The sequence below is a fragment of the Ixodes scapularis genome, unplaced genomic scaffold (assembly GCF_016920785.2).
Source record: "Ixodes scapularis isolate PalLabHiFi unplaced genomic scaffold, ASM1692078v2 PGA_scaffold13__105_contigs__length_92229423, whole genome shotgun sequence".
NCBI classification, from domain to species: domain Eukaryota; kingdom Metazoa; phylum Arthropoda; class Arachnida; order Ixodida; family Ixodidae; genus Ixodes; species Ixodes scapularis.
In genome coordinates, this window is record NW_024609839.1 from 79,601,952 (window position 1) to 79,673,235 (window position 71,284).

At 45.2% G+C, this 71,284-nt stretch overlaps 3 protein-coding genes across 4 annotated transcripts; 2 read left to right on the top strand and 1 right to left on the bottom strand.

The window, feature by feature from the left end:
• The first annotated feature begins 29,691 nt into the window (after window positions 1-29,691).
• LOC115309397 lies at window positions 29,692-30,419 on the top strand. The gene is made up of 2 exons (XM_040221033.1): window positions 29,692-29,861; window positions 30,136-30,419. Exons 1-2 carry the CDS (start codon window positions 29,744-29,746, stop codon window positions 30,336-30,338), a joined length of 321 nt encoding a protein of 106 aa, XP_040076967.1. The 5' UTR covers window positions 29,692-29,743; the 3' UTR covers window positions 30,339-30,419.
• A 147-nt stretch (window positions 30,420-30,566) lies between these two features.
• On the bottom strand, window positions 30,567-49,384 carry LOC115317065 (sterile alpha motif domain-containing protein 3-like). 2 transcript variants are annotated; one of them, XM_040221031.3, is made up of 10 exons: window positions 48,891-49,383; window positions 46,676-46,804; window positions 43,172-43,302; window positions 42,082-42,231; window positions 41,155-41,242; window positions 40,278-40,436; window positions 37,374-37,586; window positions 33,719-33,890; window positions 32,600-32,685; window positions 30,568-30,955 (listed from the first exon to the last, which is right to left on the bottom strand). In XM_040221031.3, the coding sequence occupies exons 1-10, from the start codon at window positions 49,041-49,043 to the stop codon at window positions 30,665-30,667; spliced, it is 1,572 nt and encodes a 523-aa protein (XP_040076965.1). In that variant the 5' UTR covers window positions 49,044-49,383; the 3' UTR covers window positions 30,568-30,664. The 2 variants fall into 2 exon arrangements, with proteins under 2 accessions (XP_040076966.1, XP_040076965.1); XM_040221032.3 differs by lacking the exon at window positions 40,278-40,436 and having other exon boundaries at window positions 30,567-30,955; window positions 48,891-49,384.
• Window positions 49,385-50,831: 1,447 nt separating this feature from the next.
• LOC120848934 lies at window positions 50,832-57,712 on the top strand. The gene is made up of 2 exons (XM_040221035.2): window positions 50,832-52,024; window positions 54,686-57,712. Exon 2 carries the CDS (start codon window positions 54,686-54,688, stop codon window positions 57,104-57,106), a length of 2,421 nt encoding a protein of 806 aa, XP_040076969.1. The 5' UTR covers window positions 50,832-52,024; the 3' UTR covers window positions 57,107-57,712.
• The last annotated feature ends 13,572 nt before the right edge of the window (window positions 57,713-71,284 follow it).

Below are 71,284 nucleotides of genomic sequence, written 5' to 3' on the forward strand. Positions count from 1 at the left end.
TTTTTGGCAGATTTTGAAATTAAGTTTTAAGATAAACTTCCGTACAGAGTATTTATTTATTTATTCATTCATTGCTAAGAAAAATTTAGCGTTCAACTATTGTAAAAAAAAAATGATTTGCAAGCTAAAATTTTCTAAAATAGTAACCCCCGATTTTGTTGAAACTTCCCTCGATGAACGCTCGAAAACCGCGTACTTTTCAGCATCCGCAAAAACAGGCTGCATTTTATTGTTTTAGATAAAAAAAGAAAACGTTTAGACAGCGCTATGTTGAAGTCATTGACCGTTGGATTATTGCAGTTTAAACGACTGGCGGTACTCAAGCACCGCATTCACAGTGGTCGTACTTGGTCGTATTAACGTTCAGACACCATAAAGCAGTATATATATATATGTACGACGGAATGTAGCGGACGTTACAAGCCACATATCTCCGCCAATTAATAATAATATCAATCTTTATTTGGACTCCTTGAATATCAACTTATCAAGTGACAACCTTGTTACTAAGCCTCCCTCGAAGGTCACGTGATATTTGCGCGGTATTGCATTGACGTGTACGGCTCGTCCCGCCCCCTGTGGTCCATCGTAGGGTAACACGTAACATAGCAACAGTCCACGTTACAGAACCTTACACCCCAACTGAAGGCGGACGTGGCGAGGGCGAAACAATAGCAGGTTGTCTCTAAAACATAAGTAAAAGGGAGGAAGATGTTAAGGAGCTTTAGGTAGCGTTATTGGACCAGCGTTGCGCCGACTGGCGAGTGATGCATCCGGCGTTTGTAACGCCACTGTATATCGGGTGATGTTTATACCACGCTGTGGAAGGCTGAAAATCATCCCGGCAGCACCACGGTGTTGGGTGATTTCGGATAAGATTGAACAGCGGGTAAACGGTCGACATTTTTTAATACAATGGTTATTTTAACGTCGTTGCCCAATTTATAGCATAAACAAATATTTTTTTATAAAGTAGCAGGGTATGAAGAGCTAAGGTGGTCACATGCATTTAGGCCTAAGTGCGGCGCCGGTGCGGTCTATGTTTGATAGTAAATAACCGAAGTAATACCATTAGACTATTAAAAAAAATAAAGTACCCAAAATCTTTCCGTATAAGCAAAAAAAAAAAAAAAAATAGCGTCGTTACCAGTGCGCATGGGGCAAGCCCAAACCGTGTTTTGGATCGGCGCATGCCGACGACACTATTTCTTCCCAGGCACACAAATTTGCGTTCGCTATTCTAAAACCTGCGAATAGGAGAAGTTACTTCATTTCGAGAAACAATGTCTTGGCATACAGGTAGGTTTCCCAAATAATAGTAGTTGTTCATTGAGTTCCTTATACATTTTATATAAAAAAAGCTATCAAACAGGCAACTTTGAGTAATTGTGTGTGAAAACATGGCGAACAAAAACGGCGCAAAAGACAAGGTTACACCACAGGTTACACCAAGACAACCACGATTACACCACAGGACAGGCGCTGTTCCTCTTCTGTTCTTGTGTATATGTTCCTGTGTATGTCGAGTATGTTCCTCTCTTGTCTTTTGCGTTGTTTTTGCTCACCATGTGTAACGACTGCGAACTGGCTCAGCTTTCAACTTGATTACAGATTGTCTGTGAACTTTCACACAGGCTTGACGCAAGCATGTGATCAATGCTGAAAAAAAAAAAAAAACGAAATTTCCTCGCAACGATGAAAATCATTTGTTTTAAAATTTACGTCACCCATATGTTACTCTATATGTGGGCCTCTATTCCCATGCTGCGTGTATGACCGGGGAACAAGATACAGACCCTCCCCGGAGCTCCTTTTTTTTCTAGTCTACGCTGCCTTCCGCTGCGTGGTGTAATCGTGGTTCAAACATTACACAATGCGCAATAGCGATCCCCCCAAAAAAACAACAAAAAAACAACAACGTTAGAGACATTAACGTTCTGCTATTGGGACATCGCGCTACAGTGTACGAGAATACGGGTTAATGTTGGTACCTGAGCGGCTCGCATGAGACGCGTGGTGTATGGATCTCGATAGGTGTCGACAATGGCACATCGCTACACACGCAGCCTCGCGAGCTTCCATTGTCGAGCTGCGCCGATCCCAACACTTCCCCGTATTCTAGCACACTGTAGACGTGCTGGTTGTCTGCGCTCGGCCCGCCACCTGTCAAAACAACGTTTTCTTTTTTTCTAATTATTGGCGAGAAACTGCCAATTTAATGGATAATGGCATCATACCCAAATGACGTTATAGCAACTATACTGTTTTCGTTTGACTCGCCCTCGTATTTTGCCAGGATTATACGTTACGTTTGCTTAGATGAAAGTTTACACCACTTGTTGCGTGTCACTCCATATTTATTTTTATTATTTTTTTTTTAATTCAAGCTGTGAAAAAAGATCCTGCTACACAACGCTCAATGCCGTAGTAAGGTATGTAAAAAAAAAGCGCAGTTCTTTAAAGCAAAATGTGAACTCGTTTTTATGAACTCAGCTCGACAACCGCAGGATATATTATGTTTATATTTCCGGTCGAAAAAAAACAACAACAAAAAACTCAAGAGTGGTTTTTTTGGAACTCCATACAACAGTATACACGTTTATTGGATCACCAATTTTCAATGTGCGATACAGTACAAAGCGCCAACGGGACCCAATACAAGCGGGCGATGGTAATCGCATGCAATAAGCTATATTGTACCGGTTTCACTATTCTCCTAATACCATACGCTTATTAGACCGTTTCGTGTGGAGCTGAATGCTCAACAGGGAGTACAACGTGTTATTGACTCAATAGAGCACCTTCTCGCTTCACCTTAGTATTTTAGTTACAGTATATAGATACTGAGAGCTTAAAGGCCGACGACAAGACTCGAGATTCTGCAAGGCAGAAGACCCTCCTGGCCATTTAGGATCTTCTGCCTTGCAGAAGATCCTCCATGGCGAGGAGGAAACAGGCAACGGTGGACAGGGTAGGAGGGGGAGAGGAGGAAGAGGCGGAAAAGTGGAAAGCGCGAATCGGTTGTCGGTCTTTAAGAAACGCAGGTTGTAGCAAGTCTGCACCGTAGCATATCTCCGCATCGATAAGATTGCGGAAATAAGTGATAAGACCTCAGAAGAAGGAATCACGAAGCAAGTAAAACATGCGCAAGAATATCATTCGAGCTAAATAGATTAAATGAAAATAGTGCATGTTCGACAAAAAAAAAAACCGTACCGGTCGATCTGCGGGGGCAGATGCGACCGCTCCTAGACAACAAGGCCATCGTGACGAATTTCTGGGATCAGCTAAAGCCCAACGAACACAAGCTGCAGCGTTCGGCTGGATCGAGCCCCTGTCTGATTGGACACAAATCTAAACCTAACCTAACCTAAACCTAACCTTACCTGACCTAACCTAAATCGAACCTAAGCTAACCTAAATCAAACCTAATCCTAACCTAACCTAACCTAACCTAACCTAACCTAACCTAAACCTAACCTTACCTGACCTAACCTAAATCGAACCTAAGCTAACCTAAATCAAACCTAATCCTAACCTAACCTAACCTAACCTAACCTAACCTAAACCTAACCTAACCAGCCTATACCTATAACGTAACCTATTTGCCTGATGCCGAGAATCGAGCGAAAGGGCTCTGTTCTCAGGGAAGTGTTGGCGGGGGTCTCTGGGGTCGGCCGTCGCGAGCGCACCTCGGCGGGCTCGGTCGGCGACGCTAATTGTGGGCGCGACGGCGGGTGGTGCAGCCGGGGAGGACGTGGATGCGGCGAGACCGGACACCGGCGGGGAGGGGGGCGGACACGGCCCATCATCGCTGCCGGGATGCGGAGGACGTTTTCATCGGCTGCGTCACGCGACGCCGACCAACGCGCCAAGGGATCCGGACACGCTGTCGGTCGATGTCGTCGCTGGCTGCGCCTGCCGCCCACGGCTGCGCCAGCGGGACCGTTATATACACATTTCCCAAAAAAAGGCTGGTATACGCTTCGCTTCAGTTTAAAGTCCATACGCAGTCAACGCTACGAGCTAATGGGATCCATCAAGGAGCCCCAAAAGCGCAAGTCACTGGGCTTTTCTAGTTTCTCCAGGATCGCGTCTTCCGCAAAGAAATGAAGACACCGAACTCTGGACACCTACCGCCATCTATGAGCGACGGCGACAAGCCACTTATCTGGTTGCCGCCGTCGCTCATAGATGGCGGCAGCCTTTCTACTCTGGCTTGCCGACTTGCGGCCGGCCATTACTTTCCCTTGTACAGCTCCGCTGGTCTTCCTTCTTCACCAGAGTGGAAAGGCTGAAAGTTTTTATTTTTATGATTGGGTCAGTGATGATAAAGCACGTACAGGGACATGACGAAACAGCGTGATGGGCCGATTTTGACGCTGTGTGATTGGTACCATCAGCTCGTAGCGTACCGGCTGCGTGTGAGGCCTAAGCCGAACCGAAATATGGGCCGCCGCCGTTTCGTACTGCTGATGATGATGCAGCTGGTGCGACCCTCGCGCGCTCTATCAGCTAGAAATTTTCTGCGCTCTTTTGGACCGTTGAAACCTGCTCAGCGCGTTTCTCAACCGTTGTTTTGCGGTTTTGCACTCTATCTTTTCCGGCCCTTCTTGAAAGTTCCCACTTTATTTGTCTTATGAATTGGAAGAAAACAATAAAAAGCTTAAGGCGCCGCAGTAACAGTAAAAGTACGAATGAAACAACAACAATACGTCGGCCATGAAGAAAGTTCGTAAGGTTGGAGACGTTACTCTCGCGACACCAAGAAGGGAGAATTCCTAAATACAAAAAGTACGTACTCTGTAGCACCAATCTTTATGATCAATTAGCTCTAGTCTATTTATGTACCTTCATGACTGCCAGAGTTGTTTTTTTCAGTCAAAGTAACTTCACGAAGTATACAATTTAAAAGTAAACAAAGACCATAACTTGTAGCATAAATAAAATTTGGAAAAAAAATATGTTGAAAAAATACAGAGGAGGGTTGCTTAGTATTTTAAACTCGACCAAAAAAGGAACAGAACGTAACCAACCAAGGGAAATATCATACCATTTAAGGATGTCTATAAGGACGTATGATGACGCAGAGCTCTCATTCTTCGAAGTGAGGCCTTCAAATTTGGGTGGTAGTGAGTTAAACATCCGAGGAACATAGTAACATCGCTTGTGTTTGCCGCAACGCGTATAACTAAGACCACCTAGACAGAAGGCCTCCGCATGGTTTCCTCTTCTTCTATGAAACGTCATCACAGTCGGATCGCGCTCGGTCGGCTATTGGACCCGAGCCCGACCTTCGACGCGCTGATTGGCCACGAGCCGCAGCCGAACACTGACGCAGCACTCGTGCCCAATCTCTCGCCTCGATCGATCTGACTATGATGACGCGTGTGGAGGCCTTCTGTCTAGGTGGTGTTGGTATAACACGTGGGAACAAGAAACCGATTAACTCCTAGTAGGCGTTATGTTCAACGGAATATTTTAAGTGCGTGAATCATGTAGGTGACTGCGGGACCGTTAAAAAAAAAAAAGACTCAAAATTAAAATTAGGCTTGGTTGAGGGCTCAAAGAAGATCGCGTCAAGATGTCGTGGGTTTGTAATGAACATTACGCCGGATCATTTTTAAGATACTCTTGATTTTCTTGCGCCATGACCCGAAGAGGTTACCAAAAGCTTTTATGCCATAGCGAAGTATGCTATTAGCTAACGAGTTAGCCATGCATTTTTGGATAGCAAATGGCAAAAAAGGTGGATGTTGTATAATAAGCAGTAAACAATTCTTAACCTGGAACATTGTTGTGTGAAATGTGAGTTCCATGAAAGGTCTGAGCAAAAATATTGACCCAGTATTTTACGGTGATTTAGTAATTGGATCGCAGTGACACGCGATGCATTATGACGTGTGGAGCAGAAGAGGAGTGTCTAAAACAATAGACTTAAGTGAATATAAAAAAACAAAAAAAAAACTAGCTTTGTTTGGAGACGGTCATATTGATTAGATTTTCCGTAAACCACCCAGCTCATTGATTCGAGGAAGCATCTTTGTAGCTTTTTCATCACTACAAGAAAAGGAAGGTGACTTGTTGACAGAAAAGTGTCATCAGCATATTTATAGATGGTACATACAGTTTGAGGTTGAGGTATACATGTCATTCACGTAAATATTAAAGAGCAATGGTGAAAGATTCGTAAACTGTAGAACACTTGTTTTAGAAAAATATTCTTCCCGCATATTTCTTCTATTAAAACATTTGTAATCAATCTTAAAAAAAAAAAAAAAAAAAAAAACGCTTGTTTATAGGGTTAGAAATGGCCTTCTAAAACCAACAGCGGAGAAACATACTAGGGCTGGACTTTGGAATAAAATTGTTTAACCCGATTAATCGCCACCATTTAATCGATGTATTAATCGATAAATTGGTCCCGTTCATTTCCATGCATAATCTTGTTAAACGCCAAATTTGCTTTCTTTTGCATTTATTGAATATGCTATATGTGCGGCGCAATAATGCGATTTCGATTTTTCGATTATGATTATTCAACCTCGATGTGAAGTTGGTAATAGATTTAAAAAAAACTCACACTCGCAGATTCTTACTTCAGCTGCATGAGGCAAAGGGGTTTGTTGATATTAACCGGCAAGAGTGAGCTCTAGCTCGCACGGCGCTGAAGCGGCCAAGACACGTGGGTGTCGCGGCGCGTGGAGACCAATCAAGCATCGAGCCTCCTTGCACAACCGCAGATCGACAGAAGTTCGAACAACTGGACGCGCTAATAACTCCGTAAACCGGAAAAAAGAAAAAAAAAAACGCTCTTTAACATTTGCCTCGTGTTAAAAATACAAAGTCGGCTTAATCACATCGATTTCTGGAAATGTTTGCTCCAAGTGAGGCCAGTTTTTGTCATACAATTTCTTCTCAATCTTTCGTCAGGCGCGTGTATTCTTACTTAGAATCAAGCACTCCGCCAGTCCCCAGCAAGTGAAGTAACTGACACTGGAGGACAAGCTAGGGCATGAAAGTAAGGTCAGTGAGTCGGTCATCACTGAATGCTAGAACGTCTTTGTTCTACTCAGCTCAGAACTGGACGGCAGCTTTCGAAACTACACTGGGGATTGTTATCGGTGAAGAAATGCAAAAGAAGTTAAGAGCGACTTGCTTTCCTCGTTTGGGAACTTTTCGCTTGAGAACAATTCAATTTTTACATCGTACAGAGCAGAAGGATATTAAGATACAAATACAACAATATAATTCTTACATCATACGGAGCAGAAGGATAGCAAGATACAAATAAAACGACTACCTTCGGATGATGACGTTGAAATGTAGTCATACCTTGGCCCATGTTCGAACTCATGCTCCGTGTTTCGCAGGTACTTATGATAAGAGGGGAGCGTAATAATGGCGTATAAAACCTTAAACTACATTTTAACTATTCGTTGCTAATGAGAGGTTTTTTTCACCGATAATCACCCTTTTTAACGTCCGTACAATACAAACTACCGGAATGCAGAAATTTCTGAAAAATAAATAAACACCGATAAACATCCCCCAATTTAAAAAGAATAGGAACGGAAATTTAAGATCTATTTATTAACGAAGCACTCTCTTTACGGCGTCTTGGAGATGGCGAACGGCGCCCCGCCGATTGATTCTCTGGGCGCCTTGGTGGCTGCCTTGGCGACGATCAGCGACGGTGCGAGGGCGTCCCGAATCGAGGCAGGGCCTCTTGCCACGAGCAGCGGCCGTCGGCCGCACGTGTCGCTTATGGACGACGCTGCAAGCGGCAGGCTCGTTAGCCCCGGGCTATTCCGAACGCCCGAGGCGAGACCGCACGGCTGGTCCTGGCAGATCCCACTAATCTGCTCTTAAGCGCCCGGTATACGAGACTCCATGGAGCCTCTCAAGCTGCCGAGGATCCGTGCTCGAGGCATCGTGCTGCTTCAACTCACCCTGGCCACTCATCCGGAGTATCAGAGTAACGCCACCTTCCCTAATGAAAAAAAAAAAAAAATTGTAGGAGAAATTTCTTGTGTCCAATCAACACATATGAATCATACAAGGTATATAAGAACATATAAGAACCATATAAGATATGTAAGAGGCATATAAGAAACTTATAAGGAACTTCTCACAAGTTTTTTTTTATATGGTTGTTATATAGTCCTTATGTCGTTCTCATATGGTTCTTATATTTTCTTGTATATCTCGTATGATTCATATGTGTTAATTGGACACAGAAATTTCTCATACAAATGAGATTTTTCAATAGTGTTTGGTGTTCCATATTTGTTTTGGCGGGTTCATTGGGTAGGGGACAGAGATAACAAAATGGTTTGTTGGCCTAGTTGGTTAAACATCACGAAAATTAAAAAGGCGTGGTGCTTGGCGATGGCTTTGCCTCCTAAGGTTCTGCAGCTAATGATAGTCACAAAATCCCACAAAACATTACACGAGAATTCTACGAAACAAATCAAAGCAAAAAGGGGAGGTAGAAAGATTAATATTCCTCTGGTATATGTTACCATAAATAAACGTTAGTAAATATAAGTCGTGTTACAACTAAGACAAAAGAAAAATACAGCTAGAATACAGCCAAGACATTGCAAGTGTAACTTTCTCTAAATATTAGGAGTTCGTTGCTTCAAAACGTTGTCCCGATAAATGCAGATACAGCGCACAATCAGTAATGTGTATAGGATACCAGGTTTTTAAATGAAATATTAGTTCGGGTCCTCAGACAACGAAGTTTCTTGCTTGTAAAACAATTATTCCTTATACACGAGTATATGCTTCCATAGTATCGAATCCGCACCCAAACTATTTAACGTTACAACTTGAAGCTTTTCAAAACAAACCTGCACGTTTTACCCCCCAAGCGTCACAATTCTGAAAAAAAAAAACATCGGGCTTAATTTCTTAAAAAAAAAAAAAAACGACGAAAAGTTGCTTGTTTATGTTTTTTATGATATTTATTTCTGTGAATCACCTCTAAAACAACATACTTCATACCTGCTCGGTTTTCATCTGTCAGAGTTGATCATTTATGCCAAGTTTAACACATTAAATAACGCAGTAACTTATTTCTGTTTTCCCCAGTCGCCCTTATTCATGAAGGCAGACTCGTACGTAATCCGTTACAAGCAATAAAATTACTTGTAACACCTTACATTTATCAGTAATGTTGTAACAGAATAATTGCACATTCGCTAGAGTGATTGTAAAATAATTTTCTTAAAAATTTACGTAATGGCTGCATTGTAAATCGTCACATTTTTATTCACAACTCCCCCCCCCCCCCCCCCCCCCCCCCCCCGAAACAAAAGGTGTTTAGTTGGGTAAAGTACACCGCAGTCGCGCAGTGACTTCGCAGTTACACAAAGCCTTGCTTTACAACGCCAAGACTCTGAATATATTTTTTTTTGTGCAGACCTTAACAACAATGTTAGGATATCTAAATGGGTATATCTAAAAAGAAGTGCGGGCAAACTATTCTTCTGTTTTTTAGTCCCCTTGTTTTTTTTCTTTTCGACGTCGAAGACGGGAGAGGAGGACACAATCTCTTGGTCACACTCCGGCCAAGGCATCTCCCTGGTTCCATAGACATAGGAAAAGAGCCGTTTGCTTGCTTACACTCCGGGACCTAAAGATCTCCAGCCTCCACGTGTCCATCGTCTGTCAGAACCCGAACCGAAGGCCGCGGAAGCCAGTCCACAACTCTCAACTGTAGATCGGAGGGGTTAGCATCCGCTGTGTCGGATGGCACGCTCGGCGCCGCTCAGAAGGCCCTCCCTCCCGGCCGCGTCGGTCGGACCATTCGGGAGCGCCAGGATGACGTGCCCGAGGCTCTGGTCACTCAATGCGGTCGTTCGTATTGTTGGGGAACTTAACCCACAGGTGGCCGATCATATCAGCGTGAAAAAGGCCTCTGACTCCGTGTCGCACCGCTGCGTAGAGGGCGAAAAGCGGCACGGAGTCCGAGGGGCGTCTCTGAACTTCATCTAATCCTTCTTGAAGGGGAGGCAATTGACGTTCAAGATGGGAGACACTCCGGCGACACCGAATAAAATCGGAGTACTGCATGGGGCTGTTCTGCCTCCCACATTTTTCAACCTGGTTCTGGCCGACATTCCCCGTCAAGGCCCAGATCTCAACGGCTTTACTATCTACGCCGACGATATCACGGTCTGGACCGTGATATCCTCGTCCCTTCGCAGGCGTTAAAATCGCTTGCGACGGGATAATCTCAGAGGGCGTGTACTACACAGAGTGTCCAACCGCTTGATCGAGGTCACGTGGTTCATGGGCCGCGTTCGCAATACGAGCTGCGAAGGAGGTGACGAAAGCGTTGATCGTCTGCGAACGCCTCCGGCTTTCCGCTTGCTTTCATCCTCGCCACGCGGAAAAGGCAGCGCATGCGCACTTGCCACCAACCTCTGCAGGATCCGTGCGCCATTAAATCGCAAAGGCTCCCAATGGCCTGAGATGGACGCTGTCTACAATCTATAGGCTCGCTAGAGAACGCACGCTGGCGCCATCTATGAGTTGGCCCTGGAACTGCATGTCACCAAAGCGAAGCCTTCGCGGGACTTGCGAGATCAAACGTGCGTGCTAGCGATGAGGAATAATCGTTCGTATCATTGTCAGAAGCTTTTTTTTACGTTAAGCAAGAACGATGTTGGGGGAAATGAAGGAAATATTCTAAATTGCCAAGTGTTCCACAGCCACCCGTTAGATGGCGCCACAAGTCTGTTTCTCGTCGTAAGAGCTTTTAGGAAGTATTAAGGAACATGGCCGTAAGCAGTCGCAAGTGTGTGAGTCAAGGCCCGTTCACATTCTTGCAACTGAGTACGACCGAGAAAGACGAGACCGGTTTTTAAGCCTCTTGCGACGTCTTAGAACCAGCTCCGCAGCAGCGCATCCGGTCCTCCAGACGTCGCAAGAGACTTAAAAACCGGTCTGGTCTCTCTCGTTGGTACTTGGTTGCAAGAGACTGAACGGGCCTTCAGCATTTACCGAAAAAAAGTAACTATAGTTATCGGTAACGCGTTACTAGTAACCGGTTACTGCCCAAGAGTGAATTACACTTTTCAAAACTTTGCATTTTCTCAAACATCACCTCGAGGTTGTGCAACATAATTATAATAAATATATAAAACGTGCGCGCTTTTTAACAGGTTTTAGTAGTTACGCAGAAAGCGCATGCATTGTATGTTTGTGACTTTTTGAGTGAAATAATATCCAGACAAAGTTTTCTCCCGCACGCGTGGACATGTCACTACCTGTATGGTTTCTGATTCTGCAAACATGGTTATTAGACATATCTAGTCAGATGCTCGTTCAGTGTTAATATTTCCACCTATATTCAATGAGAAACCAGCCTGTTTTAACCGGATGCGTGCTTACATTACATATTTCAGGTTTTGACTTTTAAACACACTGGAAATCGTACTTTGAGCGTATACTTTAAAGGGATTCTCAGGTGATATCTGGAAGTTACCAAGTTTTTGCAGTGGTCAAGTAGAAATATCCTAAATCTTCATATGTGATATTTATTTCATTAAAAGGATTCCCGATATAGACATTTGAAAAAAAATCCCTTTCTGTGCGCTGCCATTTTCGTCTGCTGGACTGTGGAACGCCTTCTGAGCATGCGCCGTTGCTCTGCTGTGCAGTGTATCAGACGCTGTGTATGAGTCCGCAGCTCAATCACTCAGCATTTTTCGCCCGGGTGATAAGCGATGCAAAGGTCTATAGGTTAAATCTTTTATGAATATCAATACGAGACTTCACGGCGAATTTTGCAAGTACGTATGGCTGGTCTTGTCACGACTTCACATTTGGCATGGTAACGTCATAGTCACGGGCGTTGACTTATCCCCGGTTTAAATCAACATGGTTGACGGTGCCCACAAAGATCATCCTCAAAGAATTGAGCTTCCTTCAGTACCGCAAATCTTGCCTTTCTTAGAGCGAAGTTATATTACTGAGACAGCAGGCAAACGCTGAGGTGGCTCGCTTTGCCTGATGGTATGTCAGAGCTTCCGCTGTTGCCAACGAAAACGCCGTGTGTTTTGCAGGTGCAATCTGAGCAGATGTGCTCTGTTTAAATTTAAATTACTTGAGCGGCGGAAGATTAAAAATTCGGATATTGTGCGGATGATATTCCTATAAGCAATGACAATGTAAATTAATCGCTTTCGGAAAGATGAAAGTTTACCGGACAATCCATTTAATATGTTCCTTTTGTTGGATTTCGCTTCTATTATGATTTCCAGATAAATCTCAGACATTTTTTTCTATTCTCTACAAGTTTTGGCTCATTTAGGAATTTGGGAGGAGGGGGAGTGCTTTCAGCCCCGAAATCCCCTTTTGCATACGTCACTGGTACGGGTGGTGTTTAACAAACGACAAGGACGCGAACGAGCTATAGTTTAGACAAACTGGACAAAGTCGAGAATGTCTGCTAGGACACACCAAGCTGGTTTATTCGTGCGGGTTGGGGACCAGCCGCGTCGTCCGTAATACCCTGTCGGACATATCGAGATACAAAAGCATACTCGTGCCCCCCCCCCCCCCCCCCCCCCCTTTTCCCTGTCCCTAATTTGAAGGAAGCACGAGCCCCAAAACCCCAAAAGCGTTCATTCGTGCATATACTGTCCGCCGGCTGCGTCTGCGGCCGGCGGCCCTTCAGAAGCATCTGCAGCGCTCAGCGGAAGACGCCCTAAAGGCGCGAACCGCAGCCTATCTCGACCACTCGAGATTGTCCTCTCGACGACAGCGTCTCGACGGCCCTCCGAGCACGGTAGCAGGAGTGGGCCGCTCTCACCGATAACGGCTTCCGCTCGTGCTCCTCCCGCAGGTGGGTCTTCCCGAGGCAGCCGCCGTGGTGCACGGTCGGCCGCCCGCGAATCGACGGCGCGTTTCGACCCCGGACGTCGTCCATAGCGAATCCACGCAGTGCCGTCAGTAGCGCCGCTGTCCAGCGTCTCACAACAAATGGGAGGCTTACCGCCGAATTCAGAAACCTCACTCAAACTACACTCAAACTGAAGGGCCCCTCCACTTCCTCGAGGAAGGCTCAAGGGCCGGCTCTGGCCAATCACGAGGACAGATCTGCCGTCGCGATTGGCCGGCACCGGCCCTCGCGCCTTCCTCGAGGAAGTGGAGGGGCCCTTCAGTTTGAGTGTAGTTTGAGTGAGGTTTCTGAATTCGGCGGTTATAACCCTGTCAGACAAGATAATTTAGTGCACTTCAACCGGCTGCACTTCGCCTTTAGTGTAATTTCTGTAGTGTGCCACACGGCTTCTTCCTGAGGAACACACTTGGCTTTGAGTGAGTTTGACCAACTCACTTCACTCGATCGAGTGCGTGGCGTCGATAGCAGTGTTTCAACAGTGAAACATAACAACACAGAAACCAAAAACGTGTCGTAAATTTTATTTTATGAAGAATCAGGAATTTGTAAAAGAGAGGACAAAGAAAACTGGCATTGCAAAAAGAAAAAAAAGAAAAAAAAAGTGGGGTGGATTTGAAATTTAGGCTGAGCTGTACTATGATTACCGCCGCGGTGAACTGATAAAAGACGACGACAAAGTCAGTCGTTGCAAGGCTATCTTGGTTAGCAGAGATGGATAAAGCCTACTTTTGTTTCAGCATGTAACTATTCGATACAACACGATAATTGTGATCTAATTATGCAATGTCAGGGCCTCCTCGTAGACATCCGTGGGGCTATGCGGAACGCCAAAGTTGGATATGCTTCTTTCCCGAGGAAGAGAAAGGCGTACCCCCCCCCCCCCCCCCCCCCCCTTCCTCCTCAAGAGTTGTGCTCTAACTTCGCGTTAGAGATTTGTAAACGTCTTCCATATTTTTTTCTTAAAGTGACAACGGGTATAGTGCTGTGTTATAAGAAAGATACACATAAGTGCCTTATAATTTGATCGTGTTAAGTAGCTCATCAGCGAGGGCCAAGCAACTACTCTTTGGCCGCTTGACCAATATTCACCACAATTTCTGAAAATAACTGGTGCACCACCCGTTACCCTTAAAAAAATGCACACCAGTAAAAAAACAAAAAGAAGAAATTAAAAGCACTGTATAGGGAAATGAAAGGGCATCATAAAATATTTGGTTAAAAAAGTGCTTGTACTTTACTTTTAAAGTAAATGGTATCTAGAGTATACTTTACTTCAAGTACCTTTGCGCCGGGTGTAAATCCTACTCCAGTTAAAGTACACGTAACCTTTAATATACTTTGTACTTTACTTAGAGTACTTTTTTTATGTGCTTTACCCAAGACTGGTCTGGTATACGTTTTCTTCGACTTGTAAGGCGACGAACACACGCGGGCTGTGTAGATCGCACGCTGGGCTGTGAATTTGTGGTGGTGGTGGTAGTGGTGGTGTTTGCCTGACGTGAGGTTTTTCTCACTGGCTGTGGAAAAGTTTCACGGGCTTGGGTTATTGCAGTATTGATGAGAATGAATGCAGGGGAAAGAAGGGGGAACAGATGGTGATGAGAAATATAGGATGATGAAATACAAGTTAACAAATCAAAGTAGAATAAAAAGTTGGCAAGAAATCAGTCAAAAGTGAGAAAATGGGCACATCTAGAACGCGAGCATCACAAAATATTCACAAATTCTCGCGGAAAACTTCACGAGAAAAACTATCACTGGCACACAAGCACGAAAAGAGAAGTGGGCGGTCGTATTTTCTCACTCATCACAGCCTTGCCAGAAGCCCACAGGCATCCAAGAAGCTGAACACAGTCTTTCGGAGACGTGTGCACGTGGATGGTTGACCCTTGGGGAATAGCATATCCACGAGGGTGGGTGAAACACCGAGGCTCTTCAGTGAAGCTAGAAGGACGGTTCTTTCTGTATTGTAGTGTCCACATTAAAAAAAATATATGCGTCAGCGTTTCTGGTTGATCGCAGTGCACGCAGAAAGGGCTGGTTGTCTTTTTGATGCGGTGCAGGTTCACCTGGGTGTACGCGCAGTCTGCTCTTAAGCGGGGGAGAAGAGAAGCGAACTTCCGGTGTTAGGCCACGCGTACGAGCAGGAGGAGGAGGTTCATCAGACGCCACACTGGAAACGGGATGCTTGTGTTGTATCCAAGTCTTAAAGGGATACTTCAACGAAATTTGAAATATTCCCGTCGTGTTCAAAAATAGGTTGAATATGATCCATAATATCCGTAAATGACAATCGCACGTTTGTATTTTTCCTTATAAACGGCCCACTCTGGCAAGCGCTCGGAGAAGGCCCAGCTTAGAGCACGTGACATCCAACGCAATCGTGACGTAGGTCGTCTCAAGACGAGCAAAGCTACGGCGAGGCTGACGTCGTGAGGATGGCCTAGTCGTTCCAGCCACCGAAGCGACTGCTTTTGTACGAATTTTGGGTGACGGGTTAATCTTCTATAATCTTCTAGGGGGACAAACGCGACTTCTGCGACACACAAAAGGGATTCTCGGGAAGAGGGGAGTTCCTCCTTCCCCCCTTCTCTCGTTGTGGCCGGAGACGAGACAACCTCCGTCACTAGCTGTCAAGGTTCCTAGACGAGCATTACAAACGAGGCATTAGCGACAGCCACCAGGTGCTCTTTGCTAATCGTTTAATTCGTTTTAAAATTCCTTTTCGAGACTTTTTTAACAAGAGATTGGTATGTTCCATGTGATACTGCTCTTTTGAACACATATAGACCAAAAAATGAGCGCCGAAATTTCGGTGTAGTATCCCTTTAAGGGCATGGTTTAAATTAGAAAATTGCTCAGCATCATCGAAAAACACTAAATCAACAAATTCCAGAACGATAGAAGGCACGCGAAGCATTTTACGGCTTTCTGAAAAACCGCACAAAATCGACGGGTTTTAAGTTTCGGTTTGCTATCGGAGCGCATCTCAGCCCCGGCGGCATGCACCGCGCCCCGTGGAGAGATAGTGCAACCAGCCTCTGCTGCGTCGCGCGATGGCGGCGCAGCAGATAGAATAGCGCTTTCCGCAATCTGTTTTGCAGAACTTCTTTTTATTTGCGCATTCGGTAGGTGTTTCAAAGGAGCATTCCGTTATTAGGATTATGGATGAATTTTCCGCTATCATAGGTGCCAGAAAATTTCTCTATAAAAGAGGGCAAATGCTTTTACAGAGCAGTTGGCGATACCGCTGCGTGTGCTCGAGAAACTGGTATGTCTTGTGGCACCGATGTTCCGGATAGGCCCTATGCACGTTGCACGTTCGCTGCATGGTCTCGCCCGCGTTACGCGGTGTGCCAGCGCTGCCTAATGGGCAGGAGATCGAACTATAGGAGGCGCTTTATCGAGCCTGTCGTTCTCATAGTCCATTGTTTCTAACACAGCATAACAAAGAAATTGAACGTCGCCTAACATAGTCTGGGTATACGAGCGCTTCGCTCTGACCAGTGCTCTGGTCGCATGAGCAGCGGCCTTTGAATCGTCATCTTCGATATCGCTGATCAAAAACAAAGAAGCAAATTCGGTTTGTTGTTCCCACAGCTGAAGCGTACCGCTAGAGGCGTGACTGTTCGACCTCCTCCCCAATACACAGCTCACCCTTAAGGCTGCGGTCCCACGGCAGCCATCTTGAACAAGGCGTTAGTTCAACCAATAGATGGCGACACGCACCCGTGGGGTGGCCGAAACATTGGTTCACAGTGGGATGGCTCGAGCACCATCACGTTCCCCTCGTGGCCTTGCTCGCGCCGCTGCCAGCTGTGCTCAGCTAGCTCAAGTAGCGTGGCCCAGCAAAGGAATGTATGCGAGAATGTCAGGCTGGGTATAAATCGTTCTCTGATATAGGGTGATGCTGTTCGGCGTTTGTAACGGGCTTTCGCAATAAATCTTACCAAAAAGGAATCAAATGTTGATTGACGTGTTAATATTCTACCAATGAAAATTTCTCCTGCAGGAATGCACGCTCAGTAGACTCAATCTTCCAAGACACCAGTGGAAGCGGACGTAGAGTAAACTGCTTCGCGATTTACGGTACTTACCTCACCATTTTAATGACGACTAAAATAACGTCACGAAATATTGCGTTTCACGGGGTCCGGAAGATGTTGTAAAGGTTGTTACATTATAGGGGGGGTTCCCAGAAAACAAACGCCGTTGCAATATTTTCGGAAGTACCGACACAAATAATGTTGTAAGTACAGCTTAGGAGGAATATGATGAAAACCACCAGAAGAAATAGGAAGACGTTTATTTGCAATGATGACGCCATGAATGAACGGCGTTTAGCGACGGCAAGTTATGGATGTTCGGGAATTTATAAGTTCACGTGATTGCTCACTATGGACATGCGTTTTTGTCGGGAGATGGTGTTGCGGTGATGACCTGATATCGGACGACTCGTGGCAGACGAACAAGCAAGTTTCTCCTCAGCGAATGGTAAGTGTCCAGTGTCAAGCACAACACGTGGCTACCGACGTTGTCGACGTTTCGAACACTTACCGCTTTGGACAAAAGTCCTGGCACCTGGGCTAACTTTCTGGAAAGACTCGAAGTCTTCTTTGAGTCCAACGCGATCATGAACAGTAACTGAAAACGATCCACTATTCAATCGGTGGGTGGCGAAACGTATCCGCATCTGCGGAGTAATGGGCGATGCGTACACTAAGTGGCTGGAAGTTTACACGATGCCTGCCACGACGTCCAAACACGTCATTGACGTTCTACGGTCTCTTTTACCTACTTTTGCCCTACCGAAAATACTTTTTTCTGATAACGCGCCAAATCTTGCTTCAAACAAAATGAACAAGTTTTTGAAGAAAAAAAAACCGGCATCAGGCATCACATTAGTGCACCATACCATCCTGCAACTAACGGGCATGCAGAACAGATGATGTGCGAAACAAAAAAAAAGCCCTTTTGAAGCTTACGGAAGAAGCCGTTCAGTGAAGAATCGCCAGTTTGTTGTTCCAGCAGCACGCCGACGGTCTCATCTCACACGGTAAAAACACCCGCCGAACCAATATTCGGCGAACGAAGAGCCACACCCCTCGATCTCATGATACTATGGCTTACGAGCGAAGATCGAGAGATTCCCAGATCGGGAGTAATTGCAGTTTACTTGGTAGGACAACTCGTCTACGTAAGGAATTTCAGCGGAAGTCGGGCCTTCCATGTAAAACTTGAGTAGAAAAGGCTTTATGTTGGTTGACCAGAAGGTGTCATCTCTCTGAATACGTTGGATATCATTGCCCTTGAGTGTAAATATAACTAAATCACAAAACTCTCTTTGTGTATTGTGTAACTGCCCTTGTATTTGATAGTAGAAGCTATGGTGGTGATTTGGACCTTTCACACCAGGCTCCTTTTTCTTATTTTTCGCCTCATACTCCTTTGCGGTTTAAGTATGCTTCAAGAATTTTTTGGAACGGGGAAACTTTACGTCAACGAGGCCATTTGTTCCAAGTAGTCAATTAGGGAATGTTGCTGCAAATCCGCCCCTCCTATTAACGAATAGGCCGCACTTCTGCACAGTACAGTTTTCCTGTTTCACGTACAGTTGTAAAGCAGCGTCCTCATTCATTCTACCATATTCTGTTGCGGGTGAAGAAAGTCTTTGGGCACACGATACTTGAAACAAGTCTGGCACTGTACGTTGTGGTTCGACACCCACTAATGTCGTCGTCCTTATAGAGCCTCATCATTGAATCATTACCTCGTCACCTTATATCGCTCTTCATCAACAGTAAGTACAAAAGCCTACCGCCATATTACAATCCAAAAATTGAAAAATTGAGTCGTTCAGTCCTTCAACAAGTTTATTATTTATGTAATGTTATTACGTTACATTACCTCGAGACGATCGACGTCCATCGTCGATCTTCAAATACTTATACCTGTATATAAATTAGACGCGCAAAGGGGGGGGGGGGGGGGGGGGGGGGTTCGGTGGCCGAGTGCATGGTCTAGCGCACACCAGCTCGGAGCACTTGGAGCGAAAGCTCGCGCTGCAGAAGCCACCCCGCCCCTGCCCGTTTCGATCTGGAAGAGCATCGTACCGGCGTGCGGTCGTGTATCACTACTGCGTGGTGCACGTTAAAGACCCCAGGTTTGTGGTTGTACCGCACTGGCTAAACTGCTCATCTACAGCTGAGACGCCAGACGCCCACTAAGGCAGACTAACTTCCGGCTGTATAAACATACACACAACAATTTGCAATTAGACGCATTATAACAAAGAGCACAGCGTGCCGCCTCTTTTCTTTGGATGCCTTTTTTTAAAGCAGCGCAAGCTCGCGCGTTCTCTTTTTTGAGACGGTTAGAACGGACACACATAAAACCCGTGTTTCTCCTACCCGGCCGCTTCCTCCTCTCATTATGTGTATTTGGTTATAACTAAATAAGCTATAATAATGGTGTAATATTTATATTTACTTTCAGTTTCAGTCAGGGAAAAGGAGTTTTGCGGGAACTAGAGCAAATAAATTAGCTGCGCTTAGAGTATCGGCACTCTCTTCCCCGACAGTGTTGTGAACGCCGCCATTCTGGTGCTTGTGCAGAGCAGGCGCAACTGCCGATCGTCATGATTCAAAAGTGCAACATCCTCAGCATTAGATTCGGTGTTAGGAAGCTCATGTAATGTTGCTTTGATTTGTCGCACACTGTGTAAAGTGGAGGACGGAAAAGCGTTTCTTGTGATTTCAGATAAAGCTTCAAATAACTGGCAACCATGATTTTAAGCCACAATATGGCCAAGTGTCGCTACTCTGACGCGTAGCTTATGTAATGACACTATTCATGCTCTTGTTCAAGAGGCTTGTATTGCCTGGAGGGTAATACAAGCCACTACCTTTTGACGCCTGCCTCTTCCTCATTGTTCCCGCTTGTGCTAGTAAATTAGCTACGGTTCAGAGTAACGACACTTGGCCGTATTGTGGCTTAAAATCATGGTTGCCAGTTACCTGATGCTTTATCTAAAATCACAGGAAACGCTTTTCCGCCCCCCACAAATGTTTAAACAGCCCGCGACAGAGCACTGCAATATTGCATCAGCTTCCTAGCACCGCATCTAACGCTGAGGAAGTCGTACTTTTGGATCATGACGATCGGCAGTTGCGTTTGCTCTGAACAAGACCCAAAAGGGCTGCGCCCAAAACAATTTTGGGGAACGGAATAGCCGATACTTAAAAGCTCATTTAGTGACTCTAGGCACGAAGTGAAGTCGGGTGTATTATTTTTGCTCTTCGTCTTTATTGTTTATTGATTTCAATCATATCGAATAATGAACACATTATATCACGCTACGCGTGTGTAATTATTTGCATTAGAGTTCTTAACCTGACCCAGTACTTAAACCATTCATTTATCAATAGTAAATCTTCCAATATATTTTTTAAATGTGAAGGTAAAAAGACACGGAGATTGATGATGATACAGACGCCAACGCCGCCCTCGGAAATTTTTTGAACACTAGAAATCAGCAGTTTGTCTGCCATCCGCCAGGTAGCGCAACAAAACACCCAAACAGCTTTTAATTGTTTTTAAAATTAGCCAAGCTCTACACCTATTAAGAAACCAATGCAAGATCATTGTGAAAATTTAATACATCGCAATGTATATCTATTCTAAACAATAAATGTTATCAGATGCCAATAAATCTGTTTGATGTCCAAAAAAGATATGCGTCAAAAACAGGTAAGTTTGAAGGGCTCTGGAGCATTATTACTTTGAAAATGAAAAATGAAAAAAAAAAAAAGCCATCGTCCACCTTTTGGGGAACCATTGCAGCTCTAAATGTTATAAAAGGTTTTATCATAGTTTAATTATTTCCACAGCGGCATTTGAAGTACCATGACTCGAAGCACAAAAAAGTGCTACGTTTGATATAAAATATCTAAACAAAAAAAAAAAAAAATTTACACAACATTAAATTTTTTTTTGCGTATTACCAATTATAAGAACTACATCTGTAGCTATTTTCATTGCCCTAGCGCTTGTCATTAAAAACATATTTGTGCTGAAAATTGTCAATTTTAGGGCAATATTTGGAGGGATGAAAAAAACAAAGTAATGCATATACCAAAAAAGTGTATCGTTACATTCTGCTCCGACATCATCTTAACAAAACTGCTATATTGGAACCGTGCTATCTTTAATGGATCATTAATAAAACATGAACTAGCGGAGCAAGTGAGGGTCCGTGCCATCATATTCGCAACGCTACAAAAGCGCATGAACAGTAAAAACCAACACGTACATAATATCAAATGAAAGAGGATTGCATTGCCTTTCGAATGACATCAATCCCACAAAACAGTATTTAAAAGGAGATGAGTAATGACCTGCCAAAAAGTACCTAAACTGCCACATTCAGTGGGACCTTAAGCCGAGACTAGAAGCTCCGCTTTCGGCATGAGCTTTCTGCCCTGCTAACACAAGTGTGAAGGCGCAGGCACGTGCAACCAAAGCACCGTGGAAGCCAGCGAGCTCGTGCTGAAGGTGGACCTTCTAGTCTGTACACAGAATATAGCTTTCTCGACTGCTAAACAGAGCAAGGTAGCCCAGCCAGCTCATCTGTCGGAGAATGCCAAGCTGGGTGGCTTTTGTTCTCTGATATGGGCTTCTGATTTGCTGCGCACTAATTCCTACATGCTTCTGTGCGAGACATCATGAAGTGAGAAAGCGGCTTGCTAATTTCTGTTAATATAAAAAGAAAAAATTGTAGAGCCCTTCCACTTCACGTGAAGATGGAGGAGCAGCGAAGCTGTTATCTTTACGACGTCTCGGACGATGCCTAGAGGACGACGTCTAAAACAAGCTCAAAGACGACGTATAGGACAACCTCGAGGAGGACATCTAGGACACTCTCAAAGACGACCACTCGAACGACCTCGAGGACAACTTATAGGACAACCTCGAGGATGATGCCTAGAGATGATAACCAGGAATCAGGACCTCACTATCTAATAATGCCAAGGAAGGCTGACTCACGCTGGTTGCCCTTTCTTTTTATTTTTATTTATTCACACTTGCCACGACCAATGGGGAGTTTCCTGTCAACATCCGCGGACGTATTTTTTCCCCGATCCTATCACATAACAGCTTCGCTGTAAAAGGGAAAATGTGCTTCGCATAAACGTTTAGCAGGACTTTCTTTTAAAGACAAAGGTTGATAAGGACGTCTCCTGAAAAAGTGGCGACGCTTGGTGATTGACCTATCTGATCGGTACGATAACAGTCGAAAAGCGATAGGATGTTACAGAACACTGCTTCAATGAACAAAAAGTTAGGGCTCGAACTAGCTGGGGATGGTTAAACATATTTTAAGACAAAATCCCGAGACTGGAGAAAAAACGAAGTACCTTGTTGGTGTCGCCCTTCGTTTTAGAGCGCAATCCTTTGGCGCCCGTTTCCGGGTTTCGCGGCGTTGGCGTAACCGCGCTGAATTTAGCGGGAAAATTGACGTCACATGACCACAACACCAATTCAATTCCCCGCTTCGTGACCTCAACGCCGATTAAATTTCCCGCTAAATTCGGCCGAGAAATTCAGTTTCTTAGCTAGATTTAGCGGACAGATTCAGTTTCTCCGCTAGATTTACTGGGAAAATTGACGTCACGTGGCCTCAGCACCAATTCGATTCCCCGTAGATTTAGCGGGCGTTGAGGTGGTGTTGAGCTCACATGACGTCAATTTTCCAGCTAAATATAGCGGAGAAACTGAATTTGTTCAGTGACGTGACCTCAATTCAGTCATGTGACTGAATTGGAGGATCAAGGGATAGAGGAGGAGGGGCATACCCTCTCTTCCGTGCACTCCCCTTCTCCTTCTCAAGAGCTGCGCTCTAATTTCGCATTAAAGAGATTTGTAAACGTCGATTTTTTTTTTTTCATTCTCGAGGTTTTCTTTAAAAATACTGTTTCGCAGGAAAGCGCTGCATATTGGGTAAATTAAAGTGCCTAGATAAAAGCTGTGCGTATACAGATATCTGTACTTCATGAGATGCCGGCTAAGGTAGTTTGAGTAGACCATATTGCTAACAAAGTGGAAAACGTATCTGGATGTTGGCATCTCTATTCAAGCAGAATTTTAGGATCAATGCTTTAATTTTTGCAAAAAAAAAAAAATTGTAATTGTTGCGTTCATTCTTGAAGTGAAAGAGAACACAAACGGCAATCTTGGCGGATTTCTTTTTTTTCCAGGTTATTTACTAGTGAAGCGGCCGAGGCCTTAACTAACGCGAGTTTCTCCCACCTGTCGTGATCAGACGTGTGACCGCTCGCTATTTTGTCCCTTGTCATGCAATGTGCTAGCACTCTTCTCTGACACTTTGAAATATATTCCATTATGGCAGATGAACTAAAAAACAAAATCTTGTATTTTAAAATTATATAATGAAACACCTGACAATCTCCCGTTGGTGATTTTTGGCAAAGTATTGCAAGTTCTTAAGTGAGGATCGTTGGAGATAGTTTAATTACATTGATATCACCAGAAATCTCAAATAAAACTATTTTATTTAATAGATTTTCGATATTATTTGTACGAATTAAAATGTTTTATATACTTTTGCTTCAGTTACCAAGGTTCTGTCGTGATCTATCATGAAATTTATTGGAAATGAAATATAGTATTTTGTGTATATAGCCGGAAATAGAGCTTGAATCTAACGGCAAGCTTTATTGTGGATTAAAATAACTTTTTTTTAATTGCGCACTATTTCATGTAGTTTTAGGCATATGTGTTAATTATTATTTTAAGGTAATCAACCATATTAATGCCAGAATATTGCTCAGAATATATATATATATATATATATATATATATATATAAATATATCACCTATGTGAGTACGCTTTCAACGCACCACTCATAAGTTTCAAGTTTCCAAACAAAGTACAGTCGAACTCACCTATAACGAACCCGGGAATAGCGAAGTATCGGATATAGCGAAGAAATTTTCATGTCACGCTCCTGCTGGTATACTTTCAGTGTAATTTAAGCCCACTTTTAACGAACGAACTCGAAGCGGTGTTATATCCGGGGCGGATATAGCAAAAGAATTCTGATAAGCCCGCGAAATAATTCGCAAAAATAGACAGAAATTGATGTACAAAAGCTTCAACATAAATAAAAAAAACAAAACAAATCTTTTGTCCAAGATTAAAGTCGGCTTCGGCGCCGGGCGACTTCCAGGCATAATAAAGTTTATTGCACCTCCTGCTCCTCCTCCACGAACTTCACCGCGCTCTAACCTGGCCGGGTTCGGCTTCGCTGCAACGCACATCCCGGCGAGCACCCATCTCGGGAAGTCGGGCGTCGGGTGCAGCGGGGAGAAAAAGAAGGTGGGCGAAAGAACAAGACGCACACGGGAAGGGAAAGGGACAGAATCCGGGTTCAGTTAGGTTCAGTCGCATTGAACCCAGAATCGAAGCACATTTCGTGAAGACGTCTTTGACCCGCCGCGCGCAGCCGAGTATCAACGCCTACTTTCGTACGCAATGAAACCTGAAACTTGCCGTACGCTGTTCTGTTTGTTTTTGCCTGGATACGTTTAGAGTTTGCAGATTTTACGAGTGTAGCATTAGGAATCTGAGAATTCATTTACCGAAAGAGAAATATCAGCACAGCGAAAATCGAAGTCACCTTTCCCTTGTTTGCAAGCCACGGGATTGAGCGGCAAGCTGCGCCACACTGCGCCGTCTGAGCAAAGCTGATCCAAAATACCTTTTCAGTTGCACAACAGATGGCGCTCTCTCTCTACTTTCCACCAGACTCTGCTTTCCATCATAGCTCTTTATAGAATGTCTCCATGTTGCAGGCTGGCGCCGGCTCAGAGTGGAGACAACTCTGTCGTCTGCTAGCGGAACCGCCATATTGCCGCCTTCTTCGCCCGTCGAGTATATGTGGAACAGGGCTTTTGTGAGCTCTCTACGCAGTCAGTAAGCATTCTCACCTGTGAAATGGAGCGTGACCACTTCGAAACACGTAACGTCACGCGTTTCGTCAAGCGTGCGTTTGATTTCTCATTTAAAATTACGATTTAGTCCGTATATAACGCGAATATGCGCTCGCAAAAGTTCAGTCGGCTGCCACTCGCATTCTGGTCCAGTCCTTGCCGACGGTCGATCTATGCAAGTACATTTGATACCGAGAAAAGAGTCAAAGTACAGGCTATCTGGTGGAAGTCAACCATTTCGTCGAGAACGAACTATATAAGAGGAAGTTGTTGAAATAAACGTGTAGCTGAGTTTGAGACCTGTATGTTTTTTCTGTTACTTCTGCTCTTCAAAAAAACCCGTCTCAGGGTAAACGACGAAATGGTTGACATTTGATACCTAGTTCGTTATCATCTACTGCAATACCTACCCGTGTTTGACCTTGCATTGAATGAAGAAAATGAAAGAGCGATCAACGAAAGAGGCGCAGATGTGAGCATATATATGTTCTGCTTTCTATCGCCTCTTCTTCACTGATATTGTTATCGTGATACGTTCTGGGTTAGAATTCAGAACTTCTGAAATAAGAACTCAACAATAAAAGACATCCCTTGAGGACCTGTTGAGGTTTTTTGTTTGTTCTTTAATCGGAAGGAGCCTAATTTAGAAACAGAAACGTAGCCAATATAGCTAGAAGTCTGGGTATACTTAGACGTCCTGTGCTTCCAAAAGCTATGAAAGTAAAAAAAAAAGCAATTTGATGCAAAAAAAGAAAATAACAACAACACTAAACAGGCGATTGTCGTACAGTGTTTGAAGGTAATTTGACAAGCAAACATTTCCATTTTTTCAGTTCTCGTGTAGAATTTAAAAGTTCCTCTCCTCTTGGTGCAGCAGCACTAGAAGCCTTCACAACCTACCTTTTCAAAAAACTATATGCTCACCTATCCTCCTACAGGGCACCTGCGCACACACAGAAGTGCACGCACAAATCCAGAACGATTTAATTTTTCTCCTATAATCCCCTTAACGGCCACCTTCGATATCTATAAATTTTGTTTGCTGCCCTGTTTTCTTAAAGCCTAGGGCCTGCCGAAGACAGAAACCAGAATATTTTATTTGCTTACCATCACAATATTTTTGCTCACCTGCTCCCTTAAAATGCACCGACGCAGACAGAAATCAATCGATGTCCGTTTAGTTTACAAATATTTTTAGGTAAGGAACATGTTATATTAGATAAGTTTATAGTACTCAACAGTAAAAAAAGAAAGAAGAAGAAAAACACACACATTACAGTTAATAGAGAGTTTTAGAATAGGGACCCCCAAAGCTTGGGGGCCCCAAAGAAATAGGGGCTCACCACTGCGCATGCGCAGAACCCAAACTCGGTTTGGGGCTTTGGGTTGGCGCTTGGGCCCTTGGGGCCGGGTTGTGTCGGCAAACATGGCGGCGCCCTTTCCGCTCGCTTCGGAGCAAATTCGTCATGGTCGCTGCAGTATTAGCCCATTTCAATGCCAATAAATAGTGCAACCGGCTTTCGCTTTGCTTTATCTCGCTCAAACCAAAAAGAATGAGCGGTAGGCTCGCCCCATTTTAAAGATCGTCCCCGATTCTGGCTGTTTCTAAGCCTAAACATACGCCGTAACCGTTGACATGGCAACGTATTGCTACTCCGTGGCTCCGAGTAGATTTCGTTCGTGGCACGATACCTGCATCTTGAAAACAAGTACTTCAAGGCTTCAAAGACGCTCCAGCTCAGATCTAAATAGTGCAGCTGCTCGCAGAGTATGCGCGCTCGCGTTCATCTTAGTCTCGGCATAGTTGAAGGCTTAAATCTTCGGCTGCAGACGGTCAAAGCGAACACGAACGCCCAAAAAATTCGAGGACGAGCCATATCTAAATCAGCGCGCAAGCACAGGAGGAAGAAAATAGAACACAGGAAAGAGCGCTGACTCACAACTTGTGTATTGTGAAAGAAAGATAATGAGAAAGTTTCAGACATGAAGCCCACGCGCACCCACAAGGTAAAAAGAAGAAAGAATAAAAACAGATACATTACTAAGTTGCGATAGAAAATGATAAAACTGACATTTAAGGTCACGACGAAAAAAAGATGAGAAAAAGAAGAAAGCAAAAACAACAACGTGGGCTTCCTATCTGAAGCTGCTGCTGGCACAGTTTAATATGAAGCACAGATTTCCCGGTGACTTTTCGTAACGCAACGTAAAAAAAAAAACGGGTCTGTGTGAATGAGCCTTTAGCCACGGAGTAGCAATTTACGTCACCATGTCAACAGTTAATTACGACGTATATTTAGGCTTAGGAACGGCCAGAATCAGGTACGATCTTTAAAATGGGGTGATCCCACCGCTCATTCTTTGTTACTTGAGCAAGATAAAGCAAAGCGAAAGCCGGTTGCACTATTCATTGGCATTGAAATTGGCTAATACTGCAGCAACCATGACGAATTTGCACCGAAGCGAACGGAAAGGGCGCCGCCATGTTTGCCGACACAACCCGGCCCCAAGCGATTGGGGGCCCCGCGCTATTTCTCGAATATCACGTTGGGTTCGCGCGTCAACCCAAAACCCCAAACGGAGCTTGGGTTCTACGCATGCGCAGTGCTGAGCCCCTATTTCATTTGTGTCCCCAAAGCTTTGGGACCCCCTATTATAAAACTCTCTATATAACTGTCGTGCTGCTTCAGCTACACACTAAAAGTTTTTACACCCTTAAGGGTGTACACCAGTTTGTCCCAGGGCTGACACCCTTAGGGTGTTCAGGCAAACACCCTTTATAATGGGTGCTTGCCAAACACCCCTGGTAGAGGGTGCTTGCCGTAAAATGGGCGCCCCCTGGGGTGGCCCAGTGGATGCTGGGCCACCCCAGCCAATCCAGTGCCGGGAGAGTATCATGCAACGTTTTGGTTATGTGGAGTTCAAGCTCACATGACACTCTGCCGATGCTGGATTGGCCGGTAGCGTCTGCCGCACTCGGACGAAAGCTGAAATGAAGGCCCTAGGAAAAATTTTATAGGCATGTGTCCAATACACATATCAGAAATTCTAAATTGTACGAAAATCATATAAAGTAGTGGATATTCTTATCATGATTCTCAGCTTATCATGTTTACTAAACACATTTACTTTTTTTCACCTGGGGGGGTATTGCCAAATCACATACAAGGCACATGATAAAGAAAGAACGAGTCACATTGAACGCAACTCACTTCATGAAGTAATACAAAAGAGCTACTTGCAAGCCACATCATAAGCCTGAGGGCAACTGGTAGTGCTTCCGGTGCCGCCCTTTCTCGAACTTCAAGTGAGCAAGCAGTGGCCCCAAGCATCGTACTGCACGGCTAAACCATAGTTATAAACATAATGGGCTTTTACAAATGAAGCATGTGGAGCTTTCCTGTTTGGAGATCAAGTGCCAAGTTTTGTCTCAGAGGATTGCAGGAAACACGCTTCACTCATCTCCTTAAGCATATCTATTTACTAATTGGAAGCATGGCGGTCTAGCCCTTGACTGAACCACAGCAGTATTTCAGTAAGTGAAGCTCATTATGACATCAATTAGAATGTGTAAAATTGAACATTTATTGTGCCCTAAAAGACAAACGAAAAAAAAAATACAATGTATGCCATTCCTTGACATAAACAATGCTATCTGCCAACATGTAATGAAAAATATCACAGAAATCTCAAGTACAAAGAAAATTATAAAGTTTTGGAAAGTGACTAGGAATGAGGAACCCCCGTACAGATAAATTATACCTCACCTACAGGAGGTCGGCATAAGTTATACATTTAAAGACAGAAAAAGAAAACATGCCTCCATAAAACATTCTATCATTTGTTCTGTAAGCAAAATAAAAATTAACCTGATAATACTGTCGCGAAAAGTGCAATATCCACATAGAGGGTGTTTCACGAAAAGTGGACAAATTCGATATTGCGAAAACTATGGGTCGCAACAAAAAAAAGGCTTGTGTCATTCTGGTCCTGGACGAGGAGCCTAGTTAGAAAAATGATTAAAGTCCGGGATAATTAGATTGTTAATTATTTTTGAGTAACTAACTTTTTAATATTGTGTTTTAGGTTATGGTTTTAATTAGAAAATTGCTCAGCATCATTGAAAAACACTAGATCAACATATTGCACAACAACAGAAGGCGTGCACAGCATTTTACGGCTTTCTGAAAAACAGTACAAATTCGACGGGTTTTTAAGTTTCGTTTTGCAATTGGAGCACATCTCGGCCCCGATTGCACCGCGTCCCATGGAGAAATGGCGCAAGCAACCTCTGCTGCGATGTCCTTGCGCAACGCAGCAGAGGCTGGTTGCACCATTTCTCCACGGGGCATGGTGCCGTCGAGGTCGAGATGCGCTCCAATAGCAAACCGAAACTTAAAAACCTATCCCATTTGTGAGGTTTTTCAGAAAGTCGTAAGATGCTGCACGTGCCTTCTATTGTTGTGTAATATGTTGATCTAGTGTTTTTCAATGATGCTGAGCAATTTTCTAATTGAAACCATAACCTAAAACACAATACTAAAAAGTCAGTTACTCAAAAATAATTAACAATCTAATTATCCCGGACTTCAAAAGTTTTCCTAAATAGGCCTCGAGCCCAGGGCCAAAACGACACAAGCCTTCGAGCAGTTTTTGCAATATTGAATTTGTCCACCTTTCGTGAAACACCCTGTATAACCTCCTGAGACCCTGCGTCCACCAGTGTAAACATTGGGTTTTGAATTGTAAGAAGAAGAAAAAAAAAAAAAAAAAACTTCGTTGCACACAGAAAAGGACGCCTGTCCACCGTCATGGACGTAGTCTGTGCTGCCATCTGGAGGAGTGTTGAGCAAACAGCACTGAAAACTTGTTGCTTGCTGTTAAAAATGGCGACCTGCAGCACTCGCATGTTCTACGGGCGACGCCAAGGTATGTAATCAGTTTATGTGATTTACACAAACGGAGGCTGTGTTAATTTATATTTCTAGAGTTCTTGAAAGTTCACAGATGGTCACTAATGCTTAATATTTTCAACAGTATTAGCAAGGGTTATAGTAGTCCCTTGTCAAACTGTCTACGTGGGTGGACGCTGGGACCCAAAACTTATGACACGAATTTCGCGATGATCATGTTTTGCTCGCACCAATCTGAAACACTCGCGAAGTGAAAACAATTGGTTTGATTGATTGTGCTCGATTTTCAGGACTAACAAGTCAGGCTGATGCCATTTTAGAAAGTTTGTGCGGTGCCACAGGTTCCGCGCAAGAGAGTCAAGCCACTGCCGAACTCGCCAGTCCAGACGGCGCAGGCACTTCACGTGCCAAAGAAAGAAGACGTCAAGAATGCTACACAGTGCAGGAACCCTGGCTCCTCAAAGAAAACTCAGCACCATTGCACGTCCTGTGAAATCTACCTCTGCACTGAAACTGACTGGCACTGCTTCTTTGATTTTCGTACCAATAAATGAGCCTCATTTCTCTGCCGGTATCACTCCAGTTTTGCTATTCTTCCCAAAACCTATTTTGTAAAAATTAACTTATAAAATGTTGAATAAAATATGTGTTCATTTTCCTTACTTGAACTGTAGAGCCCCACTGTCCCGTGGGTGGACATCCATTTTTACAGAGCCTGCAAACTAACACCGTAAAAAAAAAAAAAAAAAAAAGAAAAAGCTCAAACTGAACCGTAACGAAGCAGTTAATGCGCGTGTGGTTGAAGCACAAATCATTGCTTCAACCATGCACGTGCCTGCAAACTTTGTTTAAAAATTTAATTACCACTGCCCTTGGAGTTGTGTGGCTCATGCCGAGAAAAAGCCTCTCCAGAGTGACGAGCATGTTGAAGGCCTTCCGTTCATATTGTATACTGAACAACCAATAGGCTGCCAACAACATACACAGCCCCTCCTCGGCATTTGGAACGGAGAACAACCTCTCACGATCAACAACCAGGTGAAAGAAGTCTGCATCCTCTAAGTCTTGCCCGCTGTACAGGACACACGGTGTCGGTGGGATGTTTTCATCCTGCGTTAGGTAAAAGGAAAAGGCACAACATATTTTAATGTAGAAGGCCAAAACATGTTTGCTCTTGTCAACTGCTATTATTCACTCCAGTTCAGGCCATGAGCATTGCTTATGTTTAAATAAGTAACCGGCATCTGCAACAATGTAAAATGAATGAGGAATTACAATTGGGGAAACATCACGACATGAAAATATTGCGATATAAGCTTAGAGATATATTTTAGTATCTCTATTTCAGTATGAAGATGCATTTGTGAAACCTATTTGCATTTCAATAGTGAGATACTTTTCCGATGCATTATGATACGCTGCTAGACTTATTTATCGTTGGAAATGAGTACAGGTCTGGAGATAAAAAAAATAAAAGTCACGCCAAAAATCTGACGCATCACTGGTTCGTTTTCACCATGAGAGTGATTTTTTGCTTTGCTATCACATCTCACTTTTACAGTGGCCTGGTTTCTTTATGTGGACAGCAGCCTTCCTGTGTACATTTGAGGTTATTGTTTGGATAAGAGGACACCAACAAATGCACAGATGAGAAACAATACGTGCAGAAGGAAGAGAAGACAAAAAGCAGGGATGTTTGCGCAGACGCGCTTTGTCAGGCAGTGTCATCGGTCGTCAGCGCTCATTGGGTGCAATAATGGGTTCTTATCGGTATCAGCGAACATAGCCAAGGGCAGACAAGTTTCAAGGAGAAAAAAGGGGGCAAACACCGACAGAAGGCAGGCAGCTCAGGTGCTACAATCTATGTCTGCCACGGACGCACCCTGCTTACCTCGCCACCCCGCATTTATGAACCGTACAGGGCTACCGACTGACCATAACGGTACATGCTATTATTTGTTCGTTGGCCAATGTTAATTTTTTTGCTTCCTCCTCTACACTAAAAAAACCCAAAGATGAAGGTTCCAGAAAACAGCAAACATAACAATGTCTCGTATGTAGTTGTATAAATTAATTTTCACGAGCTACATTTACATTTTATGTGCAGTCGCTGGCCATATCTCTCCCGTCCGAACACCAACCGGAGCAGTGAAAATCCAGCATGAGGCACGTTGAGCATGGCTGTGTTTTGGAAGCCAGACTATTAGGTTTTTGGCGTTTCAGCCATTGTACCCGAAACTTGGTTCGCCTCAAATTTTTACTTTATATCTCTGTAATTTAGGTGGCCATTATCTCTTGAGCGTTACAGAAGTATTTGGGGCCTGGTGGGCCTAATGTTTGGGACACCCCATTAACAAAAGGGGCCAGGTGAACAAGCTGCTATTGAACTGTTGGAAGCCAGTTAACACGCTACACTGTCTCTGTATTGAAAACCCTAGAAAGATCAGCATGCCTGCCGCCTTCCAGCCTTCATTGGTTTTTCAGGACTTGTATTCATGTGCATTTCACATGTTTGTTTCCTTTGACATCAACATGGTCACTAATATGTATTCAGAAGGCTCCAATTCTAGCCCCTGCGGGCACTATGAAAAAACATACCGTGAAAACAAAAAAAAAAAACGAACACTCTACCCACAAAAAACAACAAAAAAACCTCTTTAGTTAGCATTTATTTAACCCTGCTACATTGAAGGTAGGCTGGAACTTTGTTCTTGCTAGCATCAACTTTCGCAAAAATATAGTGAAATAACTTACATCTTCTTGCACGAACATTAGGGGCAGTGATGTTGACTCCTTGACGTTCAGTGCCAAAATGCGCAGAGTTGCAACAGTCAGGATGTCTGAAAAACACCAACAACATTTGTGCAAGATATCAAATACATTTTTGTACTCTTCGTTGCACGTGTCCTGGACGGTTTCAGAAAAAAAATGTATGCATTGTTCTGCTTATCTTCCAGTAGGATCAGTGACAATGAGGGAACTTCAGACAAATACTAAGATGTTCACTTGGCCAAGCCTGTCCCCACTAAAAGAAAAGAAGGCAACACACCAGAACGACCTAAATGGGTGCAACATAATATTATAGATAAGCCATTGGACATGTCACCAAATGGTATGAAACAATTCAAATCACCACGGGGAAATAACCTTGGGAGTATGATACAAACTCCCAAAGTTATTCCCCATACACTGGTGTGCAGCCCAAATGTCTGTCCTCTACGGCCCTCCACCACGCTGCCTGCACCTTGGCAGAGGGTTCTCCTCTGCCAAGGCGCTGCGCACGTACAGCTGCAGCAGAAAAAGATTAGCACGAGCGACCAACGACCAGAGCGGCAAAATTGCAGCACGTAGCACTATTGTTTCCGAGCGCGCTGATAGCGAGAGTGCCAGTCACGTTCCATCTTTCAATACAGGGGAGGCCAGCACAAAGCAGCCCACCCTAAAGGCCGCATTTTGAAAGCTATAGTTTCGCTTACTTCTCAGCCGAGCAATGCGCCAACGTGGTTGCACACATAAACTCGGTTATTTTTTTTACAGTGGAGCTGTTAGCGGCTAGTTTCCCCAGGGTCGTGTCAGTCCTCAAATAACCCGATGACACAGAACTCTGGACAGCTACCGCCATATATAGGAGACGGCAGCAACCATCATAGATGGCCGCAACCTTTCCACTCTGGCTTGCCGACTAGCGATCGGCCATTACTTCATTCCCACCATAGTGCAGCTCCGCTAGCCTTCCTTCCTCAACAAAAGAGAAAGACTGAAAGTTTTTTGTTTGTTTTTTTACTATCTTTTCCCATGCATGCATTGAATGGTGGTATTTTATCGCTTGGTCGAAAAGCCTCCCTTGCGCAGCGGTTTTCTTACTGTACTCACGCCGTGTCCTGAGCCTCCCCAGATCCATGTGCGGTGCTGCTTGCAGTGTAAGTAGGACATGCTCCTGGCAGTCGATCGCCTTCTTTGTGGCCAACAGAACGATCTTGTCAATCCCTTTTGCGACTTTGTCGGCCAGGTTCATCTTCGTGAGCCTCTCGAAATCTTTAGCGAACTTCACAAAAGAAAATATAAAAATTGAAAGTTCAGGAAATATGCCACGGCATTTCTTTAATAAAATTTACAAAGAAATTGGCACTTGTTCATTAATTTAAATAAGGGAAACAAGAAACAACGCCTAAATTCAGATTTTACTGGCACTACCATTTACCGAGTCTAGGCCAACTCACCGAAAGCCAACTCATCGACGGTAAACTCGTCAGCAGCCCATTTGTCGAATAGGCCGAATCGTCATAAGGCAAATCGTCGAAGAAAAATTAGTCGAAGACGCCAACTGGTCGCCGCTGTTTCAAAGCCATAATATATAATTTTGTCCTGAAATGTTAAAGCAAATCCTGCCCTATAGTAATGCGTAATATCGCCGTATCGTAATAAACATCCAGTGCGCTCTTTCTTGTCGAAGATAACAACTTGCAGCTTTCTCCACTTTCACGGTGCAGTGGGGGACAGTTACTACGTCGCGTGTGCATCACTGTGGCACGTGTGAGTTTGCTTGGCCTACCCGTCCACGCTGCTTCGCGGCAACAGTCCGCAGCGGCTCATTACAAAAAGTAATAAAGAAAACTAGCAAAAGGACAATCCCGAAATTTACATTTCTAAACTTGTCTCAAGGTACTGTCCTAAAACCTAAAAAGACCGCTGTCCCTAGTCCAAACACAAATAAAAATTTAGATCAAAAGATAACAAGGAACCATGAACTTTTACCTGGGACCGTCATTTAACCCATTCGAGGAATCGGCCTCGAATGGGTTAAATGACAGTCCCAGGTTGCCTTTCGACAAGTTGCCTTTTGATGAATTGTCCTACAACAAATTGGCCTATACTACGAATTGACTGTCGATGAGTCGGCTTTCAGCGAGTTGGCCGAATCCCCCATTTACCACAACTTGAAGGTGTGGGAAGGGCTTTAGGAACAAACATACGAACACACAATACGCAAGTTTCTTTTTTTAGTAACATTATTTTTTTTAACTTCCCTTTGCTTCTGAAGTTCTTAATATGTCTATTGACTTGCCAAGCAAGTCTTGCAAGAGTGCAGAGAAATAATTGGTACTACAGACATCACGCCGATGAAATATCAAACCTTCTTCTTCACATGCAATCTCTTACTCTTTTCTTTCGGACCCTCGAGTCCTTTTCATGCAGTATGGCATAGAGTTGATAGGATCTCCAAACCTGGCCTGTGAACCATAGCTTCCAACTAAGTCGTTGGTCGCTGCATTAGCTAGGATGTTGCTAACACTCAACAGGCTCCCTCGCTTGGCTGCTCTGCCTTGAAATCGCATTGCCTTGTCGCCTGTCTCCTCTTAATCCGGTTTTTCATTTCCATTACCTATTTTTATCTGTACCACTGTATTTTTTATTGCTTATAAATGTTTCTATTCTCTTCTGCACACGCCGCTTCGCGTGTCGTTCCGCGGGTGAGTACTACCATTGCTACTGATTCCTATCGTGCTGTTAGCTGTTCATTTTTGGTTCATTTGACCCAGGTGTAGTCGAGAGGAGCCGTTTATGAACACCCGCACCCATGTCATAGGGGTAGGCAGAGCTCTGAATCAACAATCACGACGCGAGAGCCGAGTGCGGTGCGAGTCAACAAAGCGAGTGCAGGTGGCTCAATCGCACTCGGCTCTCGCGTCGCTTAGTTGACTGGCACTGTAGCATGTGCCTTCAATACCGCTTACTTGAGTAAGATACAGCCCGCCGCTTTGCTGTCACGAATCATTTGTCTGAATGCCTGCGAAACCGTAACACTGTTCGGCATGTCCAACTTTGCAGCGCCTCACAACTGCACGCAGTTGTCTTCACCCAAACGCTTCGCAGGACGCTGTCTTTTGGGAAGCAGTGCCAGGAAACATGCCGTCCGCCGGCAGTACTGTTTGTACAGCCTGGCACACAGCAAACTGTACTATGAGGGCATGTTACTGCTGAAGGTGACCTAAAGAAATAAAATACCTTGAGCTGACATCTTGACTAGAGAAATAAAATTATCGAAGGAACTACGAGTTTCAAGATGACTGCCTGGGAGACAGCACACCTCTGCACTTGAAAAGGGGTGCTTTTAACTGACAACCGCTTAGCAAGTAGTTTAAGAAGGCATACTATAAGCGCACACAAGCCGCGATGTTGGGCCGCCCGGCGCTTGCGAAGGGCTCGCGCCGCTGAGCGCAGTTTGTCAGGCACCGCAGCGTTGGATATGACAAACGGTGCTACGGCTTTGCAGGCATTCGGACAAATGATTCGCGGCAACTTATCTCTGCACTTGAAAAAGGGCGTTGGCAAATGACAACCGCTTAAAAGAAAGATTATGAAGGCATGCCATAGGCACATTCAAGCCGCGACATTGAGCCGTCGGCATTTGCAAAGGGATCGCACCGCAGCGCGCAGTTGTCAAACGCCACAGCGTTGCATATGCCTCAGCTTTGCAAACATTCGGACAAATGGTTCGCAGCGACAAAGCAGCTTGCTGTATCTTGGTCAAGCAAGCGGCACCCGAAGGCATACGCTGCACTGCGAGTCAACGGAGCAGGCGCGGGCGGCTAAATCACAGCGCACTCTGCTCTCGCGTCGCAATTCTTGATTTAGAGTCTGCCTACCCCTATGACATCTGCGTGGGTGTTCATAAACGGCTCCTCACGACTGCACGCGGGTCAAGTGAACCAAAATGAACAGCTAACAGCACGACAGGAACCAGTAGCAACGATAACACTCACCCGGAGAACGACACGCGAAGCGGCCTGTTGTTCGTCAGCACTCCCGTCGAAAAAGGCATAATAAAGACAAAAACTATATATATGCAAAAAATACTGCGCACAGAAGAAAATAGAAACACTTAGAACCAATAAATATACACTTGAACATATAAAAATAGGTAATGAAATCAAAAAACAAGATTATGAGGAGACGAGCGACGAGGCAATGCGATCTCAAGGCAGAGTGGCCAGGCCAGGGACAGTCTCTCCCACAATTCCTCGCGCGCGGGCCAGGGCGCTTGGGGGATTTCGCAAAAGGGCTATTGAACGAGGAAATGCACAGAATGCGTCCGGTTCTCTGTGCAACTTTTTTTTTCCTCAATAATCTTATTAACAGCTTTTTAGAAGTCACAAAAAAAGGGTTTCATCTTTTTGCTATTTTTAATATTGACTGTGTGCCTTCAATGACCCACGACTTTGATTAAATTTGGTGGTTGTGTCTAAACCTTAGAAAACAGCCCGTGATCACAAAGAGAGAGAGCGCAACTCGAACCGGCCAGTTCTCGTGGCGGTCCTCGGGCGGAAAGAAACTGAATTTTGAGCCTCAAATTCTGTTCTGGGCAGTTGGGTTCTCATAAGCCATGTACAACTAAAAACATCGGCGAGCATAAACACCCTGTCAGTGTCCCTTCAATAAGAGTTTCTGTATTCAAACAAGAGTACAAAAAAAAAGTCAACAACACCTTCGTATTCAATAAAGCGGAAGAGTAGCAGCAATGACTCACTCGCTGAGAGTCCATCAGGTATGGGTACCTTGTCCTAACAGCATCAATGCCCATTTGTGCCATGTCAGAGAGCCTCTTCCTCGCAGTGAGAGTCATCCTTTCATGGATTCCTTTTTCATCAGGAGCTGCCTTTCGTCCTTCTCGTATAAGCCATTCCTCATGGGCGATCAGGCTGGCTTCGTCCTCTCCAGCCAAAGCCGAAGCAGTGATGTTCTTGAGAGGCATGATCGAAAGGGCGCGATTTAGACATGAATATTCATTAACAGAAGGACAACAACTGACTACCTTTTTAGTGCTTGATGCTCTTAGCATGCCAAAATTTCTGATAAGGTAAAATTGAATTCAATCATTTGACCTAACATTGCCCAAGGCATTACCCTACGGGAGCACAAACAGTAGAAAACACACAATATAAAAAAGGAAACAGTCCAGATAAAAATATATAACATATTTCCTTGCACCTTGCTCAATAAATGCACCCCCAACTTTGTATCACGAGGTGGGAACGTTCAAATTTTTTTATGCGCCACTTTGAGCGATAAACAGCTAGACGATCATGGGAAGGAACGACCTCCATCTCCAGGTGGCCAAGCCAAGCCGGGGTCGTGGGAAGAAATGAACCTTCCGCCATTTTGCAATAAGCTTTTTTCCGAATCGGGGCGGCCCCTGGTGAGGAGATGCCAAGAAATGAATTCCGGGTACTAGCGGGCCATTTAGTTCCGGCTTCAGATATTTGCCATGATTATTGTGTCATAATGGAACTCGCTACTTCATTTTCACAACTGAGACATCCCACAAGTGTAAAATACCATAAATGTCGCCAAGCAATTAAAAAAACACTGGCCACTATTTTATTGGTTTCGAGCATGCCAGGTTTTAAGCAAAAAAATTGCAGGTGCCTTGGTTGATGTTTTACGCGAGAGAAACTTCAGCATACTCGCGATTGCACATGTTTCGTCGCGCAAGCAGAGACAACGCCTGTTCGACTGAAACCATGTCACTCAGCTTCGCAGCCAACTGTTCCGAGCGTGCAACGCATGCAACGTTGCATGGCAGGATTTTTGAAAGTTGCCTATAGACCTTTCAAGCGGCAGTCTCGAACGAAGCGATTTACAGCAGGCATCCCTGGTTTTGAGAGGATAAGTCAGTGTTGCCAGACTGCGCTGAGCTGTGGAGTTTCTCGTCAGTGGGCTGTGGCAGCCTGCGTGGGCACACTTTCGGACGCTGGTGGAGGCTAAATTGCCGTGTTCTATTTTTCTTTTGTATTCTATGGCAAATAGAATTTCTCGGGGTTTTTAAGAATGCTCTGTACTATTTTTGAGAACAAAAACAAAGCAACGAAAGCTGTTTTGGTGAGTCCGTGAGCGACAGAACGAATGCAACTGGGATGTTTGTTTTATTTTATGTTGGTCTTTTTACGGCACCATACACTCCGCCTTGTCAATCTACAAAGATCTTAACCGTCAAAAATATTTGACCGCACAGGATATTCAAACTGCATAGATTTACTCGCCCACAAAATGAAATTCAACGAGTCTCATCAATCGAACAACATATATTGTACGTACCCCACAATGCCGCGTTATCCGAACAGGATTTGAGAAAGGTCTCAAATAACACAGCATATCCAATAAACAGTGTCGACGATAGTAACTTCACGACGATCAGACGGAATCCGGCGTGTTTTGGGCACATGTAGAAGAGAGCTGCTTTTTTGCACAGCTTCAAAGCAAACACTCCGGACCCGACCCTATCAGCTATTTTTCGCGAAGACTCGGAACACAAGTCGGGAAGGCTTTCTGGAGATTATCTCAACGGAAATAATCCTTCAAGAATGTCGAACTGCCTCCGTCACGACTCGCGAGTTGCTTGACGTTCACTCTCTTCGTTTGTTTCCTGCGAAGGCCGAGCAGGCTATGAGCCCTGGTATTCCCTGGTTCTCACAGTGCATGATAGCACACAAAGGGTAAGCATCCTAAACAGGCAAATAAAGTAAAAATTTCCAAGAAAAGTTGGCGAACTCTGAATGCACAATGCAGCTGGGGAGTCATGCTGACCGGGTTTCCACAGCTCAGGCAGGTGGCAGAAATTTATGGCTGGTAGGGGCCGCTTGGTTCGCAAAATGGCGGCGGCCAGAGAGCTTTTTCTGCAAATGTCTATAGCTTATGGTTGCCCCAACAGCACGATCGTGGGGTTTCCACGATGGTTTCATACATTAGCTAACATGCGGTTTGAAGATTAAGGTTTTCAAGTATGCTACTGAACATGGCCGTCGCACAACAGGAAGAAATTGTAGTGTTAACGAAGTCTTGAAGATTGCTCATGTGCAAAGCTCTTTGGCGATGTGCAAGGAGCTTTACGTGCCAGTGATCTCGAAAACCATAGTGCGACAAGGGTAGTACTCTTTCTGCTCATTAGAGTGCTGCATGTTCTCAGATCTTATGGACATTGTGAGACAAGGACCCAAGAAGAAGGACGATTGCAGGAGGCTCCACTGGTTCCAAATCACTGATTGACACTTAATGGAAGCTCGCCTGGGATCTTGAGAGCTTCCAGGTGAGCTCCAATCTCAGGTGAGCTTCCAGTGAGTGCCAACCATCGAATCGGAATGAATCGAGCTCCCTGCCATCATCATCTTTCCGAATCCTTTCCACTCGAAAGCATTTCATGCTTCCACCTACTCGCGGAGACGGGATAAACCATTGTAGTTTTCCCGATTCGCGTTATCTGATTGATGGAAGCGTTTCGTTGATTTCTAAGGCAGACACTGATGAGTAGAAAGAAAACAATGCGTAGATAACAATTTGATCATCCACTATGCAGACACGATATCCGCATCCGAACCACATCAGCAATTTTTGATCTTCCAAGTTTATCCCGGAAAGTTTAAACATTGCCCCTCACCAGCTTAATCTTTTTTTGCCGCTTCAGCTGTGTGGCTGCACCTCCATCATTTGGTCTTTTTGATCCAAATTTTGCACGGTTTTCAGCAACCCGGACGTCGTCTGAAAGGCGACGTCTTTCATTTTTGAACTTGTACCGCAGTGCTACTCTCCACGAGTCCTGTAAAATAAAGAAATACCACAGCTTGAACAACTATCTAAATTTAAATTTAGGTCCAGCCATAGCATTTTTGCTGCGATATCAGTTATTGGGAGCCTACCAAGGGAATCGTTCCTGCGCCAAGGAATGAAATTATGGCGTCCAGCTATACTCTTTTCACCTTTGAGCTGGGGAGAGCTTTCTTTTTCACTAAAGCACCAAGGTAAAGGAACAAACGCGACTGACCCGTTTCCCACCCCAACCCAGACAACTATTTTTGGAGATGACCGAGGATTCTATGCGGATTATCTCTGGGAGGGGGGAGAAGAATGTTTGCAAAATCGCGTTGAGGGCAGTTCGACGTCCATCACTTCCTTCGTTTCCCATGAATGTCGAGCAGAAAAGCTTGAATGGCAGGCACTTACCAGTCTTATATATCACAATGGAAGATAACACAGAAAGGGTATGCAGCACTCATAAAAAAAATTAAGTGGGAACTTTCAAGAGGGGCGAGAAAACGTTGAATGCAAAACCGCCAAAACAGGTAGAGAACCGCACTGAGCGGGTGTTCACAGTCCAAGAGGGTGGCAGAAAATTTCTAGCTGATAGAGGGCCAGCTGCATCAGCATCAGCAACATGGCGGCGGCCTAGGAGCGTTTTTTGGAAAGATGTATAGAAGCACCAATGCTAAGAATTGATCGCAGCTATTATTATAAACGTGCAAAAGAAATGTGCTTACTGATCCAGTTCCTATAACATCTTGGAGCTGAGGGTACTTGTCAGTTAGTAGCTGAGTGACCTTGGAGTAAAAGTGCTGAGATGGGAACCTGCAGAAAAGTCGTGCCCATTCTTATGGCTCAACAATCTCTAATATTATAACCCACATTGTGAATCAATAGGTCCCGTATGCAGACTGAGCCTACGCGAGGAAGATGCAAGGTATTGTTCAGATGGTACACAGTGCATCAATGTTTTAAACATGCCAATGACCCCCAATCGATTATAACTAGTCGCACCAAATTTTCAGATATTTAAAAAAAAAAAAGGAATATCTACACATTTTCCGCTTAGCAAATTCTTGTAATATGAATTTCGACAAAGAGACATGTTGTCCTATTGAAGGAAAACGAGCAAGTTACTTAAAGCTTCCATTAATTTTACACACCAGCAACACATACACCTGTAAATACAGCGAGGGCATGGATTGCTTCTAGCAAATGACAAGAAGCGACCTAACTAACCAAACATTTCTCTAGCCTGAACTGACTAATTTCATTTTTGGCGCAGCGGTCTCGACCAAGAAGCCTAAAATTCAGCACAAAGATGCACTTGTGAAACAACGCAAATAAGCCATCAATCTACTATGTTTACCACTGCACAAAATTTGGCAAGATAAGGACCAGAAAGAAGCAACCTAGCTTTTTTTCCGAATTACTTTTTTTTTTTTGTATACAAGGAGGGTTAGAGGGATTAAACCCACTTCAAATATATTGCAAAAATCAGTTTCACCTGCTTCGATACTGTGATTTAAGACATAGGTTTAGCTGGATACAGAAAGATACAGCAAGACAAAGGTTGACCGGTGCCCACAAAGAAGTCACCCATGAAAGGAACTGGAAATGATGAAGCTAGGAATAAGTCCGAATTTTGAGACCACCTTACTTACACTGTTATGTTCACCATTGCACGAAAGAGGAGCTCCACAATCTTTCGGAATGATGAAGATGTCAGAGGTTTGCCAGAGATGATCGTATCATGGAGAGCTCCAAGCTTGGGGAAAATGAAGGTGTTCCCATCGTCGTCTGAACACGAAGGCCTAAAAATAGTGCAATTATTTTATAAGAAAATGATTATTAAAAAAAAAAAAAAGGAAAAAAATGTTGCTATGTAGAAGCATATAAAAAAAAAACAAAAAAACAGAAATACAATAAATATGTTATAGGCGTCTCACATGCTTTTTCTCAACCTCATTTTAAAGCGATAGCTGTTATGGGCTCTTCACCCCCCTTTGAAATGATGGTGTAGAGAAACCGTCGTCGATATTGATGAATGCTCTAAAACATTTGTTACACTTTGCCGCTGCCAGGGATCGAACTATGGGCCTACTGTGTGTGAGCCAAGTGCTTTACCACCTGAGCTATCAGCTCTGTGTTCCCTGAATAAACTGCATGGGGTGAGGACACATGCGTGTATCAGTCTTGTGAAGCGCCCGTGTTCCTCCCAGGCACTTAGCCAGGGTCTTGTTTCGGAAGAGGGAGGGAGGGAGGGAGGGAGGGGGGGGGGGGGGCAGAGGCCAAATGCTGTATGAGGGGGAGGAGGGAGAGGAGGCCCCAGCAAAATGGAAGATATTGGGGGGGGGGGGGGGAGGGGGCCGGGCCCCATGGGCCCCCCTGGATACGTGCCTGGTTCCTCCATTGCCCAGGGAACGCAGCAGAACACAATGGTCCATGTACGTGAGATGCGTCAAAGAAGTAGATGAAACAAAACGGCACCGCGCAGGTAAAGCTACTAGCCGACATGTGATCCAAGCAAACAATAAATAAAAAGACGCGAACCAAAATGGCTAGATGTCACCACCCTAAGCAAAGCGCACATGTACGGTAGGCACCCGGTGAGACGCTAGTGCAGCTGGTATGAGCGTTTCCATTGATGCCACTTTGTCCGCCGTTCTATAGTGACAGCGGAATAGAAGCATTTCGAGGCTGCCTTGTATCACAACATAGCCTCTATAGTCGCAACCATTAAAACACACTTACAGCTCAAAGGGCTCGATGCCTACCAATGGTACATCTGGAGAGGAGTCATCTGGAGAAGTTTCATCTGGCAAGCTCTCTCTTTGGGCGGTTTCACAGTTTTCAGTGCGCACCGTCTCCAATGAAGCCTCCTCCTAAAACGAAAGGAAATCCCTGCAGTGTAAAGTTACTGGATTTGTGTTAAGGACCCCAGCAGGCTGTTTTAATGATATAACGGTTTGTACTTTACATGCTATAAGTAAGGTTTGGTGTATTTATTACTAATAAATGCCGCTAGATGCTCGCCGTTTCAGGAATTCAGTATAAATCGTAATGTACAAAATTTTCATATGCACACATGAAAGAATAAAAAACGCAGTGGACAAGAACAAACCAAGATATCTTTCCAGAGGTCCTATTTCGGCCCTGTCCACCTTCCGTTTCTTATCCTTTCGTGTGTGGATATGAACCTTCACCAATACGCTCGTCTTCAATAATACAGAAATTCGGCACCGTATTCTTGGTTCGTGGCTCATAATCTGAGCCCGAATTTGAAGCTTAAGCTCTTCGGTAGATGCAAACATGCACAGCATGCAATTTCACATAGTGTCAAACAGAGATGCTGTTCAATGCTAAGAATAATATGCGGAGTACAGTGCAACACCGTCCAGTAGAGCATGCAAGCCATATCACTTTGAAAAAGACATGGCCCTGACTGGCCCCCTCCTTCTAATGCAACACTCAAACTGCTCTGGTATCCAGTACTAACACGAAACAAAGTTTATCTAACGAGGACCTCGATACATACATTAGCAAGCGATATAAGCAGGAAAGCATGAGTGACGACCAGGCTGTGGCCAGTCACTTGCTGCGGCTATGTGGTCTGCGCAGCCCGGTCACCGCTTGCATATTCCAGCTCACACCACCAGCAACTGTACTTGCATATACAATACGAGCACATAGCCCCAAATCCTCAGTTTTGCTGGGACCTCCTCTCCCTGCCCGCTCCCCCTCCCCCATCTATGCCATTTTGACATGGGCGGTCCCCCCCCTCGACAAAACCCTATGTGCCCGATACAATACTCTATATATAGGGTGGTCCAAGTCACCAGGATCGATCTAAAATGGACCATAAAAACAGGCGCCTGCACGTAGCAATCTAAACCTTTCGTCAAAGATCTATTTCACGGGTCAATTTTTTTTTGTAAAATTACAAAAAATAGGACCAAGAAAATTGCCAGGGTTAACGGCAGGCAACGACCCAGACGACCAAGCCCAGTAGCAGGGCGTGTTTGGCGATCGTATTCATAGATGGCATCGGGAGCAGCGTCCGACGGTGCAGCCGACCAGCTAAAGCTAGCAGACGACACGTTGGCAGCAAAAGCGCTGTCGTTATGCAGACACATTTTTTTTTACTTTAAGTTCTGCTTTTATTGCCCGCATTTATTTTTTAACCGAAGGTACATTTGAAAAAGATTATCTTCATTTTATAAAACCTTGGTCGCAAGCCGTCGCAGTAAGGAGGTAGCCCATCAATCTATACGAACGCCAAACACACCTTGCTACTAGACCCCTGTCGTCTGCGTCACTGTCCGCCGTAGACCCTGGCAAGTTTCTTGGCCTTATTTTTTACAGAAAGAGAGCTACGCTTTCTAATTTTACAAAAGGAAAGCGACATGTGAAATACACCTCTGACAAAAAGTCTAGATTGCTACGCGCAGGTGTCGATTTCTATGATCCATTTTATATCGATCCTGGTGACTTGGACCACCCTATACTTTGGTCTACGTGCTTGAGTGCAGGCGAACAATCACACTGAACTTCTCATCAGTTCCCTTATCTCTCAAGGTGCTTCTTTACAAAACGCTCGTGCGCTCTAAGCTGGAATATGCCTCTTGAATTGGGAACCCTGGCATTAACGTGTTGATATTGGCTTTTGAAGCAATTCAGAACAGATCTGTTTGTTTCATCCTTGCTAATTATCACTGCACTGCCAGTGTAACATCAATGAAAATAAGTTTGAACCTACCTAACCTTGCATTACGTGGAAATCTTAACAGTGTGTCTGTTCCACAAAATTTATTACTATAATCCTCTGCTATGTGACAAGTTACTGACACCTCTTTACATATCATAATTTCTTGACCATCCACAGATGGGCATTCCTCAATGTAACACTACAACTTTTTATAATTTATTTATACCTCAGACGACGGTCTTATGGAATCACCTTCCAGCATCTGTGGCATCCATATCCGATTCCATCGCTTCTAAACGATGCCTTAACAGTGTTAACTTTTAGCATTTCATTATTATGTATTTTTTTCATTCTTAAGATTGTCGTTTGTTTGCTTTTGATTGTTGTTTGTTTGCTTTTGATGTCTCCTTGTAACACACTCCCCTCTGCAATGTCCTCAGGCCCTGAGTAGGGTGACCATATTCCTCAAGGTAGAAAACGGGACATCCCAGCGGTAAAGGGGGGGGGGGGGGGGGGGGGTACTAAAGTTTTAGAAAAAATGTAATTAAATTCTACATGCGTGCTATTCCTACATGATTCTACATCCGTGCTATATCCAGTAACTAAAAAAAAAATATTTCTACCGTCCTCGCGAAAGAAAAAGTGTTTGTGGGCAAGAACAGTCCTAAATTTTACTCTCTGGGTAAATATTGTAAAGTACCTACGGTTAGTTTTGTAAAATATACTTGCAACGAATAGGCATAGTTGCAGTTTGCTTCTACTCGCTTTGTGCCAATTTTGAAACTATGTACTTCTGCGAAAACGGGACATGATTCTATATTGGGATAAAAAGACGGGACGGCAGAAATGGACCTGAAAAACGGGACTGTCCCGGCCAAAACGGGACGTCTGGTCACCCTAGCCCTGAGGGTCTGAAGATGAAGATGCTCAGGAGCATCTTCAACTTCCTTCATCAGTAAACAGAAGTCCGCCATTAGTGTAGCACATATGGCGTTTTCAGATGATGATGATAGTGATCAAAGTGGCCAGACTGAATTCCGGAAAGGGTCTATTGTAGTTTTAAAGGTGGCCATTAATAAAAGCCAACCCAATTGACACGGTTCCCGAAAAAGCAACAGGCTTTGAGATATTCATCTGTTAATTTTTCCTTTTTTTGCTTAACTCAAAACCACACGCTGAAAGGTGCACCTGATTATGATGCAAAAAAAAAAGTGACGCCCGTGTTTCATGCCCTTCGCCACTATCTCGACAGACAGCGTGTCTGCTGGAGGCGCCGGCGTCACACTTGCTGGATAGTGACGGACGTACAGAAGTGACAGGACGCTTTTCTACCAATCATAATCAGGCACCAAGCTCCACAAACATACAGTGAAGGCGGCATTAACATAGCTATCACCATTAAAAAATTTTTAAAGAATAAAAAATTAAAAAAACGCTCGTATAGACACAGCCTATCACAGTTGTGATTATATTCCTAGTAATAAACCGTTTCTTTTTTTTTTTTTTCATTAATGCTTGATATACCTTGAACTTGTTGCAAAACCAAATACCTGAGTGGAAGATGAGCCTGGCCCACCCTCTGGGACAGTTACAATGGGCAGGAGAGTGATTTTAGCCATGTCATGTATTTCGTCGTCCGCAGCAAGGTCAGTGTATTCTTCAAATACCAAATCCAGCATCTGTAAAATGTATGCGCATGGACTAGCTTCACATATATCTAACCCAAAAATATTTTTATATAGTTAGTAAATCAGCTCCAGAGGCACTTAGCTTCTTTTCAGTTCTCATATGTGCTGGCTCAAATCAGTCCTATTCAATGAAGAGTAAAGGCTATAGGCACGAGCTCGTGCACGTTGACCGGAAATGGCCATACGCACGACGTGGAGAGCTTACTGTAAATATTGTCAAATGCCCTACAAAAAAAAAGTAAAAAAAAAAGAGGTGTCTAGCGTTACGTCCAACGCTGTGGCTAGCGTTACGTCCAGACAGAGCACTGAAATGGATATGCCTAACCTTCTCCCCCACCCTCCTCTCTCGCCCCTGTGAACCTAGGGAAGGCGGCGATTTGGACGTACGGTGTGGCTAGCGTTCCAGACGGAACGATAGCTGCTACTAGAGTTCCGTCTGGAACGCGGAGCTAGAGCTCGTGCCATTTGGGTCACCCTTTTCCGACGGCGCGTGTATCATTGGGGGGCTCGTTAACACCCCCCCCCCCCCTCCCCTGCATTCACGCCGCTTCGCGGCGACAGTATGCGGCTGCTAATTACAAAACTAAGAGGGAGTTTTCGTAGACCATGTTTCGTTCACCGCTAAGCCCTCTGCAACGAAGAAGCCGCTACTGCGCCTGTGCGCCCATGCCCTTGACTGTAGAGTTCCGACATCATAGCAAGCTGCGTAGGGCATTGCGGGACGGCGAAAACGGTCTATGAAAACTCCCTATTAACCCACTTAGCCCTCCGTACACGCCGCCCAGCCAGCAACCCAAACCCGCTATGCCCTATTGCACCTCCGGCCATTTAGTTCAGCGAAGTTTCGTCGACAACATGCCTTCATGTCTTTCAGAGATAATTGTAAAAGAGAAATGTAAATACCGACAAAAAAAAATCGAGAAGAAAAAAAAAGAAGTAAACCCACACTGCGGTTCGAACCCGGGCCCGCTGCGTGTAAGGCAGACACCTTTCCACTACACTACACCACCACTTCAGAAAGGATAAAGCCTACGGACTCCGGAGTGCACTTCAAACGGAAATGGCTATACGCACTCCGCTAGTCTCATATAAAAGGAATAGTCACAACAACTCATTCTTTTAAGCGGTGGCATAGCGTAGTGGTTAAGGTGTCAGCTTCGTACGCTAGTGGACGTGGGTTCGATCCGCGGTGGTCCCACTTTCTTTTTGTTTCGTTTTCTCAAACATTTTGTTTTGTCGAAGCATTTGGCAATATTTACTTTTTTTTTTTTTTTTTTTTTTTTTTTTTTTTTTCCCCGGTGAACACTAAAAGATTCGTTGCCGACGAAACTTCGCAAAACTAAATGGTACGGGACTCCCTTTCCTGATGCGATCGGGGACAGCGGGGCTTGGGTTGCCGGCTGGACGCCGCGAAGCGGCGTGTACTGGTTACGTTTTGTAATTAGCAGCCTCACACTGTCGCCGCGAAGCGGGGGGAACGCAGGCGGGCTCCCCAGCGATACACGTGCCATTCGAAAAGGGTGACCCGAGCGGCATGAGCTCTCCGCAGAGTGCGTGTAGCCATTTCCGTCCGAAGCGCACTCCGGAGTGCGTATAGCTTTACTCCTTCAGAAACTAGCCTTCAACATTTGCTTTATACGAGACCCAACTTGGACGTTACTTTAGTGGCGACCATCGTTCCGCCTGGACGGAACTCTAGACACTTCCTTTTGGATTACAATGTCGCTTGCTCCCGTTGCTTTCATGCGGATTGCCTCGTCGCGCGAGTGACCGAGCGACAGCGAAGCGGGTTCACCGACGCTTGCCTCGTCACTCGCCAAATCGCTTTCATGCGGTCTATACTTTACTCTTCGCGCTAAAACGTCATTTCCTCATATAACATGTACCCTTTCCAAGATAGATTCGAAGATGACGGTGGTTTAGGCGGTTAAAATCTTATCACTTCGATATTTTTTTCTGGATTAGGTGGTTCACAGCTTCGCAGTTCGGTGTCTTCTCTATCCTTCGTTTACTTAGCTTACTGTGACCTGCTACAGTTCGAGCACGGGGAAAATGTCAACAGAAACGAGGCACTTGCCTGAAACCTGACAGAAGACAGTTTGATGGAGTTCCCAAGAACGGGGCACGTAGCCACCGCATGTTTCAAAGAGTTTACCGATCCATCCTCGAGCTTGAAAGACCTGGCAGCCTTTAGGTGAGGCACGGTGACCAGACACCGCACGGGCGGCATTGTCGAACGCTGCTAAAGCCACGCGAGCAGCTAGGCGCGAAAATACTGACATTCGTTTGGCTCGTCAACTCGGTAAACTCGCCAACCGTCATTCGTCACCACCGCAAGTAACGCGCCAAACAGAACAAAGGAACGATAAGTGGGTGAAGGCTGTGGGTGGATAGATGGCTGAACCGATGGTTAATGGTGTATATGTGGCAGCTTGCGCCACCTAGTGTAGCTTAAGCACACAATATATTCCGGAAAATACTTGAGGAACAAACCGCGCCAAAACTAAGAATTTAAACAAAAACACTTTACTATTCGTAAAGACAGGGGACGGGAGAACACCATCTTTCAATTTTCAACAAACAAATGATTTATTGCCGGACGCTTCTCCTTCGGAGTTCCACTACAGGAGAGGGAAAGTTAAAAGGAGGGGGAAGGGGAAGGGGGCGGACAAGACAAGGCCCCGGGAGAAAACTCGGGGAAAGTAAAGCGCAGAGACAGCGGGAAGGAGGGGGAGGAAGGAGGCATCCCGATTTCCCTCTCAGGAGTAGGGACCACTCGCCCGGCCCGCCAAGGACGGCAACTCCGGTCTAAGGAATGTCACCTCTCTCTCCGACAGCGACAGCGAGGCCGAGGAAATGTTCTTCGGCGCCTCTTTTATGGGGTACGCCTCCACGATCTCGCGCCCGTAGCGGTTCTTGTTGGCCCCCAGAACACGCGCGGACGGGAACTCGGGGGCACATGGAGCGCAAACCTTGAGGTGATGGACCATGGGGTGTTGGGAGTCCCCCTCGTTTTTTTCTATTTCTCTCTCATGTTCGCGCAGGCGGTCGTTGAGGCAGCGGCCCGTCTGTCCGATATACTCTGCCCCGCACGAGAAGGGCACGGAATACACCCGTCCGACCGCGCAGGGAACGAAAGGGGCCGCGTGCCTCTTGGCGCGGCCTCAACTGCCACCTGCGCGAACATAGGAGAGAAATAGAAAAAAAAACGACGAGGACTCCCAACCAGGGGCGGATGCAGGAATTTCCTGAGGGGGGGGTCAGGTGTTGGTCAGCGCACCACATGTTTAGGACCCCCCCCCTCCCTCTCCCTCGTTTCACGCCCTAAATTTTACACATGCAGAATTCAAGAGGGGGGTCAGGACATCCGGACCCCCCCTCTAAATCCGCCCCTGCTCCCAACACCCCATGGTCCATCACCTCAAGGTTTGCGCTCCATGTGCCCCCGAGTTCCCGTCCGCGCGTGTTTTGGGGGCCATCAAGAACCGCTACGGGCGCGAGATCGTGGAGGCGTACGCCATAAAAGAGGCGCCGAAGAACATTTCCATTGACTTAAAACGAAAGAAACACACAAGAGGACGAAACAGACGACACAGCTTTCGACTTGCAGCTACAGATTTACTGGGGCGGCTAGCCGCTCAGAGCTCGACTTGGGGAGGCGATGGGGAAAGAGGGGAGGGCGATGAGGGGAGGTGTAAGAACACAGGGAGACCGTTGCGGGGGCGAACACAGCGGGCTGTCGAGGGAGGTGACATTCCTTAGACCGGAGTTGACGTCCTTGACGGGCCGGGCGAGTGGTCCCTGCTCCTGAGAGGGAAATTGGGATGCCTCCTTCCTTCCTCTCCTTCCCGCTGTCTCTGCGCTTTACTTTCCCGCAGTTTCCTCCCGGGGCCTTGTCTTGCCCCCTCTTTCCCTTCTCCCTCCTTTTAACTTTCCCTCTCCTGTAGTGGAGCTCCGAAGGAGAAGCGTCCGGCAATAAATCATTTGTTTGTTGAAAGTTGAAAGATATGTTGTCCCGTCCCCTGTCTTTACGTATATAACTCTTTCTGAAACCTATATCATTACCAACGCGCTCACTAACAAGTTTACTACTCGACAGCTCTCAAAATTGAGGATACGTAAACGGCGTAAACAGGCAACGTCCAGAAAGTAATGGCGGCACCTTGCACCGCATAGAGCGCCGAGCTCATGGTCGAGCTGCTTTGCCGGCTTTGCCACACTCCGCCATTGATCTCTATATTGCTCTCCGCCACCCCGCCAAAGTTGAGTGGAGTGTCGGAGACCTCTTTTCAACAGAATGAAAAAACATTTCAAGGGCACAGCAATGCACAATTTTGAAGGGCTGTTCTCATGTTAGCCATCAAACGCATGTGAAATTATTAGGAACGAAACTATACATATGCATCTACGTATCCTTCGATTCATCTACCCAAAGCCGTATGCAGCCAACGCCACTGATCTCAATGGCCAACGCAGGCGCGTACGCGCGTACTTTCGGAACGGATACGTCTTTGGCTTTGCTTGGTTTCGTCCACAATTGTCATAGAGATCAGTGTCGTCCACGTACTATGAGAAGCGGCAACTCTTCAGATAGCGGCCATTTTACACCTCCGGCCCCCTCCAAAAAGAAAAAAAGTATATACAAGCTCGTTGAATACAGCATGGGAATGTACCTACATCGTTGGAAAGTACTAAGGGTAATCATTTTGCTTTCTGGAAAAAAATGTGTTTTACACCTGGCCGCTGGAAATTGGAATAAAAAAAAAAAATGCTGCAAGCAAAAAACGCAACTAATTTCTACGTGTGTTTCTTAGTATATTATTTATGATGTTATGTTATGTATTAAGACCAATGAGAAATACACAAAGGTCTTTTTTTTACTTTCTTTTTAGTATCTACTGGTTGTTTGGTGATCTACTGATATGTATGGGGCCCATCTACTGACTTCGATTTTTTTTTCCATCTGGTAACGCTGGTCCAGCATTTGCTGGCACTGCTCGCAGCGCGTGGAGGGCTGTCACGGCTTCACTTTACGTTGGCTGCGCTCATGTGGAGTGGCCGCGTGGGCACCTGCTTCGGTTCCCCGTCCTGACCACGTTGTCCCCACTCACGTGGTGTGGCCGTGTGGACACTTGCTTCGGTTTCCCGTCCTGACTAACGAAACAGCCACTGCAGAGCATCACATCCGAGCGACGTCGTACGCATCCAAAGGTATATATGACCCAGGACGCGTTGATTTCGGTCTCTGCCTGCTCCTGTCAATTTGACGCACGCTGCGTTCCGCGTTATCTTCCACCCGCCACAAAATCTCGCCGTGGAAGAAGCGCCGGGGAGAGAGAAAGTCAGCTTTTTCCTCAGAGCAGAGCCACCGAAAATTGGCAGCCTTGGCGGAGCGGGCGAATGAACATGCTGGTGGGAAAGAAATCGGGATGCCGCCTTTCCTTCCGTTCTTTCCCGCTATTTCGGCAAGTTTCGTTTTCGCACCGTTCCCTTCACGCGGCTTTCTCTGGAGCCACTCTCTATAGCACTGATGTGATTGCTGCCCCAAACTGCGCCAAGGGGCTAACCCCGCTACGTCCTGCTACGGTAGCCTGCGCCAAAGGACGAATATTGGTCGCCTTTGAAAACCGAAACTAAACCGGGTACCGTAATTGAGCACACATGAGCTAGGTGGTTCAAGCAGCCGTCCGACACAGTACCCTGCATCAATCGTTCATCTGGTCTTGCATGGTTTTTCCTGCCGTCTCTAGTCTCGCGTCTTTTAAAAAAAATTTAATCATAGACATGGGCATGTGCGGACGCTACGACGCTAGCGTGCTGGTTACCAGCCATGCCGTCATGCTGTGAAACGAAACCATGTTTTTGCGCGGCGGGAGTGATTTTATGGGCTGAAGCACTCGCTCCTAAAAGCAACGGCCGTGGCCAACCATATTTGGTCCCTGCCTTCCAGTCACTGTGGTCGCACGACATCGGGTGTTGCCGTCCCCACGTCACTGCAGTAATGGCACTTTCTGAACTGAAACGTAAGGACAATCCTGTTCTTGTTTAATGCGCTACTACAAACATACCTTAAGCTCAAAGACTGCAGTGTCGAAGTATTGATTACCTAGGTTAATCTCGGTAGGCTTTCTTTCGAGACGTACCCGGGTACGTGAAAAATGAGCCGCGAAAGGAAGTTGGTGAAGAGAAGTGAGCTAAAGCAAAGAACGCAATGTCCGCATGCTGAACCCGCACAGCGTGCTTATTTGTCTCGAGTTCAGTCGTTGCACAAACCGATCCAAGAACTTTTTGATCCTGGCTCGCGATGTCTTGCATCGATGCGCTCAGGTTTTTTTTTTTTTTTTTTCCTCTTTCTTTTTTTTTTTTCTTTCTTTCTTTCTGTGTTTAGCTTGTACCTCGTTTGCCGCCTTGGCAAGAACGTGCCGCTGGACTTTTTTTTTTTTTTTTCTCGTATGTTGGACAGTTACATTTTGCATACAATTTTGGGAATTAGTTGAGGCGGAGCGGAGTGGCATGGTTTCGATCGAACAGCCATCTCCGCTCGCGCGACAATTTTGCATTACAAGGCAGTAGTTACGTGCTTCATCAGTCGGAGATTGCTTCCATTTATTGTATTACTAATAAACCTAATAATGTGATATCTACTACTAAGCTGGTCATTTTCAAATAAATTTAAACATGTGGTCCGATATATTTGTATCACGTCCGGGTCACCAAATGTAGAAAAAGACAGACGAAAAGCGGCTACGTCTGACAAATTCCAAAATCGAGCTGATGTGGCACTTTTATTCCACGCGATCTTCTTTTTTCAATGGCTATCGCCACAAACTGAAGCATTACAAAATGTGTCATGTCATTGGCATTTCAGTTACATGTTGAAAGACTCCCAGGTGGTCTATGTTAACAATAATTGGTTGATTGCGGCGAGCAATGTGTCCTTCGTTTGTCCACTACTTGAAATGAATATATATTTTTCTCTACGGATATCTGCTCCAAAAGCCAGATTTGCTGTTCCACAACTCTGTTTTGGCTGCTCCAGAGGGTGCTCCAAAACGGCTTAGGCCAATCACATCACTGCAGTAAAGCGAGGTTACCCCTGCTCTAACTCGACAATACTTTGTGTGTTGAAAGTTGAAAATATGTGTTTTCTTGTACCCTGTCATCGTGTTTAGTGGCCGTGCTCTATGTTTTACAAATATTTCCAAATAAAAGTTATGCTTTGTCGTTTAGAGTCATGTTCGCAAGCGATGACTCAGTACGGCAAAAAGAAGCGAGTAACTTTATATATGATACTGACTAATGGCATATGATATAATTTATCTTCTCTAAACTTACTTCCAACTTAGTTTATCTTGACGCAGAAATTAATTTATTGCAATTACATACTTCACGCCACATTGTAATGTTTAATGTCGGAAGAGATTGTGCTCTTTATGTTTCCTCGGTCCTTTGAAATGAAAACATGGACAGAAAAGACACAAAGGAAAAGGATGGACAAGGCACGACTTTGTCCTTTCTGTCTCTTCTCGATTTTTATTTCTTCGATACCTGCATGTCAGTGCAACTGAAGGAAGAGTAAAGGCACAGGCAAGAAGGTAAATTGAAAACGTTGGTAAACTTTAAACACAAGAGGACAGAAATGAGACACGGAAAAGGACCACACACCCACCGTCTCGAAGAGTTCACAGCTGTGTTAGAGACTGCGTGTATTTTTTTTTTTTTTTTCGTTTGTGTGTGCATCTCCTTTTTCGGTGTTTCTCGGGTTTAGAAACGTTACATTGCACTTTGCCTCTTGTTGATTGCGTGTAGTGTGAGCATCAAACTTACGTAACGAAGGTCATATCAATGAAAAGAGGGCTTCTTTCTTTTCAGATGCCAGGTGTCCGATACTTCCGGTGCCCAAGGTGTGCGTCCCACATTTTTTCGTTGAGGGCACTATTCAGGCACTTTCACTCAGTTCATGGGTACGAAAGCAACTGGGTGTGCGGCCTAAGTGGCTGCATGCGGACATTTAAACTCTTCGCTTCCTATAAAAAACATGTGTACAGAAATCACCCTGGATCAGTCGAAAGAGAAAGAGCCGTGGGAGCGAATGAACTGGTGGATGCAGCACCGAGTGTTGGGGATGCCTTTCAAAGTGATGACGTTGGTGTACAGAGTAATCCGGACGCAGAAGAAAGGCAAGAGGAGCTGCGTACAGAGACTTCACAAGTGTGTGAATCCACCCAGGGTCCAAGCGGCTGTGTAAAGCAGCTGGCTCTCCTTCTTCTCAAGTGGAAAGAGGGAAGGCGACTTCCAGAATCAACCTTAGATGAAATCACAAATGATGTGATTTCTTTCGTAAAATCCATTTTGGAACATAAACAACTCCAGCTCAACAACGAGGTGGCCGCCAACGTGAGGGAGCTATTCTGTGTTGACGAACTGGACCGGCTACTGACGACAGCTGGCCGGAACGCGTTCTGGAGGACACATCTTCCACTTGTTGAGCCCCGTACAGTAGTGCTAGGAACCAACAGCAATGGAAAAGACGACACCATGGAGTATGTGCCGCTCTGTGATCTCCTCACGTGTATCCTTGAACATCCAACCTTATCGGGTGACTTTAATGCTTACACAAAGGTTGACAACCATATGTGTTCTGTGTTTGATGGCAGTGCATTTCGCGACCATGCCTACTTTGAAGGTGACCATCACAAAATCTGCCTGCAGTTATATACTGATGAATTTGAGGTGTGCAACCCTTTGGGCAGCAAAAGAGGAAAGCATAAGATGACCGCCGTGTATTTCTCAGTGCTGAATTTTCCTGCAAGGTTCCGCTCTGCGCTATCAGGAATGCACCTGGCACTTTTAGTGAATGACCACCATGTGGACTCCTATGGTCTGCCTAAGATTCTTGCACCTTTGCTTGAGGATGTGAGCAGATTAGAAACTGAAGGCATAGTTGCAAACGGAAAAGTGATGAGAGGGTCAGTCTTTGTTTTGACTGGGGATAATCTGTCGAGCCATAGAATGGGAGGCTTTAAACGTAGTTTCAACAAAGGTAGGATTTGCAGGTTCTGCATGGCCGTGCACTGTGAAATCAACTACAAGCACCTGGAGACCGATTTCGTGCTGCGCACACCGGAAGGTCACGAGCATCATATGAACATGTTGAAGGCTGGACTGCCAACTGCATCATTGTATGGGGTCACTGCAGCTTGTGCTCTTACATGCCAGGGGTTCAATGCCACACAGCATTTTCCGCCTGACGTTATGCACGACTTGCACGAGGGTGTTATACCATTTGCACTAAGACACATCATTTCTTCCTTAATATCACAAGGACTTTTTACTCTTGCACAGTTAAACAAGGAAATTAGTGAGTGGAATTATGACCCTTGTGATGCGCGAAATAAGCCAGAGCCTATTTCTAGTGAATTTCTTAAAGGAAAGGCAACCATGAAAGGATCAGCCACGCAGGTCTTTTGCCTATTTCGTCATCTAACCTTTTTCGTTGGCGAATGTGTTCCAACAGAACACGAAGTATGGCAACTTTACTTGCTTTTTCGCGAAATCATGGATATCATCATGAGCCGGAAAATCCCAGTCTCGCACATTGGCTACCTGCAAAGGAAGATTCATTTTTTTTGTCTCGACTTCAAGACATTGTTCCCATCTGTTAAAGTTCCTTGCAAAATGCACTACCTTATTCACTATCCGTCGTGCATGGAAAGGTTTGGACCATTAGTTGAACTTTGGGCGATGCGCTTCGAGGGAAAGCACCAATATTTCAAAGACATGGCTCGTAAAATCCGCAACTTTAAGAGTCTTTCGCACAGTCTAGCAGTGAGGCATCGGTTTTTGCAGTGTTTCTCTTTTGCAGCTGTTGGTGAGAAGAGCGTTCCCATCACAACAGGTTGTCGCCCCATACTTTGTGAACATCTTCCTGAATGCGTCAAGGAGTTTATCTCTCAGCATGATCTTGAAACTGTTGATTCATTCGTAGCGAACTCTGTGAGCATAGAAGGCAGGGTCTACAAAACAGGATGTGTTCTTGTCCAAAGTGTTCCTGACGATGCTCTGCCCGAATTTCTGCATATATGTCAAATTTTTTATGTTAACAAAGTGCTTTTATCTTTGGGGAATGTGCTTGAGACAGTCCGGTTCGACGAGCACTTTCACGTCTATGTTGTCCGTGCGACGCAAGAATTCAAAGTTGTAACATCACTTACAGACTGTACAACAGAACCATTATACATGCGGGAGCACAAAGGACAGACTGTTATAAGCGCACGTCACTCATTGCTATGAGATTTCATGGATCATTGAATGGTAGCCCACTCAGTTCTGGTGCTCTCTGCAGAAACTAGCTAAACAACGATGAGAGACAGTCGAAAAACAGGCAGTGAAAACAACTGTCACCTTTTCTCAGTTGACTCTTGCTGCGATAACTGGTTGGACAACACACACTGAGTAGAATTAGCTTTTTGATTGTTTAAAATGGTTGGACAAGACAGCTTATTTTTCTTGGTTTTTTTCTTTTGATAAATGTAAAAATAGAATGATGTCACTGTCGACAGTAAAGTCAAATGTCTCCTTTTTTCTCCTGGTTCTCCAGATTTTGTGTGATCTACACCAGGATACTGCATTAGCCCATATTTTAGGAAGTCTTATGTCTCGGACTGGTTTTTTATGGGTTCTGCTTCTTTATGTGTGTGAGTTCTTGTGCATGTCGTCATATTTTCAAATCAATATTTTTCATAGGTTGACATGGTAATGTGACAGGTTCTGGCAGCATGTCATGAATATTTGTCAAACATATTATATTTTGATTTCATGTTGTGTTGTCAGAAGTAAACTGGAGACTGATTTTCTTACTGCTACACTTCGATCAATAAATATTTGTAAAAAATGATAGCATTCAGAATTTCTCCCTGGTTTCCAATTTTTTGTGGATGGAGTAATTTTTAAGAAAATTGAATATGAACTCGTATAAAATTTTGTGAACACAAAAAATTGCACGCAGGAGAGGCACTTTATTATCAACTATCTGCATGAATTACAACTAACATTATAAAAAACGACTGCTAACAACCGATGTTTTTAAGCATAAATTTAACCTATACATTTATGGGGAGGTCCACATATAAGGTTTCAGAAATCCTTTCATATTATTATTTAGCACCCTCTTCTACACCCTTCTCACACCCTCCACTAAATGGTGGGTGTAACACGAAACAACACCCCTCTCGGTACAATAATGTGGGTGCAGTAGCTGATTTAAGGGTGCTAAAGGGGTGTAGTCAAGGGTGTAAATTGCCAAAACACCCCTTTTACACCCTTAAAGGTGTAAAAACTTTTAGTGTGTACAGGATGGGCTAAAAGCAAGTTACACATACCTGCGTCGTGCCTGTGACCGGGAAATGGCCCCGTCGAGTTCGCAGATAATTCCATTGGCGCACGTGATAGCCTGGTATTTGAGGGCTTGCAATCTCATGTGACCAGACAAGTAAATCTGATTCAGAGACGGTCGGCAGATGGGTCTTGCTGTGCCGCTCCAGCTGGTGGTACTCTACCTATTATTTGAACCGCAGGCCACAATAAAGTGTCGTTTCAGCGCAAATGTTTTGCGTTTTAATAATTTTTCACTGTTAAGAAGTTCGTTCATTGTCCAGAATGGCGCTGCATGCGAAAACGACGAGCGTGCCCCGTTGCGTCGTCACAAACCCTATTCTATAAGCACGCTGCGTAAGGTGTCGTTGCGTTGGGTACCCCAAAGCGTTGGGTTCCCCAAAGCGTTGGGCCCCCCTATTCTAAAACTCTCTATTAGAGAGTTTTAGAATAGGGGCCCCCAAAGCTTGGGGGCCCCAAAGAAATAGGGGCTCACCACTGCGCATGCGCAGAACCCAAAATCTGTTTGGGGCTTTGGGTTGGCGCTTGGGGTGGGGTTGCGTCGGCAAACATGGCGGCGCCCTTTCTGCTCGCTTCGGAGCAAATTCGTCATGGTCGCTGCAGTATTAGCCAATTTAAATGCCAGTGAATAGTGCTACCGGCTTTCGCTTTGCTTGATCTAGCTCAAATCACAAAGAATGAGCGGTGGGCTCGCCCCATTTCAAAGATCGTCCCCGATTTTGGCCGTTTCTAAGCCTAGACATACGCGGTAACCCTTGACATGGCAACGTATTGCTACTCGGTGGCACGATACCTGCATCTTGAAAACAAATATTTCAAGGCTTCAAAGTTGCTCCAGCTCAGATCTAAATAGTGCAACTGCCCGCAGAGTATGCGCGCTCGCGTTCGTCTCAGTCTCGGCGTAGTTGAAGGCGAAAATCTTTGGCTGCATATGGTCAAAGCGCACACCCAAAAATATCGAGAACGAGCCATACATAAAACTGCGCGCAAGCAAAGGAGGAAGAAAATAGAACACAGGAAAGAGCGCTGACTCCCAACTTATATATTATGAAAGAAAGAGAAAGAGGAAGCTTCAGACATGAAGCCCACGCGCACAAACAAGGTATAAAGAAGAAAGAATAAAAACATATAAATTACTAAGTTGCAGTAGAAAAGGAGAAAACTGACATTATAAGGTCACGAAGAAAAAAAAGATGAGAAAAAAGAAGAAAGAAAAACAACAACGTGGGCTTCATACACTGGCTTCATATCTGAAGCTTCCTCTTTCTCTTTCTTTCACAATACATAAGTTGGGAGTCAGCGCAATTTCCTGTGTTTTGTTATCTTCCTCCTGTACTTGTGCGCTGTTTTAGGTATGTCTTCTATGTACAAGCTAGCTCAACTCTCTATGTTACTACGAGAACAAGCGCCAAATTAGAGCGCTACGGATTGGATTGTTTCGGCTACACCCGAAATGGGATGGCCGAACAAGCCGAGGCCGATCCAAGGCCAAAAGAAAATGGAGGAAGAGAAGGCTCCCGTGCGCATTCGCTTCTCGATCGACGATGACATTTATGTGCTACGCGAAGTGTATGCCACTAACTCATTCCATTCCAGGAGATGGACTTGAATGGCCGAAAGGGTCCCCGAAGCAATCGGAAGAAATTTCCCCACGTGGGCCATCCGCGACCGGGTCGACCTGCTGCTGGCACAGCTTAACACGAAGCACAGATTTCCCGGTCACTTTTCGTAACTTAACGTGAAAAAAAAGAAAAAGAAAGAAACGGGTCTGTGTGAACGAGCCTTTAGCCGCGGAGTAGCAATACGTCACCATGTCAACAGTTACGACGTATGTTTAGGCTTAGGAACGGCCAGAATCAGGTACGATCTTTAAAATGGGGCGAGCCCACCTCTCATTCTTTGTGACTTGAGCGAGATTAAGCAAAGCGAAAGCCGGTTGCAGTATTCATTGGCAATGAAATTGGCTAATACTGCAGCGACCATGACGAATTTGCACCGAAGCGAGCGAAAAGGGCGCCGCCATGTTTGCCGATATACAACCCGGCCCCAAGCAATTGGGGGCCCCACGTTATTTCTCGAATTTCACGTTGGGGGCGCGAGCCAACCCAAAACCCCAAACGGAGTTTGGGTTCTACGCATGCGCAGTGCTGAGCCCCTATTTCTTTGGGGCCCCAAAGCTTTGGGACCCCCGATTATAGAACTCTCTATAACTGTCGTGCTGCTTCAGCTACAGGATGAGCTAACAGCAAGCTACACCTACCAGCGTCGTGCCTGTGACCGGGGAATGGCCCGTCCAGTTCTCAGATAATTCCATTGGCTCACATGATAGCCTGGTATTTGAGGGCGTGCACTCTCTTGTTGACCAGAGAAGTAAATCTTCTGATTCAGAGACGGTCGGCAGATGGGCCTTGCTGTGCCGTTCCAACTGGTGTTACCCTCCCTATTATTTGAACCGCAAGCCACAATAAAGTGTTGTTTCGGCGGAAATGTTTTGCGTTTTAATAATTTTTCACTGTTAAGAAGTTCGTTCGTTGTCCACAATGGCGCTGCATGCGAAAAAAGCGAGCGTGCCGCGTTGCGTCGTCACAAACCCTATTCTATAAGCACGCTGCGCGAGGTGTCGTTGCGTTGGGTACCCCAAAGCGTTGGGTTACCCAAAGCGTTGGGGCCCCCTATTCTAAAACTCTCTAATATAATGCTCTTGGGGGGATCGGTGGCCGAGTGGTCTAGCGCACACCAGCTCGGAGCACGTGGAGCGAAAGCTCGCGCTGCAGAAACCAGGGATCCTGGGTTCGAGCCCCACCCCTGCCCGTTTCGATCTGGATGAGCATCGTACCGGCGTGCGGTCGTGTATCACTACTGCGTGACGCACGTTAAAGACCCCAGGCTAGCGGTTTGTACCGCACTGGCTAAATTTCTCATCTACAGCTGGGAGACTCGTCGCCCCTGTGAGGCAGACCAAGTTCTAGGCTGTATAAACACACACACAACCCAATTAATTAATTATAATGCTCTTGCGGGGATCGGTGGCCGAGTGGTCTAGCGCACACCAGCTCGGAGCACGTGGAGCGAAAGCTCGCGCTGCAGAACTCAGGGATCCTGGGTTCGAGCCCCACCCCTGCCCGTTTCGATCTGGATGAGCATCGTACCGGCGTGCGGTCGTGCATCACTACTGCGTGATGCACGTTAAAGACCCAGGCTAGCGGCTGTACCGCACTGGCTAAATTTCTCATCTACAGCTGGGAGACTCGTCGCCCCTGTGAGGCAGACCAAGTTCTAGGCTGTATAAACACACACACAACCCAATTTTTATAATGCTCTTCTGGTCTCACTTGGAAGGTAACACAGAGTATCAGCACCTGCAAAGGGGTGGTATTGAAGAAAAATGTAGAACACGCAAGTCTTACAAAGCAAATTTAAAGTGCAGAGGATGAAGATTGTTATGTGGTGCACTCAGTACAGGATTCATTACAACACTATTGTCTACTTGACGATTCGAAGGCAAAGATATGGGCAGTAATTAAGATCTAGAATATTGTTTGGACATGGGTAAAATTTAAGGATGAAGACCCGAGACTAAAAAAATTGAAATAAAAAGGCGGAGAACGTAGAGAGCACCACTGGGATTTATTTGACACAACAGATTGATGTATGCAAAAAAAAAAAAGACTCATAGATGTTTGTAGAGGAAAACCTTGAAATAAAACACACACAAACTGCAAAAGAATCAGTCACACACAACCAAACACATGTTCCACGAGGAAAGTGTCAACACACCTAAATGAACCAACTTGCCAACATATGTAATAGCGAAAAAAGAAATCTGGAACTGTACAACACAACCATACAAGCAACAGGACACATAGATGCCTGGATAGGAAACCACAGAAATCAGATCTCCATTAAATTGTAAAAAATAATCAAACACACATTTCCCACAAGGAAAGTGGTAACATACGTAAACAAACCAACTTACTAAAACATGCCGTAGTGCAAAAATAAATCTGCGATTGCACAAGACACAGATACCAAAAAAAAAAAAAAAAAAAAAAAAACAGGACTCGTAGGTGCCTGCATACGAAAGCACAAACGTAGAACACACATGCAAAATCCAGAAGAATCAATCTCGCACAACCAAACACATTTATCCCTAGTCGCGTTGTTTGATACTGACACTTTAATTGATTTTCGTATAACCAATGTAATGACTAACGACATAGTATCCGGTGTAATGACACGATGCAACAATTTTCGTACTATGAGCAAATACCATTAAAAACGGATCCCTGACGTTAATGACCAATAAAACACGCGTTCGTTTTTCGCCTCACACAATTGAAGCCCCGAAAAAAATGAAAGGAAAACGAGCACCGTTCACCCCCTCGACTCGCAGCCAGGACAAGCGGCTACGTGATCTGGAGCCGATTAAAAAAAAAAAAAAAAGCAAATTGGGTTATGGGGATATTTATACAGCGTGTAGTTGGTCTGTCATTTAAAGTTGCGATGAGTCACTCGCTGTAGATGAGCAGTTTAGCCAGTGCAGTACAACCGCTAGCCTGGGGTCTTTAACGTGCACCACGCAGTATAGTGATACACGACCGCACGCCGGTACGATGCTCATCCAGATCGAAACAGGCAGGGGTGGGGCTCAAACCCAGGATCCCTGGGTTCTGCAGCGCGAGCTTTCGCTCCACGCGCGTCGAGCTGGGTGTGCGCTCTAGCCCACTCGGCCACCGATTATATATGCCGCCAATGTTGATCATAGCCACGCGCTGGGGTTGGGAAAACACAGGACACGCGCTGAGTTCCAGACATTGTTATGGCTCGGCTATTGTCGTCGTTGCAGCGATTGGACACGGGCCACTACCCGAATGCTTCTCGAGCTAGTAATTATCACGAGCCCAAATCAAGTGCCAACGCAATGCTCGGGTCCAATCTATGAACCGCATTAAAATATCGTCGTTGGGGTGTACTGCGATCCAGGCACGTAGCCAGGATTTTGTTTCGCGGGGGGCCCGCCCATGAAAAAACGCTGTATGAGGGGGAGGGGGGAGAGGAGGTCCCAGCAAAATGGAAGATTTCGGGGTAAGGGGGGGGGGGGGGGGGGGGGGGCCCAGGCCCCATGGGCCTCCCCCCTGGCTACGTGCCTGCTGCGATCCCCATGTTACGTCATAACATTTTGCAACTGAGCGATTGAATGAAAAGGATTGCTTTTGTCCTTGAAATTACAGCACAACAAAGGAGTTTCTTGGTCAGTTGCGTTGCGTGCGAGTATCCTTGAGTCCCACTTGTGTCAGTAAGCTCGTGTAAAGCAAAAACATTCCAATTGAATATTGTTGCGCCGCCCCTTTAAGTGATCACGTAACCCTGTTTTGTCATGTTCCATGTGAAAACATTAGCTGCAATGAAACGAATACCAGTAGCCCTCACTATCAAGATATAAACGACTATACTATAGTATCAAAAGCTTTGTTGCGCTTGTATCAAACATAAACTGGAATGATATATACGATTAGCGAAGCTCCAGTAAATCCTATGATAAGTTTTGGGGGGAAATAAAAGGTTCCTGTGAAGGAGAATTTTCGTTTAGAAAAGCCAAAAGTCACAAGAGGTCAGGAAAACCCTGGATTACGGAGTCTCTTTTCAAACAGATAATTGCGCGAAACAAGCCTTACGATGCATTTGTAAGAACTAAAGACATCAATAAATTGGTCGAATACAAAAAGATACGATACAAGTTAAGCTGCGACATAAAGAAGTCTAAAGAAAATCACCGTATTTATAGTCCGCGGACTATACATGTTTAAAAGTGTGCGGACTATCTACGTGTGGGGACTATACAGGATTTGTGTTTTTTGAATATCATTGATTATGACGAGACGAGACGGATTTTTGTGAATGAAAGAGTATGTTAATGATGATTTATGTAGGCTTCTTTGTGAGCTAAGGAAGAAGACATTTGTCAATTCGTCTATCAGAAGATTTTCGTGTAGAATACGCACCTCGTGCGGTCTTTGCACCGGGTGCGGACTACCTAAGCAAACACCTTTATTTTTGACCTCAAACTTGCCCCTGCGGACTATAGACCTTTCCAATGTTTACAAAATCACAGTCCAGCGTGCGATGTTCACAGCCCAGCACGTGCGTGTTCATCCCTTCGGAACGCGGGCAAAGCACGCGCCCTACGCACGAACACTCGAAATGGCACCGGCCACACGCTTCTTTTTGGAAAGCTCTATAGGAAGTATGCACTGGCGGCCATAGCTGTGTGCGCGACTGCTGAGCGCGTGCTGGAGGCGACCTTCCACAGTTCTTTTGTAACGTGCATTCCGCACCCTCAAGATTGCCGATCTTAGCAGCCTATTAATGTGGGCTCGTTCAGAGCATGCGCTCTAGACAGCACCCACAAATATGGCGCCCAGTGAATACTGCTTATAGGCAGTATCCACTGGCGGCCATAGCTGTGTGCGCGACTGCTGAGCGCGTGCTGAAGGCAAGCTTCCACAGTTTCTTTTTCAGCGTGCGTTCCACATCATCAAGATTGCCGGTCTTAGCAGCCTATTAATGTGACATCGCTCTGAGCATGCGCTTTAAAGAGCACCCACAAATATGGCGTCCAGTGAATACTCCCTATTACCGGGTTCGGACAATAGTCGGGAAAGTACAGTATTACAAAAATTAAGTCATTGCAATTCAACATAATCCAATGAAAGTATGGAAGGTAGCAAAATAACTGATGTCTAAGTTGAGTAGCACTATCCCCAGTGTCCTTAACATAGATGGTGTTGATTATTCAGGAAGAACACTTGCAAATTTGTTTGATGCACATTTTTGACATTCAGATGCTCCTGCGTCCATCAGTGTTCTATGAAAAAAACTTAGAACTTTATATGTCGGCACGCCCCACCAGGATCTATATTTTTATCACCAACCCCGGATAGAGACGTTTTTTACCGTTTTAAATTCATTAAAAAACAGCGCCGCATGTGGCAATTATGATTTAAAAGTTTAACTTACAAAAACAATTTCTAATATAATTAGTCTTCCTCTCTCTGCAATCTGTGATAAAACATTAGGAACAGGGGTATTTTCTCCGAGGCTAAAGATCGCACGAGTATCAATGACACTCAAAAGTGGACCAAATAATACTTTAAATCAGGGGTTCTCAAATATCGATGTTTCGCGTAGCCCTTGCGGATCGGCGGAGATGACGGAGGACCCCGTTCGTGGTGAGAGGAGAAGAAAGGTAAAGGATAAATATAATAATGATTTAATAAATGGATATGAATAAAAGCCAGTGTGAAGTAGACCTCTCTTATTGACACACACGAGAAACCTTGCCCGATAACTGAAACATTTCATCTCAACCGGAAAAAAGACAACTTCTATTGCCGGTCTTGACTGATGAGGCAGGACCTCGCGGACCCGCCTTCGCGGACCCCCATTTGAGAACCACTGCTTTAAATAACTACAGACCCATAGTTATATTACCAATATTCTCAAAAGTAATAGAGAGGATAATAAATTGTAGACTGCCCGACCATTTTAGCAAACATAATCTCCTTGTGAAACAGCAATATGGCTTTCAGAATGGGAAATCTAATAAAAAAAAGCTTTACTGAATATTAACAATAAAATTTTAACTAATTTTGAAAGCAAGCTCTATGCATTAGGGTTATTTTTAGACTACAGAAAAGCCTTTGATTCTATCAAGCATTTAATAATTTAAAAAAGCTTTACTCGTATAATTGTGGTATAAGAGGTCTTGCCCTACAACCCATTCAATTGGAAACCGGTAATACACATTATGGTGTTCCCTAAGGACCAATCTTCGAACCACTTCTATTCCCGGTGTAGATTAATGATATTGTTAATATACCACATACACCTGATCTTGTACTCTATGCAGATGACACAAATGTTTTTTTTTTTCCTGGTGCTAACATAGATGAGCTTGAAACATTAGCGAACAACTGGGCGATAGAGCTAAGTGGTTGGCGTGCAAGGAATTAAAAAAAAAAGAGCACGAAGTACATGCCCCCCCCCCCCCCCCCCCCCCCCCTCTTTAGAGCAAAAATATAAATACTTTTCGAAAACTAAACCTTCAACTTGGGAACAGTGAAATTTTTTACGTGAAAACCCACAAGCTTCTAGGTGTATTATTTCAAGCAAATCTAAATTGGTCTTATCATATTGATCGAATTCGACCCGACATTTCACGGGCAAAGGGAATTATAAATAGGCTCAAATACATTCTTCCGGTTTGGTTGAAGCGCCAGCTCTACTATACTCTTGTTCACTCTCGTTTAAGCTATTGTAGTTTAGTATGGGGTAAATGTTCAAAGACCCTGTGTATTTAAGTTTCTTCTTCCGCATAAAAGAGCAGTGCGGTCAATTGCCAATGTATCATATCGGAAACACTCCCGGCCATATTTTTTCAAGTACTCCCTTCTAACAAAAGAACAATCACTCACTCAAAAATTGACAGTTTACACGTTCCACGAAATTAAACTACACTCTGAGTTCCTCAAGAAAATTACATCAACAGTGCATCCAGATACACCTTCCGTCATACGCACTACCTACGGTCAAGAATACGCACCAACTATGACAGACAAAACATACTTAGTCAGATCGCAGAATTAATAAATAACCATCGTGAATTACACTCCTTGATTAATAGCCCTAATAAAATACGCAAATTTAAAACCACCTTAAAAAGTTTTCTTGTAGGTCTAACATAATCTATGTTGGTATTTTGGATTGTTTCTGTTTTGTTAGATAATATTTTGTATGTCACTGTTTTTTTTGTGTAATGGTAAAAGTGGTTTCGATTCGTTTTTTTTTTTACTGTACATTTTTGCTGCTGGACTGTAAAGGGGGCGGGTCCTTGTCAGGCGACTTCAGTTGCATTTGACCTTGTCCTCCGAGTCGTTTGTCTGAATAAAGGACATTCAATCAAATCGCGTGTTTAATTCACAAAATAACGACTACAAGACTTGTGGGTGTGCGAAATTGAACAACGGACTTCAACGGATAGAATTTCCGCCACGTTTCTTACCCAGTTTTATAGATAACGTTTTTTTTAGATGTCCTAAGAAGCTTTAACCTTGGCGAGTTCTATGATCAAGGTATCACTCAAGGTCCCGTCCTTATTCACCCTATTCAGATGTTGGCTGTCGACGTTGACAGTGATTGAAAAGAAACCAAGACACGGAGTCCCGGGGTACGACAAGACCCCCTTGAATCCGAACATCTCCTCGCCGGTGTAGCGCTTGTCGTGGAACGCTTTGCCTGACCTGACGCTGCTCACTTTCAGATGGTACAGATGATCCCGCTTTGGCTTGGCTGAGATGAGAATTTCCACGTACACGGAGATACTGGACAGGGTCGGGTCAACGACGAAACGAAAGAGGCCCCTACAATCGAGGTCGATGATGGGCCCGCCAAATACTCTGAAGTCCGTAACGGACGCCTTCCCTATGTAGAGTTTGGAGCACTTGTTCACCTCCCAGTAGAAGGCGGAGATGAAGTCGAGGAAATGGCAGCTGCTGCCTAGTTGTCTCTTGAGGTAACTCCACGTCGTCTGCTCTAGGAACATGTCCCGACGTCTGCAGGTTCGATACCAGTCCGTCATGTCGTCCATGCGCTTCTTGAAAGTCTCCAGCTCGCTTTCTGTGATGGTCGTATTGTCAAAAAGTGGCGACGGTAAGGATCTCCTCCTTCGAGTTTTATGCTCGAGTGCGGCAGCCGCACTCGGCGCAGGCCCCGGTACCTGGACATTCCCCCCGGCTGTGGCGGGAACTGCGTCTTGGGTTGCGCTGATCGGATCATTTGGACAGTTGTTGATATAGAGGTTAATGTCTGACCTAGCTTTGACCCTCGTCTTACTTGGCGTCTGTGCCACTTGTCCATTTGTCTGGCCGTTCTCGTCAGTAGAAACCTCGGTAGATGAGGAATCGTCGCTGCTATCTTGGTCAGCGACAGCTTCCAAGCAGATCTGCAAAGCGGTCGTGGTCGTCCCACCTCCGCCAGTGTTAATCCTGGTAGTTTGCTGACCCTTTTCCACTTCCACCGGTTGCGATGGCGAAGTCTTAGCTCTGCACTGTTCCAAACGAATTGATTTGACCTTGTCTCGGATCTTGGTACTTGCCCTTTGCAGGCTAATTTGGTTTTCCCTGAGTCTGGCGTTTTCTGCTTCAAGGACATTGACCTTGTTATAAAGGTTGGCCAGTTGCTTGACGAAGTTCCCCAGCTGCGCTGAAGTTTCGGCATTTTTCTTGGGAAATGCATCTGGCGCCTGATCCTGAACGTTCCATATTGGATTTGTTTCTCTCTGGCATGAGTCGTCTTCAGTGTGCAGCTCTCCAGCCGCGTGCCCATACCTATCTTCAGCACCCTTGACTTCGTCTTTGTCGTTGCCTCTTTCTAAAGCGGGAATGTTTTCGTCCTCCGTATTTTCTCGAATTTCCACAGAATTTTCAATGACTACATCTGCGCCTTCAAGGAGGAACATATAGGACCCATCCTCGGGGCTATACTTGTTATTTTCAGGGTTAAGAGCACTCCTGAGCTGGATCACAGCCACGGTGGCCTTTGGTTGCAGAGGATTTTTTTCGGCGTCGACAGGGAAATATAAGTTTGGCTGCGGACTGATCTGCTGACGTATTTGCTCCAGTAACTCTGGTTGAAACAATAAGCCATCAATACCAGGTTGTTGTTCCATCCCTCGTACAGGAATTCCTCCCGGTGTTTGGTAAGCCTGTTCCTGGTGATCCATTTGGTACTGGCCATAGTAAAGTTGTTGTTGTTGCTGCTGTTCTTGTTGAGTGAGAAACGTCGAGCCAGGAATCGAAGCCGTCTGAGCGCGCTGTCTGTAGCTGGGATACTGTAGCCCAGAGGCTGTAGATGGCTGGATACCATACTGCAACTGAAAGGGCGCTTGTGAAGGCAGAAAATTTCCCAAGTCCTGTATCTTGCTTTGCATTTTCTCATAGCTACCCTCCACTACCTGTAGCCTTTGGTCGAACGTCTGCAGTCGCGCAAAAAGCTTCTCGATTTTTTTTTCAAAATCGTTGTCCGCGACGTCTTCCTCGACCACATGGCGCTCTCGCCTTACTTCTTTCTTGTAGATGACGTTTTCGCCCTCTGTGTTGCTTGCAGGTTGCCGAAGGCAGTAGCCTTCGGCCACTGCAGAGGGTTTTCCATTGACTCGCTTGTAAAACTCAATGGACTTCATGCCCATAGTATCAGGACCGGAAAGCGGAGCCAGCTCCAGCCGTTCGGGACAGCGACAGAGAAGGTCGCAGCCGAAGCACACGATGCAGAGGGTGTGGCTTCCGTCCCTGACACAGAGCGTGATGCAGATTTGGCAGTGAATGAGCTCCTGTGTTATCCGTACCATGCAGTCGGTGCAGATGACGTGCTCGCAGCGGACACCCTTCCACGCATCGTAGATGTGAAGTCTGCAAGAGTTGCATTCTAAGAGCTGTCTCTCTTTGCCATTCTCCAATAGCCCTACGTCCTATGGCCTGGTCGGACTGTACTGGCGGCCAGCGCGATGTGTCCTTTCCGGTGTGGCAGACTTACTCGCCCTGAGATTTTGGCACTGGGTCATTGCGCATGAATTTGGTGGCACCAGGGGTTAAGATGTCAACGGGCGCTAGCCGGCCGCGGTGGCACCAGTTCCGACGGCTGGTCTCACTCCACCATGTTTGTGAGGCGCTGGTGTCCATGCAATTTTCGTGTTGCTCGTCAGTGAGGCACTTTTTTGCCGAATTGTTCAAAAATGAACGGCAAGGAAACTGTCTTCAAGATCTTATTACTGGCGTCGGTAGTTTATTTGTAGGAATAAGTTCCTCGTAGAGAGTTGAAGCGAAATTCAGGAGGCAGCTGAAAAAGTTTCGTACCACAATATTGGTCACGCTATTTGATCGTCCGACCATGGTCAGACTAGTGCCACTAAATAAGCTATACTAAATGAGCCCAGCTCATTTAGTGTAGCTTGTGGCTTAGTGGCTCTAGGTCAGACGGACCAACGTTACTGGAGCAAGCTCAGTTTCGCAGCTCCCTATTCTCGCCTGCAGAGGCGAGTGACCCAGGTGGCGGTCACGAGAACTAGTGGCGCTGCAGTCGGATCTTGCTTCCCTGTCTCGCGCTTTGTCTGCCACCACCACCGTTACTAGATCAAATCAGTTAAGGTGCCTCCACACGACGGACCAAATTGCTGTTTTGGTCCGCGGGCCGCGCATCACGTGATCTTACGTCACCGGTTTTCGAGGTCCGCCGGCGGTCCGCCGGCGGTCCGCGGCCCGCGCTTGTGAGAAATGCCAAGCGACTTTTCTCGCCCGGACCTTGGCGGCGGACCGCGGTGTTTTTAGTGTAATTGAAGTGCTAAGTCTGGCAACAAGCTGACTTTTGTTGTTTGGATTGGAATCCAAATCCAAAGTCGTGTTCTTTTGGCGCCAACTGTTGAAGACGAAGAAGACGAACCTTTTGTTGTGCGACGATAGCGGCATGGTGCGACGATGCAACAATAATACTACTACTACTAATAATAATAATAATATTTATTTGCATACAAAAAATCTGATCCTGAGTGGCGTGCACGGCTGTGCAGAAAGGTTAAAACCCGTACGCGAGTGCGCCTGCCAGCCCGCCTTTTTACTTCATCACGCTCGTGGAGCAATTCCCTGCTCTGTGGGACAATAGATGCATACCCTTTTCGGTTCCTCCTCAATAGTCAACGCCAGGGCCACCGCGGCCAAACGTCTCTTTCGTTCAACCTCCATCTTGGCTCCTTACAAATAGCCTCAAAGCAGCTCGCTGCATGCGTTTGGCGGAGCTGTGAGGTCGAGGGTTAGACCGGCCCGTTCACTCTGTCGCCTGCTCTTTTCGTCCGCCGTGTGGATGCTCATTGCAGCCGGGCGGCCCGCGGGCCGTGCATCACGTGATCAATCGGTCCGCGGCCCGGTCCGTCGTGTGGATACACTTCCCATAGACGCTGTACAATGGAGGGGGTCTGAAACCGTGTCCGATTTGTTTGCAGCTAGGTGGCGCTGCCGGCGCATTATTCCA

Bases quoted from the DNA above. Each gene is read 5' to 3' on its own strand.
- LOC115309397 (XM_040221033.1), top strand. From the start codon at position 29,744: ATGGACGTAGTCTGTGCTGCCATCTGGAGGAGTGTTGAGCAAACAGCA. The intron at 29,862-30,135 runs GTATGTAATCAG...CTCGATTTTCAG, and splicing joins GTTCTACGGGCGACGCCAAG to GACTAACAAGTCAGGCTGAT.
- LOC115317065 (XM_040221031.3), bottom strand. From the start codon at position 49,043: ATGCCGCCCGTGCGGTGTCTGGTCACCGTGCCTCACCTAAAGGCTGCC. The intron at 46,805-48,890 runs GCAAGTGCCTCG...TACATTTTACAG, and splicing joins TGTCTTCTGTCAGGTTTCAG to ATGCTGGATTTGGTATTTGA. The intron at 41,243-42,081 runs GTAAGTAAGGTG...ACTTTTCTGCAG, and splicing joins GCAATGGTGAACATAACAGT to GTTCCCATCTCAGCACTTTT.
- LOC120848934 (XM_040221035.2), top strand. From the start codon at position 54,686: ATGCCAGGTGTCCGATACTTCCGGTGCCCAAGGTGTGCGTCCCACATT.